Source organism: Salvia splendens, chromosome 7 (genome assembly GCF_004379255.2).
Source record: "Salvia splendens isolate huo1 chromosome 7, SspV2, whole genome shotgun sequence".
Lineage (NCBI taxonomy): Eukaryota > Viridiplantae > Streptophyta > Magnoliopsida > Lamiales > Lamiaceae > Salvia > Salvia splendens.
The window spans coordinates 18,068,494-18,140,582 of record NC_056038.1 but is presented as its reverse complement, the minus strand read 5'-3'; the positions used below and the strand labels follow the sequence as shown (position 1 = coordinate 18,140,582).

General features: G+C 39.7%; 2 protein-coding genes across 5 annotated transcripts in view; both read left to right on the top strand.

Moving 5' to 3' along the window:
• Window positions 1–38,773: 38,773 nt before the first annotated feature.
• LOC121810518 (fibrous sheath CABYR-binding protein-like) lies at window positions 38,774–44,720 on the top strand. The gene is made up of 4 exons (XM_042211277.1): window positions 38,774–39,278; window positions 39,378–39,799; window positions 40,096–40,368; window positions 44,490–44,720. Exons 1-4 carry the CDS (start codon window positions 38,774–38,776, stop codon window positions 44,718–44,720), a joined length of 1,431 nt encoding a protein of 476 aa, XP_042067211.1.
• Window positions 44,721–69,346: 24,626 nt separating this feature from the next.
• The window catches only part of LOC121741951 (telomere repeat-binding protein 4-like), a 4,814-nt gene continuing 2,071 nt past the window's right edge, over window positions 69,347–72,089 (top strand). Inside the window, exons 1-6 of one of the 4 annotated variants that reach the window (XM_042134938.1) lie at window positions 69,347–69,472; window positions 70,505–70,653; window positions 70,728–71,508; window positions 71,644–71,850; window positions 71,930–71,968; window position 72,089. The exon at window position 72,089 is cut by the window's right edge and continues 79 nt beyond it. In XM_042134938.1, the coding sequence (XP_041990872.1) occupies window positions 70,573–70,653; window positions 70,728–71,508; window positions 71,644–71,850; window positions 71,930–71,968; window position 72,089 (1,109 nt within the window). In that variant the 5' untranslated portion in view covers window positions 69,347–69,472; window positions 70,505–70,572. The other 3 variants (XM_042134937.1, XR_006037950.1, XM_042134939.1) reach the window with 3 other exon arrangements.

Sequence of the window (72,089 nt, the reverse complement as noted above, 5' to 3'; positions counted from 1 at the left end):
CACAAAGTGAAAAATGTCCTTATTTTTATGGGACTAAAGGAGTATAATTCAAATTTAATATTCTGTAAATTAAAAAAACATCCAAATATGTTAAACAAAAATAAAATAATTAATATAAGGATTTAATTCTAATAATATTAGAATTAGAATATCCAAAAAGCTCCAAAAAAAGAGCCCAGTAAAAATTTACATACCTGCCAGCACACAGCAACCCAAATAAATAATACTCATGGCCCAAATGTTATGCATACAAAATAGCCCACAACATTAGCCCAATTACTGATCAATTAAAATAATTTATAATTACACTTTGCAGCTGCTTTAATTAGGGGAATATACAACTAATTAAATTAATCGTACTTAGGGATTTCTAAGCTTGATTATTACAGCATATAAATTTATTTTTTCACCATTCTTCTCTCCTCAGTGGCGCCGACACATACAAACCCTAGAAATTCGATGACTTTGCGATCTTCCTCCGACGATTGAATCGCCGTCGTCAACAGGAGCAAACCGCGCCATCTAACCATGAAGGACTGAATCGCGCCGTCTCCTTCCCAAAACGCGCCGACATCTCCCTATTAAAACCGTAGTAGACGACGCTTAGAATGGCGGTCAGAAGCTACAACAAAAGATCGACGGAGGAATCAAACTGAAAACCCTAGACTGAGAAATACCGCCGAACCAAACGGAGTACGATCGATTTTAGGTAAATCGAAGCAAAGTTCAAAATTTTTAACAAAATAACGACAAATCGTACAAAAATAGAACGATTCTAGCCAATTTCAACTACTATTTCACAGATTCATAGACCCAATGGTCGGCTTTCGACCATTAGAGATGTAGAACGCGAACTGTCGCCGACTCAAACATCGGCTCTCAGGTTACAACAAAATTGACAACAATGACTGGCAGAAAAGACAAATCCTAAAAGATTGGGGCTAAATCATACAGTCCAGTTTCAAAAAGGTAAAATTTTTGTGTAATATACCATACTATGCAACACAAAAATTGCAAGTCTAAGATTTTTGTTCATAAGCAGATTAAAAAATGGATGAATTAGGACATAATTTTACAATGGTTTCGTATAGAATCTAGCACTATTTGACTCTTTGAATCCTTCTCATACTTCTTCCATTAAATTCAAATTAAATTGGCTGTTTATTTAGAATTAATGGATGCTGGCTATGTAATGTGTGTTATATCGATGACAAGTTATGTGAATGCTTGTCACAGATTTGAGATTTTCCCTGGCATGATATTCCACTGCACTTGGGTAAGTAAAGGAGTAAGTATAATATAATTGAAGGGGTTGGCAGCAGAAACATGCATACAACTGATCACATACTATCTTGATCTATTTAGCAGATTATTTAGACAAAATCTATTTGCGTAATTCTCACATGTATCATGCTCATAACTTGAATTTAATCATGCTTTAGCGTAATTGAAATCTAAAACATGCTTACTACAGAATTAGCCAATTTACCTCGTTGATTCTCCAAAGAATCGAAGTTGGCTAGCGCCTTCTCCACGTGAAGATCTTGAGTACTAAACCACAGATCTTCTGACTAGTTCCCGGACTGTAAAATGATATCAGTGTGGGCTGATCTCACCAGAATACTAGGACTTGAATAAAGAAGACATAAATTCTATCTCACGGGGGAGAGCCGAGGAGAAAAATTTCGTCCTCTACAGTATATGGGGGGCGAAAATTTCAGATAAAATTAAGTCTATTTTCTATCTCCTTTATTCTCCTATTTATATTAAGTCACATATTGGGCCCGGTCAGGGATCTATGGAAGAATTTGGATATGGCCTCCCCCAATTAGCTTATTACTAATTAAATTGAACCCATAATTTAATATAAGCTTATATTGGAATATTACGAGCAACCACTACAGAAGTAATATTGCAATGCATATCCAAATCCGAAATTACAAGTATTCCGGATTTCCATTTGTTTGTCGTTCATTTCCCGTGCTTAAGATAGAGACATCCATTAATTAATTAATGTCTGCTATGAACTTAATTAATTAACATATTATTAACTCCATGAGTGGATTTAGCAAGAAATGATTATTTATTATTCACAGAGTAATCAAACTCCAACTAGCTAGGTTCCGAATAATTAAACCTTGTTTCGAGCTCCTCTTGTGGACGTTATCAAACGAGACTCACCTCGTGCACGATTCAATATAATAACAATCCTAGCACCGCTAGATATTAATCACCACTACCCAATATACCAGGATTCTTGGGTTGTGAAAAACCTGCACCATTTGGTAAGCCAAAGTAGTGCATAATCAATACCGTATGCTCAATGCTAACATACATTGATTAAAAAATTAATTATCAAGACCTCATCTTTCAGTAGATAGCATAAAGACTCGTCTTGCTGTTAGATTCAATTCAGTGCTATACCACACCAATGTCATCTTATTTCAGTAAGGCTTAGAAATATGCTGACTGAAATTGCAACCTTTCACGATAGGTAGTCTAGGACTATCTTGGTTGTGAAATTCTTATTTTTCTTTGTTCAGAACTGACCGTGTTACCTTAAAGTGGATGACGCCCACAACCGGTCTACTAAAACAAAGACTTAGACTTAGACTTTTTTACATTGCTTATACATTTAAATATGCAATAAACATTCATTAAATGTAAAACATAACAACATTATGACAAAAATAATCTGTTGCATCCATTGGAAAATAAAATATAGAGTTTTACAGTATTCAAACACTCGAAAGGTGATTTCTAGTATACAAACTCTAACAATCTCCCACTTATACTCAAAACAGCTTTCGAGTATACAAAATAAATGTGCATTACGTCTAATTCTCCCACTTATACTGAAAGCGAGTTGAGGTCTTGAATGAGTCGAACTCCCATCCCTTTAAGACATGCTGGACAATGGAAACCGACCCCCTTAGTATCTCCTAGTCAGTATAGATATTGCGAGTATGAGAGAAAAGCCCATCTTTAGAGACCAAACACAAAAGCCCTCTTTAAGTGTGAGATAAAAGCCTAAAGTGGAACCACTTCCCACTAATTCAGGAAAGAAAAGAGTGGCTGCCACAAGTTGCCTAGGGTGAAGTGACCGCGTGTAGCAAACACTGAAGGCAGTAGGAACCCCCCCCCCCAAAAAAACCACCCTGTAGAACCCCACTTTCCAGCCGTATATACCCAGATATAACCCCTAACCATTGGGACTATTGTGTGCAAGGCATGAGGCAAGGAGGCCACTGGCCAGAAGGACATACAAGAAAGAAACCAACTGGAGCAAGAAATTGAGAGGCAAGGAGAAAATCGACTAGGAAATCATTCCAGGTCTTTAAAAAAAATCAAGAAGGAATAAGGGTGGCGAAGCCACGAAAAGAAGAAAAAAATGTGAAGAAAATGGTCGAAAATACTTGACCACAAAAAAATAAAAAAATAAGAAGGAACAAAGGTGGCAAAGCCCCAAGACGCTACTGACCAGTTGGGAAGCAACTTCAGAAAAGGTCCAGCCAAGCAGAAGTGACAGCCAAGAGCCTGAGCGCACACAGTTCCCCCGCATCAGAATAAAGTAATGGTTTTTGAACCTTAGAGCCTTAGGAACAACCACCCAAACACTACAAGCCAACAGCCCCGTTACAAGCTTTAAAAACCTTCGGTAGCCGCACTTGAGATCTAAGTCCAAAGCATCTGTGGTTCAACATTATGAGAGAATACAGTCCTAACATCCCAGTGAGGAATGAGTGACTGAGCGAATCTGGTGTTTGGCCGAGAGTTTGGGTGATCTTGACAAGCGGATATACTAACTGGGAAGGAAAAAGGGGGGAGGCGGAAGTTCAAGGCTGTCTAAGGCCGGATTGCACCTAATCCCAAGGGGAGGGATGGTTGAAAATATAGCCTGATTGATGCGTTAATGTGTTTAAGTGTTTTTCTTTTGTTTTTATGTGTGTTTGTCTTTGTTTTAGTGTTTTTCTTTGCGTCATAGTTTAGGGTCTAGGTTAGGATAGAGTCGGTCAGGGGTGTAACCAGGCTAGAATTCGATTTACTTCTTTTGTTTGTTCTTCACGCTTAAGGACAAGCATGGGGTAAGTGTGAGCAGTTTGATAAGTCGTATTCTAGGTCTTGGTTACTGGTTAGTATAATGTGCATAATTGGAATATATCTGCAAAACAATTGCTAAAGTGTGCAGGGAGAGTGGTCATTTCATGAAGAGAGTCTACCCTAAAAATCAAGGGAGGCCTCCCTATAAAAGGAAGCCACTTGGAGAGAGAAATGGAATGAACCTTCACACTTAGTTAGAATTCTCTCTCGGTAGATCAGTTCCTACAACCTCGTCCTTCATATTCTCGTTCCTCGCCACAGCCATGGTCACCTGAAGACCATCAGTTCGCCGGAGTTCCACATCTTTTCGTTCCAGTCAGCGTGATCGTAGTGTTAACAGTTTCATCGCCGGAGTGGCAAAACAATCTTTATTTGCTTTCTTAGTTAATCGCACTTGTTTTCTTACTTTGGAATTGTTGCACTTTCAATATTTGCTTACTTTGAAGTCTTAGTTGCGATCCAAACGATTTTATGATACGAAGCTGTTTTTCTGCATCGGTTCTTGTTTTATTTCGTTCCTTTCTGCCTAGATAGCTTAGATCCAGTTGTTACGGTAATTTCCAGTTGTTGCGAGCATATTTTCATTTTCAAATTGATAGATCTGAGTTTATGAGTTCAGTTTGCTGTTAGATTTTAGATCTGAAATGGTTAAGTGTGAAGGCCTAGTTTACGTAGTTTCTGCCACCTTGCATGTCACCCAGTAAGTTTAGTTGCAGTTTCGGTGTTCGATCTTTTGATTTGAAGTTTTAATTGTAGATCTGTGTTCATGAAGTTGTTAATTTGTGTTTCTATGGTGATAAGTCTGGATTTGCTGATCTGAATTGATTCATGTTGAAGAAGAATACATCTCCATCCACTTTGGGACCACTTTTGCTTTTTAACCACTTTTACTTTTGTCCTTTACTTTTCAGCTGTTACTTTTCAGATCTGTAGGCCTAGTCACCTAACCACCTCTTTTCCTCTAATATTTCGTTTAGCCTTTTATAGTCAACTCGTACTTTCCATATGTTTCTGAAACATCATGTTCCCCACTCTCACGTACACAGCCACCTGTCAAACATCTCTCCCACCTCTTAGTCAGTAGAGTACCATCTTAAATTCCAGCCTAGATTAAGTCTCAACCCAAAGCGTGGTAGCTAACCAAACCTTCCAGAATATCACCACGATACCAAAACGCATCATCTTTGTGGGATTCGACCCTTACGTCCACTATACTAGTCAGTAGAAGTGAGTTGATGAATTTTTGATACCAGGTTCAGGCTTAGCTGGGATTTCCATCCTGATCAGTAGGATACATCCTTTGCCCAAAATGACACCTGACACAAACCTGCACTTTCAAATGGAGCCGTTGCCGGAGATGAATGGCGTTATTAGCTGTTATTGTGTGTGATACTTTGGCGTATATATTGTTCATAATTTTTTCTCTTTCTTTTTCTTTCAGTTTATGAGAAGCAGTTCGGCTCCTGACCATCGGAGACTGAATATACTTCAGCGAGGATCTATACTCGTAACCACTCGATCTGGCTTGTCAACAACTCTGTCTGACATAGGCACGAGTAGTGACGAGGAGCAAGACACCATAGAAGGAGGAATACCAGAACAGGTACTACAGTTGGAGGGTAACCCAAGGAGAATGGCAGACCACAATGATGACGATCCAGAGATCGGGACGCTGAATGCGCATACCGAAGGAGAACCACCGCAAGCTATAGTAGTCACCCCGGGGCAGACAGCTTGTGATGTGAAGCCTCATGTTATTGCAATCATGCCCACGTACTGTGGAAAGAGCTATGAAGGCCCTTACGAATTCCTTCATGAGTTATGTAAGATTTGTAGGGCACAGAGAAGACCAGCAGGGGCGACCGAGGATGACTACAGATTGAAGGCTTTGCCGTTCGTTCTAAAAGGGGAGGCTAACACCTGGTTCATGCGACTGCCCCCCAATTCCATTGAGAGTTGGGCAGATTTCAAGTCGACATTCTTAGGGGAATTTTTCCCGTCATCGAAGACGAGCACATTGAAGTGAGAGATAACCAGTGTGAAGCAAGGGTATTATGAACCCTTGCGTGATTATTGGGTGAAGTATATGAGTCTTTTGGATGCATGTCCGAATCATCGTATGACCGATATAGAAATACATCATACCTTTTATGAGGGGATGAACAAGGCAACGAAAGACTTGGCAAACTCTTCGTCAGGAGGAAGTTTCACGCAGTTAAGGGTCAGCGAAGCTAAATCCAAACTTTCGATGGGGAGACGGGAACTAAAATCAGAACCAAAGTCAAGGTCAGAACCAATACAACCCCCACCCGAACCAGAATCCCAACCGTGGCCCAGCAAATCCCGACCACCAGGCCAACTGGTCAGGAAGGAACCAACAAACCCATAACCAGAACCCACAGAACCAAAACTCAAACCCTGTTTATGTACCACCCCACTAGAGAAACTTCCAAAATTACCAGAGTCAGCATAATCAAGGTTCCCAACATCAGCAGAACCAAAACCAGTTCTAAAGCCAGAACCATTTCCAAGGCCAGAACCAGAATAAACATCATCAAGACCAGTACAACCCTCCTGGCAGTATAACCACTACCCATCTAACCAGAACCAGCAAAACTTCCAAAATTACCAACCCAACCAAAACCCCCAGTATAACTATCACCAAGGACCAAATCAGTCCCAATATCCTAACAGGTCGAGGAGATATATGGAGGACATGATGGGAGAATTGCTCGCTTCGCAGCAAAGTATCAAGGGTGAGTTGCAGTCCAATAATGAAGTAGTGTAGGGGATGCAGAATGCCCAGAAGGAGCATAAGGCGAACATAGACATGATGAATAGGCAATTGGCTCAGCTGGCGAGTTCAATGGGTGAAATGAAGGGAAATTCAGGAAAACTCCCATCTACAGTCCATGTTCCTGAAAAGGCGAACGTGAGCAAGGTCACATTGCGGTCCGGTACTGCCTATGAGGGACCCCAACCGAAGAGGTCCAACGGAGAGCCTAGTGGAACGAATATACTGAAGGATGTCGTCTCGGAGGGAGAGCTCAACAGACCTCTACCTCAGATGCAGGATCCATTCTTTTTGGATAAAGCACCATTGGAAAAGAATGAAACAAGAGGCGTACTGCCCAGGAGAGACCCTCCTAAGGAAACGGAACCCACGAAGGAGGCTCCAGCCCAGAATGTACCCAAGGAAAACTCTGGGAAGGCTGTTGAAGGACTGACTGAAGAGGTGAAAGAAAAAAACCATTCCCTTACCGATTCGTGACTAAGAGGAAGAAGGAAAACCTAGTGGATTACATGTCAATTTTTGGGAAGCTGGATATCACCATACCATTCCTCCAAGCCGTGAAGCTACCCCCGCTTGGAAAATTTATAAAAGAATTCATAGCCGGGAAAGCCCAGAAGGATAAGAAGATCATGGTGGAAGGAATAGCGTCAGCAATTGTGCAAGAAAAGCTACCGCCCAAGAGAGCAGACCCAGGTATGTTCACTTTGCCCATTACTATAGGAGATATAAAAATCGAGCATGCAATATGTGATCTGGGAGCTTCTATAAATTTTATGCCATTGTCAGTTTATAATCGGCTGAAGGGAGTAACATTATCTAACATTAGGGTATTAATCCAACTGGCTGATAGGTCATGTATAAGTCCTGAGGGTGTGTTAGAGAATGTGTTGGTGAGAGTACATGATTTTACTTATCCTGCTGACTTTTACGTGATCAAGATGGGTGAGTCTGAAGCTAGGGAGTCTAGCGGTATATTCTTAAGAAGGCCATTTCTTAGGACAGCCAAGACGATTGTAGATATGGCTGAGGGAACAATTTGCATTGATTTTCATGGAGAAAAGTTTACCTTCGATATCAATGAGACCATGAAAAAACCTATCGATTCTGAAAATCTATGCTATGTGGATGTAATTGACCTCCTAGTCCAAGATTTTCTTGAGACTGAATTATTGGAGGAAAAGCTACAAACATTAGATGTATATAGGCTAGCTGATGTAGAGGCTGCTGCATGGTGTGACCTGATCAGTAGCCAAGGGTTAACTGATGAAGAGATAGAAGGAACTATTAAGGACTTCTGCCAGAAATCAGAATTTATTGGAGCCGCAGGGGCTAAGCTACCAGTCAGTACAGATGAATTTTCAGAGGGAGTATTAGAAAAGGAATGGGATGCTGCAAGGAACCCTCTACCAGTAGACACACTTCTCCCACTTGTTGAATTGAAGAAGTTACCGGCAACTCTGAAGTATGCCTTTCTCGGGGAGGAAAATTCATATCCGGTGATCATAAGCAGCAGCCTGACAAAGGAGCAAGAAGCAAGGCTACTGACCGTCCTAGGCAGGAACAAGAAAGCAATTGGATGGAGCCTTACAGATTTGGTGGGAATAAGCCCTGACGTCTGCATGCATCATATTAGGCTAGAAGAAGGGGCGAAGGCACATCGAGATTCGCAGAGAAAGATGAATCCCAACATGCGGGAGGAAATATTGAAGGAAATCTTGAAGTTGTTGTCATTAGGGATAACCTATTCGGTGCCCGATAGAGAGTGGGTCAGCCCTGTGCACATGGCTCCCAAGAAGTCCGGGATTCAGGTGGATCAAAATGAGAGGAATGAGCTGATACCGACAAGGCTAGTCACTGGTTGGCAGATGTGCATAGATTACCGCAAGCTGAACGCCGCGACCAGGAAAGACCACTTCCCTCTACCGTTCATCGACCAGATGTTGGAGCGACTGGCTGGGAAGAAGTACTTTTGTTTTTGGATGGGTACAATGGGTATTTTCAAATCTACTTGAACCCTGAAGACCATGATAAGACCACCTTCACCTGCCCGTTTGGAACCTATGCGTACAGACGCATGCCGTTCGGACTTTGCAACGCTCCGGGAACATTTCAGCGATGCATGATGAGCATATTTTCTGATCTAATTGAGGAGTGTACAGAAATATTCATGGATGACTTCACAGTCTACGGAGACTCTTTCGACTCATGCTTTCGTCATTTGGATGTAGTCTTGGAGAGGTGTCGAGCGAAGAGCCTAGTCTTGAATTTTGAGAAGTGTCATTTCATGGTCACAGAGGACATCGTCCTAGGGCACGTGGTGTCAGAGAGAGGTATCCAGGTGGATCAGGCCAAAGTGGACGTCATTTCCAAACTACCGTTCCCTACTGACCAGAAGGAAATAAGGGGTTTTGATAAGGCTAATTTCATGCATAGGTCTAGGGGATTAATTCGTGAATTTGCTGGGCCTAACACATGTCTTAAGCCAGGTGTATAAAAGAAATTCGCCAGGTCCAGGAAAAGAAGGAGGCAATCACACGCCCGAGGAAACTGGCGAATAAGTGAACATTGTGAAAGAAATTGCAAGACGGAGTAAATCTCATAACTGAAGGTCAGAATGGGGATTTCTACGAAAGTTCTAGAAGATTATGTCCGTGTCTATAAAAGGAAGGATGCATGCATTCTGGAGGGATCTTCTGAGGTGGAGATCTCACTAACAGTCTGCAGCTAGTTCACTTTTCTATACACTTGGGTTCTTCGAGGGAAATTCAGGGGGTTTCGCACTTGGGTTCACTTTCTGCTTTCTTGTATTTTCAAGCTGTGGTGTAACACCGTCCTGTTGAGGGCGAAGAAACAAGTTCCCGTTTAATTTCTCGCACACTGTTCAAAGCTCGGCATTCTGTTTTATCGACTATTCCCGTGTTTTATGCAAGTTTAATTTTCTGTTATGTCGATAATGTTGATTTCTATTTTTGCCGTTGTGATTTTCTGGAGTTTGAGCTAGCTTACTTGTTTTGGATGCGTTTCGCAATTGTTTACGGAAACTGAGCAGAGTAATGGATGGATCGGAGTGATCGGAGTTTGTTGGTGAATGAATCGGAGGTTTGAATTTGGTTTTGTAGCTTGATTGTGGAAACGTTTAAATTCGGAGTTTATCGGAGTAGATCTGTTAGATCGGAAGTTATGGAGTGGAATCTAGTTGTTGTTGGTTTTGGATTGCTTGGATCCGAAATGGATTAAGCGTTCGACGTGAGATCTGAGCAGAGTTGGTTTATTTTGATGCCTAGTCTTCGAGTTTTCATTTCGCTTCGTCTAGTATATGTAGATCTGCGTTATTTCTGGCTTGTCGTAAGTTTCCGATGACCAAACTTTTACATTCTGTTCGAATCTGGGTATGTGCTCTGTTTACTCCATCTTCGTGTTTAAATCCGTTGAAGAAAAGCAAGCCGTTGTTAGTTATTTTCTCAGTCAGTTATTTGCAGCTTTTCTGCCGTACTCGCTATTTCTAGGTCATGGTCCCCACTGTTAGTTGTTTCCTTTCTAGCTAAATTAGGTAGTCGTTTACACGGTCTAGGAAGTGAATTTAATATATCGAAGTCATGATGATGTTTGGTCTCAGCATGTTTACAGCTTTCTAGGTCTAGTGTTTACATTTCCTGCCTAGGTCTAGTAGTAATTATATCTCAACCATGTTTACGTCGCAGCAGCCGCCTTTGTCAAGAGTCTCTAAATGCTTTCTTACGTATCCATCTTCGTGGGATCGACCCCTGTTTCTCTATACTAATCCATAGTATTCGAGTTGAGGGATCTTTGAAGGGGAGGTTAGTGTGTACAACGACAGAATATTCCGTGTTCCCTTGAGTTCCTAGACCAAGTGATCTAGTGGATTCATAGGTCTTGGTATCTCGACCCGGCGTAGCACATCGCATTTTTATTGAAAACACACTCGCTCCTATACATTACTTCCTGCACTTCAAATGGCGCCGTTGCCGGGGATGGATGGCTTATTTTGTGATTATTTTTAGAGGTTTTTGGCGTACATAGTTTTTTCGGTTTATGAGCAGAGGCTCGCGGACTGGATTCTGGAGTAACTCATCTAGGTGGAGGGACGATAGATTTATTTGGCAGATCAAAGATACAACATCCACGGTCACCACCAGATCAGGGTTATCTACAGGAGATCCATGTCACCACCAGAGTCGGAAACAGAGTTAGAAACAGAGGAAGTAGTCATGGCGCAAGTAGATGGAGAACCAGCTCAAGCTATAGTGATGAATCCACGCCAGAGGACTATTGAGATCAAGACAAACGTACTCGGCATCTTGCCAACGTTCTCTGGGCGTAGAAATGAGTGTCCGTACGAGTTCTTAAATGAATTCAGTAAGTTGTGTGGTATTCAGAAGAGGCCGAATGATGCAACAGAGGAGGATTATCGCCTACGTGCAATTCCGTTTGCCTTGAAGGAGGAAGCCAACACGTGGTTATTGAGGTTGCCCCCGGATTCTATCCGCACATGGAGGGATTTCAAGTTAGAATTCTTAGATTATTTCTTCCCATCCAACAAGGCGAATGCACTGAAAAAAGAAATATTAAAGTGTAAGCAGGATTACGACGAATCTTTGAGTCAGTATTGGTCAAGATTCAAGGGGTTGTTGGATGCATGCCCGAATCACCGAATGATAGAGGCAGAGACCTACTCTCTGTTTTACGAAGGGGCGACTCCTGAGTTGAAGGACTTAATGAATTCCTCGAGTGGGGGGAATTTCACAAGAAAGAGGGGAAGTGAAGCAAGAGAAATCCTGGGGAAGTTGATCGACGCTAAGAAGGCGTACGATAACCCTAGGAATCCAGTGAGGAGAGGATCGGTGAATGCCATAAGAGAGCAAGAAGATGATAAAGTAGAAGCAAGGATTGACAGGCTCGAGAAGGCTCTTTTGATCGCGATTGAAAAGACAATTCCACTAGCTTCACAAGGGAAGGAGAAATCTCCTGGTCCAGGAGATAATCAAATTCAGCAATATTACGGGATCCAGGAAGGAGATTATCAGGCCCAAGTCAATGCAATGGGAAGTTGGAATCCCGACGGGAGCTGGAATTCAGGGAGACAGAGAGATGCACCCTGGAGGAACCATCCAAATTTCAGATGGACCGACAACGAACAGAACCAACCAGCACCACAACAGAATCAGCAGTTTGTACCTCAACCCGAGAGACAATGTAACTGGTCAGGAAGGAACCAAGAGGGGCAGGGCAACTGGATCAATCGGAAGCAAGGAGACCACTCGAGCTGGGGAAACAGAAATCAGAACAATCAAGGGAACTCTTATGTACCACCGCACCAAAGGAATTTTCAAAATAATTACCAGGGTCCAGGAAATCAGTACAACAACTCTTCAGGAGGTCAAGGAAATGCTCGTCAGAATCAAGTGAGTGGAACGACTCTGAGTATAGGGCCAAGGCCCAGTCAGCCACCAAAGAGTATCGATGATATGGTGCACGACCTCATCAGTTCTCAGCAACATATGCAAAACAACCTGCAATCGAACAATGAAATAGTGCACAAGCTTCAACACGCTCAGCAGGAGCAAAAAACAGCAATGGATATGCTAGCAAAGCAATTATCCCAGATAGCCACCTCTTTGAGTGATATGAGGGGGAATGAAGGAAAGATTCCCGCCTCAGTAAGGCCACCTGATACAGCGAATATAAGTCAGATTACCTTGAGATCCGGGAAAGGATATGAGGGGCCAGTGGTAAGAATGAAGGAAGCGACATATCCCAAGGAAGGCAACAGGAACTTGGAGGGCGATAATTCCTTGCTCAAGGATGACCTTAAGGCACGAGACTTGGAGAGATCCTTGCCTAGTTCAACTGAACCATTCTTCCTCGATCCAGAGCCGGAGTTGGAGAACAAGGCAGTAGGGGAGGAAACTGGAGAGTTCTCGGCTGAAAGTTCTACAGGAGCAGGGAAGCGACTGAAGCCTTTCCCAAGCCGGGGGGAAGCCAAGAAGAAGAAGGAAGAGCCAGTAGATTTCATGGATATTTTTGGGAAGCTGGAGATTAATCTACCATTCTTACAGGCTTTGAAATTGCCGGTGTTTAGCAAGTTCATCAAGGAATTTATAGCTGGGAAGGCTAGACCCAGTGGAAAATTTTTGATAGGCGAGAATGTCTCCGCAGTGATTCAAAAGCGGAGGATGCCTTCGAAGTGCAATGATCCAGGTATGTTTACTTTGCCCATCTCTATTGGTGATGTAAAAATCGAGCATGCTATGTGTGACTTGGGTGCATCCATAAATGTGTTACCACTGTCTATATACAAGAAGTTAGTAGGGGTAGGCATGGTGGACTCAAAAGTTGTGATCCAATTGTCAGACAGGTCATGCATTTGTCCTGATGGAGTGCTTGAAAACGTGATAGTGAAGGTACATGACTTCTTGTACCCAGCTGATTTTCATGTGATTAAAATGAGTGATAGTGAGTCTGCAGAGTCTGGCGGAGTAGTTTTAGGGAGACCTTTCCTACGTACCGCTAAGACTATCATTGATGTCTTTGATGGCACCATCTGCCTTGATTACAATGGGGAGAAATATACATTCAACATCGATGAGGCGATGAAGAAACCTCTTGACGTTGAAAATTTTCATGCTATTGATGTTATTAACCCCTTGGTCCAGGAGTATCTTGAGATCGAATTAATGCAGGTACAGATCGAGAATTCCGAGATGAGTCAGGCCATTGATAGAGAAGTAGCCAGTTGGTGTGAAGCCATGAAGACGAGTGAGTTATCAGATGAAGAACTAGCTGAAGCGATTCTGGAATTCTGCACGAACCCGGAGCTAGCTAGATCAAGGAGGACACCTTATGTGGCGAACATGGAAAATTCTACTGAGTCTACGAAGGGAATAACAACTGAGTCGACAGAGAAAAATCCCTTACCCCAGGAAAAGGATGTCCCCAAGAAAGAGTTGAAAACACTTCCACCTGGGCTCAAGTATGCGTATCTAGAGGAGAATGAAAATTTCCCGGTGATTATTAACAGCAGCTTGACCGAGGGACAAGAAGAGGAATTGTTGAAGGTAATTCGGAGGAACAAGAAGGCTATTGGGTGGACACTATCTGACTTGGTAGGAATCAGTCCAGATCTATGCATGCGTCATATTAGGCTAGAAGAAGGAGCAAAAGCCTGTAGGGACCCTCAACGCAAGTTGAATCCGAACATGAGGGAAGAGGTGCTGAAGGAAGTATTAAAGCTACTATCCCTAGGAATCATTTATTCTATACCAGACAGTGAATGGTTAGTCCAGTACATATGGTACCAAGGAAGTCGGGAATACAGGTGGTCAAGAATGATAAGAATGAGTTGGTCCCCACTCGACTTGTTACTGGGTGGAGGATGTGTATTGACTACCGGAAGCTGAACGAGGCTACTAAGAAGGATCACTTCCTGTTACCTTTCATTGACCAGATGTTGGAGAGGTTGGCGGGCAAGCAATATTTCTGTTTCCTGGACGGATATAGTGGGTATTTTCAAATCTACGTGGATCCCGAGGACTAGGAGAAGACAACTTTCACGTGTCCCTTTGGAACGTATGCTTACAGAAGAATGCTGTTTGGTCTGTGCAATGCGCCAGGCACTTTTCAGCGGTGTATGATGAGTATCTTCTCGGACCTCCTGGAGGATTGCATCGAGATTTTTATGGACGACTTCACTGTGTACGGGAATTCATTTGACTCATGTTTGGCAAGTTTGGATATAGTGCTGAGGAGGTGCCAAGAAAAGCATTTGGTTTTGAATTTAGAGAAATGCCACTTTATGGTCCCTGAGGGAATTGTCCTAGGGCATGTGGAATTTCGAGAAAGAGGCATACAGGTAGATCAAGCAAAAATCGATGTTATCTCCAAACTGCCTTACCCGACGAATCAGAAAAAAGTGAGAGGATTCCTAGGGCACGCAGGGTTCTACAGGAGGTTTATAAAAGATTTCGCAAGGATTGCTCAACCACTCACTCACTTGTTGCATAACGATGTTGATTTTGTATTCGATGAGGAGTGCAAGAAAGCTTTTCAGTTGTTGAAGGATAGATTAGTTTCTACTCCCATTATCAGAGCACCAGATTGGAGTTTGCCGTTTGAAATAATGTGAGACGCAAGTGACTACGCAGTGGGAGCAGTGCTAGGTCAAAGAGTGGATGGGAAAAGCTACGTGATTTTCTATGCTTCGAAAACACTCAATCAAGCCCAGAAGAACTACGACACCACTGAAAAGGAGATGCTGGCGGTAGTGTACTCATTTGAGAAGTTTCGCCCGTACTTGCTGGGGTCGAAGGTTATCGTTTTCACAGACCACGCAGCTATTAAGTACCTGCTAGCAAAGAAGGTGTCTAAACCGAGGTTAATCCGTTGGGTGTTACTTTTACAAGAATTTGATTGGGAGGTTAAAGACAAGAAAGGGACTGAGAACAAGGTGGCTGACCACCTGAGTCGTATTTTTCAAGGTGAGACCGCCGAAGCTATACCTGATGCGTTTCCAGAAGAGCATCTGTACTATGTAAGGAAATTTCCTAGACCTATCAGTTGGGAAAAGATCATGGTGTTAACAGGTCCAGGAGATTCTGAAAAGGGAAAATGTCATCTAAACTATGAGCCAAGGTTCGCAGACCTGGCAAATTACTTGGTCACTGGAGAGGTGCCCAGTTTGCAGGAAATTTCCCGGGCTCAGAAGATGAAGCTCAAGAGCGAAGCCAAGTCTTATTTCTGGGACGAACCATATTTGTGGAGAATGGGAGCTGACAAGGTAATCCTGAGGTGTATCCCAGAGTGGGAACAGAGGGATGTGCTGAATCATTGCCATGCCCTAGCTTGTGGAGGTCATTTTGGACCTAGGAAAACTGCAAGGAAAGTGTTAGATAGTGGTTTTTATTGGCCTACATTGCATAAGGATGCTTTCGAGTTTTTACAAAACTGTGAGAGGTGCCAACAGACAGGGGGAATCTCCAGGAGAGATGAAATGCCGCAAGTCCCAGTGATTGTCTGTGAGATCTTCGATGTCTGGGGGATGGACTTCATGGGTCTATTTCCGTCTTCATACGGGAATACATACATACTTGTGGCAGTTGATTATGTTTCGAAATGGATAGAGGCCAAGGCGACCACATCTTGTGAAGCTAAAGAGGTAACGAAATTTCTTAGAGCTAACATCTTTAACAGGTACGGAGTGCCCAGAGCTATAATATCTGACAATGGGACGCATTTCCGTAACCGGACTATTGAATCTCTAATGAGAAAGTACGGAGTTCACCACCGCCTTTCCACACCGTACCATCCTCAATCAAATGGGCAAGGGGAGGTCTCCAACAGGGAGATAAAGGCGATACTGGAGAAGACGGTTAATCCGTCTAGGAAGGACTGGAGCAAGAGGCTTGGAGATGCACTATGGGCTTACAGGACAGCATACAAGACGCGTATTGGGATGTCACCCTATAGGCTTGTGTTTGGCAAAATGCGCCACTTGCCCGTGGGAGTAGAACACCTAGCATATTGGGCGGTCAAGGAGATCAACATGAGACCCAATCCTGCGAAGAAGAGAGAAAATTGCAGCTACAGGAATTGGAGGAGCTAAGGCTGGAGTCATATGAATCGGCAATGTGGTACAAAGAAAAGACGAGACTCTGGCATGACAAGAATCTCCGGACCAAGGAACTGCAAGTTGGGCAGAAAGTTCTCCTGTTCCAATCCCGGCTCAAGTTAATGCCTGGTAAGCTGAAGTCCAAATGGATTGGACCGTACACTGTTGTGAGTCTTCGTGCAAATGGAGCAGTAGAGATCCAGGAAAGTGCTTCAAACTCTACCCCTTTTCTTGTTAATGGTCATAGGGTGAAGGTATTTAGGGATAACTCGGAGATGTGTGTAGTGGACGAAGTGCCGCTACGCGCACTCTCTGATATCGCCTAACCAGTTTGGGAAGGAAGTGTTCTCAGAGAATTCATGGGTCAGGAGACTAAGAAGGTTTTATATATACCTTGACCTAGGGAATCTGGAGGGCACTTGGAAACAAAATTTGTAAATATTTAATTGCTTTCTTTAAATCAAGGAAACCCTAACAAATCAGAAAAAAAATAATCTTCCAAAAATATTTTTCGGAATACCAGACTCCTTAGGGGAATTTTTATACTGTCATATCCTTGACCTGGTAGTCTGGCGTTTCATTTTTAGTTTGACGTTTTTCTAAGTGTGATATTGCAGAGATATTCACCAGGGCAAGGAAGTTTATCTCTCCAGAAGTCTCCCCAGGCGACGAAGCCTCTAATTGCCCCGTTCGCGACTAAGCCTTTGACCGTAAGAAAGGCAGTGCCGGGACAGCGTGACGAGATGACAGAGACGCCGGATTCGCCGGTAAAGAAGAAAGCTAAAGTGACCCAACCGTCTACCCCGCTCAAGGCTGGCTCCCGTGGGGGCCAGACCCCGAATTGATTCCCCCCAAACCAAGTAACTTTTACTCTTCCATTTCTTTTAGTTTTTCACTTTCTGTTTGTGTTTATCTGTGCCAGCATGCTCTGTTCTGTATATATGTGTTGCACCTTCCCACACTTAGCCCAATCCTTGGTCTAAGTGTGAGAAGGGGGTTGTTCTGTTTTTGCATGTTTGGTTTTGTTTGTGTGCTTTCTCCCACTTAGCCCGGTGTCCGATCTAAGTGTGACAAGTTTGTTTTGTTCGTCCTTCCATATTTCCCCACTTCACTAGGATAGCTTGGGGACAAGCTTGAGTGAAGCGGGAGGGGGATGGAGTAAGTGCAGTAAGTTTGTCTTAGTATCTCTAGGTTTTTATGTTTGCGTGTTGCATGAGCTAGTGGATATAATAAGGCAAGTTTCCCTTAGTAAGAGCGATTGAAGAAAGGATACACGTCAACTTTGATGCCTTTTTCCTTAATAAACTAAAAGCAGTCTGAATGAAGTAAGGACGATAGAAAATGCCCTAGATAACCTAGCTGTGCAGCCCTACTATAAGAGCGAGTTATAAGCCTAAACACTTTGAGCTAACATATAAAAATTGGGTTGCCACTTGATGCTTAGGGAGTAGAGTATAAAAGAGGAAAAAATGGGTTATGGAGGAATAAGCTGGACAAAGTCCAGAACTGGAGGTATAAGCTGGACGAAGTCCAGAAAAATGAGGTATAAGCTGGACGAAGTCCAGGGGAGGCTTAAAATAACAAATCGGAGGTATAAGCTGGACGAAGTCCAGGGAGAAAATAGAAAAAAGAGGGAAAAAGAAGATTAATTACCTAAGGGCAGGAAGTAAAAATTACCTGACCTAGGAATGAAAAAAATATATAGAAAAAAAGGGAGACGATAGAAAGGAGAAACTCTCATAACCCGACGCATCAGTGGTGTAACTTTAACTTTAGAGCGTTTCGATCCTAACATCCCTGGTGAGGCATGAGTGATCGAGCGAACCTAACCGCTGGGAAATCAATAGGCTATCTTGACCTACTGACAGACCGTTTAGGTAGAAGAAGGAAGGGGAAGGAATTGAAGACTGTAGACGATCGGAGAGAACTTAAGCTTGTGGGGACAGTCGCCTAAAAGTTGAAGCTAGTGCATGCTTATCTGTTGTGTTTTGTTTCTCTTTGTGTGATGTTTTCTTTTATGAGTTTGTAGTTGTCTAGGTCTAGGAGTCTGTGTTTGTGTTAGTGTCTTGTTTGTAGAGTCGTTCTTGGGGACCGTGCGTTGAAATTTGCCTTATTCCTTTTTCTTGTCTTTCATGCTTGAGGACAAGCATGGTTTAAGTGTGAGCAGTTTGATAAGGCTAATTTCATGCATAGGTCTAGGGGATAAATTCGTGAATTTGTTGGGTCTAACACATGTCTTAAGCCAGGTGTATAGAAGAAATTCACCAGGTCCAGGAAAAGAAGGAGGCAATCACACGCCCGAGGAAACTGGTGAATAAGTGAACATTGTGAAAGAAATTGCAAGACGGAGTAAATCTCAGAACTGAAGGGTAGAATGGAGATTTCTACGAAGGTTCTAGAAGATTATGTCCGTGTCTATAAAAGGAAGGATGCATGCATTCTGGAGGGATCTTCTGAGGTGGAGACCTCACTAACAGTCTGCAGCTAGTTCACTTTTCTATACACTTAGGTTCTTCGAGGGAAATTCAGGGGGTTTCGCACTTGGGTTCACTTTCTGCCTTCTCGTATTTTCAAGCTGTTGTGTAACACCGTCCTGTTGAGGGCGAAGAAACAAGTTCCCATTTTATTTCTCGCATTTTGTGGTTTCCAACGAGCTTCGCTGTTCGAAGCTCGGCATTCTATTTTTTCGACTATTCCCGTGTTTTATGCAAGTTTAATTTTCTGTTATGTTGATAATGTTCATTTCTATTTTTCCCGTTGTGATTTTCTGGAGTTTGAGCTAGCTTCCTTGGTTTGGATGCATTTCGCAATTGTTTACGGAAACTGAGCAGAGTAATGGATGGATCGGTGTGATTGGAGTTTGTTGGTGAATGAATCGGAGGTTTGAATTTGGTTTTGAAGCTTGATTGTGGAAACGTTTAAATTCGGAGTTGATCGGAGTAGATCTGTTAGATCAGAAGTTATGGAGTGGAATCTAGTTGTTGTTGGTTTCCGATTGCTTGGATCCGAAGTGGATTAAGCGTTCGACGTAAGATCTGAGCAGAGTTGGTTTATTTTGATGCCTAGTCTTCGAGTTTTCATTTCGCTTCGTCTAGTATATGTAGATCTGCGTTATTTCCGGCTTGTCGTAAGTTTCCGATGACCAAACTTTTACATTTTGTTCGAATCTGGGTATGTGCTCTGTTTACTCCTTCTTCGTGTTTAAATCCGTTGAAGAAAAGCATGCCGTTGTTAGTTATTTTCTCAGTCAGTTATTTGCAGCTTTTCTGCCGTACTCGCTATTTCTGGGTCATGGTCCCCACTGTTAGTTGTTTCCTGTCTAGCTAAATTAGGTAGTCGTTTACACGGTCTAGGAAGTGAATTTAATATATCGAAGTCTTGATGATGTTTGATCTCAGCATGTTTACAGCTTTCTAGGTCTAGTGTTTACATTTCCTGCCTAGGTCTAGTAGTAATTATATCTCAACCCTGTTTGCGTGGCAGTAGCCGCCTTTGTCAAGAGTCTCTAAATGCTTTCTTACGAATCCATCTTCGTGGGATCGGCCCCTGCTTCTGTATACTAATTCATAGTATTTGGGTTGAGAGATCTTTAAAGGGGAGGTTAGTGTGTACAACGACAGAGTATTCCGTGTTCCTTGAGTTCCTAGACCAAATGATCTAGTGGATTCATAGGTCTTGGTATCTCGACCCAGCGTAGCACATTGCATTTTTACTGAAAACACACTCGCTCCTATACATTACTTCATGCACTTCAAATGGCGCCGTTGCCGGGGATGGATGGCGTATTTTGTGATTGTTTTTAGAGGGTTTTGGCGTACATAGTTTTTTCGGTTTATGAGCAGAGGCTCGCGGACTGGATTCTGGAGTAACTCATCTAGGAGGTGTTAGGATTGGTATACTGAAAAGCATATTTCGAGCATGTTGCACGGATAGAATTGCTTGTATACAATAAACTCTACAATCCACTTTTAACCCAAGGCGAGACGAAGTAATTTTATCGCATTGGTGTTTGCTTGTGCATTTATAAGATGTTTCTCAAATATTTAAATGTATAAGAAGCAAACAAGTCTAATTCTTCTACATAGTAGACTGGTCGTGAACGACGTTCACAAAAGGTGACGCAGTCAGTCCTTTGTAGATAAGAAATAGAATTTCACAACCTAGATAGGTTTTAGCTACCTATCGTGAAAGGTTGCAGTGTCAGTCCGCATGTTTCCTTACCTTAGGAAATAAACGACGCTGGTGTGGTATAGCACTGAAGGATCTAACAGTTGAGATAAGTCTTTCTTGCTATTTACTGAAAGACGAGGTCTCGGTTATTGTTAATTCTTAATCATTGTTGACATAACATTGAGCATACGATATTGATTATGCACTACTTTGATTTATCAAATGGTTCGAATTTTTCGCAATCCAATAATCCTGGTATCTTGGGTAGTGGTGATCAATGTCTAGAGGTGCTAGTATTGTTATTGCAATGAATCGTGTGCTGGGTGAGTCCAGTTTGATAATATCCTCAAGAGGTGATCGAAAAAGGTTTTATTATTCAGAAACCCGGCCGGTTTGAATTTATTCCAGAATAATAAATAAAGATTTTGAACTAGACAACTCTTGGAAATTTATATCTTAAACACGGGAAATAATAAGTTAAAGAGGTAAAGCTCGGATTACTCGTAATTTGGGATTGGACGGGCAATCAATATTATTATACTATAGTGGATGATAATAATATTCTATTGGACTTGTATTAAATTGGGGCTCAATTTAATTAGTAAAAGTCCAACAGGTTTGGCCCAAGTCCAACCTCCATGGATCCCTAATCTGGCCCATCATAACTCTATATAAAAGGAGATTAGAAAGGAGATTCAATGACAATTTAAGAGTTAATTTTCGTGCTCCCCTCTGGGAGTGGACGAAAAAATCGGTTTTTGACAAAACTGATATTCTGTCTCCGTTCTAATCAAGTCCTTTTCGATTCTGAAAAGCTTTGCCCACCCAAAGGTCATTATCTGAGTTCGGGATACAGATTAGAAGATTCGTGGTTGAGTACAAAGATCATCACGTGGAGAAGGCGCAAGCAATCGTCGATTCTTTGGAGAATCTGATCGGTAATCCTAAACCGTAGAATATCATGTATTAGGATTTGAATTCCTTAAACATGATTTTTGTGCGTTCTTGTGTGCAATTCAATGTTTAACATGTGAATCAATTAATCCCATAACCGGTTAAATAGATCCATATGTATGATTTATTTGTAAATGCATGACTTCCGCTGTGCAAGGGGCACCAAACCCCAACAATTGGTATCAGAGCCAATTTTTGGCTTTGATTATGTGGATTAATTTCATGTTATATGAATTGATTGAATGCGTGTTTATATTCGCCGTGTGTTGGTTGTTTTACTTATATTGAATGAACGACGAACTATGAAAAAGGCGAATATGTGCGTTGCGTAGTCAGAGAAAAATCAGTCGCGTGATGCAGTGTTGATTCTCTTAGCATATGTTTTTTTTCCAATATGCAATCACTATGTGTATGCAATGATTACGTGTTTAATTGCAATATATTTACATGGAATCAATTTGTGATTACCTGGAGTGTAAATTACATGCGGCACGGTGAAGGAAAATCGTGACAGCAACGTTTCGGTGGCTCGCTGTGAAAAATGGAGAATGAAATTGATAAATCTCCATTGAAGGAGAATGAAAGAAATGAAGGCAAAATGAAGATGGAAACCGTCGACGGATGGAAAGGAGAGAAAAGGAGAGTTTTTCATTAATGGACTACATTTTGGAAAAGTTAACTACACTTTACACTAAAAAGCCTTATATAGGGGCTGAAACTAACTAATAAAAAGCCTAATAAAATGCTAAACTAACTAATTAAAAGCTAACTAATTACATTTTATTTTTATATTTCAACACACCCCCTCAAGAAGGAAGCACAAACAAATGCTACCATCTTGAAAAAAAAACATCAAACTAAGAAGAAAACTACGAACAACTACTATTTATTCTAACTCCAAGTCAAGAGAAAAACATCTTGAGCATTTGCAAACCACGAGATTGATCTCCTTGTTCAGGTTGGCAACAGCCTCGGGAAAGGTTGATGGGATAAAAGCTCCTGGTAAACTTGCTACTCCTTTTGAGAAAACAAAAATAGCAGCTTAGTTGCGGACACTTGTTGATCCCAATGAAGGTGTTCATCCTTACCAAAAGTGGATAGACAATTATTCCTCTGATCTCTTGGAAACATTGAGTGTATCTTTATCTGGGGAAGCTTGAAATAGAATTCTTTCTAGCCCAGCCACTTGCGCAGTAAATTGTTGTTCCACTCTCTAAAGAGCACAACCCAACTACAATAGGAACTTCCTTTAATATGGGCAACCAAAATGGAAGCGAGTCCCCTCTGCTAAAAGAAGCCAACAACTCCCAAACTGCAACAACATCAACCTCCTAGACAAGCACTTGATACTTATGGACGAGGAAATAGGCCTCAGTAGCAGCCAAAGCATCTTGGAAAACAACTTCATCACTTCATCAACAATCATCATCTCAACAACAAATTTGATTACCAACCAAATATTCACCAATTGTCACCAAATATTCAACAATAACAACAACCAAATATTCACCAATTGTTGCAATCACCAATTGCAACTTCCAATCCCCCACCCAACGCAAAACCATCAACAGCCACAAAGGTCTTGCAGTTGCAACCATATTTGTGAACAAAGCATCACTAATCATCCACCAAATCCACTCCACAAGGATCTCCAATTCAACAACACACACACCAACACCAAATATCCTTTCCTCCTCACCCAAACATCCACGAACCGAACCGAACAATCCAACATACAAATCCAACCGAACAATCGGTGAACAACAAAACAAACATCCGACATACAATCGGAAAACTAGGGACAAATCTGAAAACATATTCAGATTCAACAACAAATTTGAGAAAACATATTCTCAAAACGAAAACACTCAACCGAATACAATCGGAGAGATACAAACCTGGATCATACAAATCCAATGAACAAATGATAGAGAAAATCGGAGCATACAACTCCATACTTCAATATACAACACCAAACATGAACAATCGGAATTAAAAAAAATCAATTGAGATCAGAGGATATAGAAATCACCGATCTGGAGTACATCGGCGGTGCGAAATCTCCATAGACTTGCGGATTGTGTAATTCTGAAACAACGAGGAGTAAATGGAGGCCTCGGAGTTGATATGATAGTAACGGATTACTCCGAGAGAAACACACCGGCGAAGCATCGGTGGTGGCGAGGGCGGACGATGCTTAGATCAGTACACAAAATTCGTCATCGCAACTCGCGTATAAAGTTCGCGCTCGATCGTTGCTGGATTCTACATTTTCAGAATATAGAAAAAACTAAAAAAAACCTTAGCTCCAAGGAAAACGAAGTGGAGATTCAAAAAAAATGGAAGAGATAGAGGTAATCAGAGGCGCGCAGTGGATTTGCGCTCTGATACCATGTGAAAAATGGAGAATGAAATTGATAAATCTCCATTGAAGGAGAATGAAAGAAATGAAGGCAAAATGAAGATGGAAACCGTCGACGGATGGAAAGGAGAGAAAAGGAGAGTTTTTCATTAATGGACTACATTTTGGAAAAGTTAACTACACTTTACACTAAAAAGCCTTATATAGGGGCTGAAACTAACTAATAAAAAGCCTAATAAAATGCTAAACTAACTAATTAAAAGCTAACTAATTACATTTTATTTTTATATTTCAACACTCGCAATTGAAATTCCGCGATGCAGTCGCGCCGGCGGAGCGACGTCGATGCAGCAGCGTCGGAGACGTCGAGTTGGGCGAGCTCGCGAGTCGAGTGGGAGTCCTTCGTGGGCAGTTCCCAGACTCGACAGTCGACGGAAGCGAGAGAGTTGGCGACGGACAACAGCTCCGGCAGCAACTGCTTCATCTTCGGACAGCAGCGCCGGACAGCAGCTGTGTCGCCGACGGACTGCAGCAGAGACGCGGCAGTGAAAGATCGGGCAGCGGCGGGTGCGACGACGTAGCGACAGCAGCGTTGGTATCCCGCAGTGCAGCGCCAGCGATCCGACGATGACGCGCTCCAGCAGCCGAGGAGATCGGTCTGCCATGTGTGGCGCCGGCGGCTACGGAGAGTAGCAGCTGTGATTCGAGTGGGAGCCCTTCGCGGGCAGTTTTCTGGACTCGAGTTCGACGACGCAAGATTAGGGTTTACCCTATGCGCGACGATCGCACGGATGGAACCCGCGTGACGTCGTATCGCCTCGTTCCGTGACTTCGCTTTCCAAATTTGATTAGGGTTTCCGAATCCTTGGATTCAATTTTGGAAATAATTTAAGATAAATAATTCAAGATATGATTTTAGAATAATATTTGAATATATCTTAAGTGGATTATCTAAAATTTAATTTTTAATTAAATTATGGATTAATTAGATATGTATCCTTATTTTATGGATTAGATAGATTAAATTCTATCTAGATAAATCCTAAATAAATTTGGATGATAATAATTAATTTTATTTTGTCTTATGTATTTTTGTAGGATTTAATTCTATGTAAATAAATCCAAGATAGACTAGATAAATAATTAATTATGTTTGGATTTTATCCTTATTTTATGGATTTGGATAGATTTGATTCTCTCTAGATAAATCCTAGATAAATTTGGATAATAATTAATTTTATTTTGTCTTATGGATTTATATAGATTTAATTCTATGTGAATAAATCCTAGATAGACTAAGATAAATTTTAATTAAGTTTATCCGTGTCTTGTAGATATTGATAGATTTATATCTATCTAGAATATATCTTATTAGATTTGGATAATTAAAATCCATGTTTATCTTTATCTTGTGGATATTTATAGAATTAATTCTATTTAGAAAATATCCTAGTAGATTTAGATAATTAAATGTATCTCTATCTTATAGATATTGATAGATTTGTATCTATCTATAATATATCTTAGAAGATTTAGATAATTGTTAATCTTGTATTGTAATTATCTTTTTGGATTTAAGATAGATTTAGTTTTATCTAGTTAAATCCTAGTTGAATTAATTAATATTAATTCTAGTTTATCCTAATTTTATGGATATAAATAGATTTATTTCTATTTAGAAAATATCCTAGATAAATTTGGATAAAGATAATACAAGATAGTCCTTATCTAATTGGATTTTGATAAAATTAACTTTATCTAAAATAAATCCCAATCGATATGATATATTCTAGTTTCTTATTCTAAATAATCTAAGATTGTTTAAATCTTAGAATGATTGGATTTTATCTTCGTCTTATGGATTTGGAGATATTTGTTTTTATCCTGAAATATCCTGGTAAGATTTAGATAATGATAATCCAAGGTCAGTTTTATCTTGAATTTTAGGATTTGATTTTATCCATTTAAAATCTAGAATAATCCTAAGAGGATTTAGATAGATTCCATTCTATCTAGATAAATCCTAAATTAATTTGGTTAGTCATTATCCAAATAAATCATATCAAATCCGAAATTCCTATTTTGGATAAGATAAGGAATTAATTATTTAATTAAATCTCCCTAGATTAATTAAATAATTTCAATAATTATCCAGTAAGATTAATTATTATATTATTAAATGGATTTATTTGTTTATTTGGTGATTATATGTTTTAAGTGGATTGTCTGCCTCATCTACTTATGTGATAATTATGCAAAAACCATGTTTAAAATGACTAAGCAATAATTACAACAGTGCGTTGTACATGGTCTCCATAAATTGGTCTATATATGAAGCAGTTTCTAATATTATCGCGACCCACCTTAGTGGGAGCAATAATCCTACGAAATAGCAAGTTCATAAGATTAGACTTCTTAATGGTAAATTGTTTAAACTGGAAGCTTGTTTCTAATACTATCGCGACCCACCCTAGTGGGAGCCATAATCCTACGAAATTGCAAGTTCATGTGTTTAAACATATTTATAAGATAGCTATGGAATTTTGTTAGTGGCGTACGACCTTCCCTAGAAGGAGTATCAAAACAGAAATGAAATTCCTAGATGCAAATATTTATGGTAAATGCTTAGGCAATATTTGGCGGCCATGCCACCTTAGTGGTCTCTGGACTATCCGTCAGTATTGTGACCAGGAAATTATTGGAATCCGAATTTGTATGACCTCCCTAGAGGCGTACTTATTTTGGTTTTCACGGTTGCGAGATACATAAATTGTTTTGTGGTTGTTTGCGATTATGTATTAAGCATAGTATGTGATAAATAGTTTTATTTCTTCTCAGCCAAATTCTGAATAATGTCTGCGCACCTTAAAGAAATAACACTCGAAGGCCAAAATTATGTAGACTGGAAATATTAAATGGATAAGATTCTCATTGCTGAAAACTTAAAGTTTGTACTCACTAATTCATGTCCTCCATTTCCTCGACAAAATTCTACAAAGAAAGTTTGAGAATGCATTTTATGCATGTACTCGATAAGTCCTTTGAGGAAGAAGGTCAAACTACTTTCTTTTAAGTAGTGAGACAAGTCTTGGTTTATATCGATGATAAAGGAATATCCAATGAGGACTTTGTCCAGATTCTGTTGAAACATCCAAGAGAGTTAGAATATTTTGAAGAATCTTCTGATTCAGTTACTCAAATAGTTTCTACACTCAGTTCATCGCCAAATGTAATAGGAAGTGATTATTTGAAGGTTGTTACTGAAAAGTTGGAAACCTTCGGCATTGTATTCACTTTATTACTTTTGGAGGAAGATAACATGATAGTTGACGAATTCATTAAGGCTGCATCTTTCCTATGTCTTAGTTCAATCGAACAGAAGACTAGCAATGGAAAGAGGGAAGAGCTGAATTGTCATCAATGAAAGCTATAGAGGCAAGAAATATTTGGTGAAAAGGCAAAGATAAGATACATTTTAAGTCGGATTGACCTCTTATATAAAGGACAATGACTTAGATAACAATGCAACTTCTAAAGAGAGATATAAATCCAGTTGGGCAGTTGTTGCAGTGGAAGCTATTTATTTATGCTCACTTTATTGTTTTGTTTTGATGTTAGAGATTTTGTTTTATTGGTACAGTCTTGTTTAGAATGAATTTATATTCAGTTTATAAACTCATTTATGATTAAATGATGTTCGATGTCATTTGATAATGCGTGCATTATTGAGAAATGTGGATCGAATATCCATCATAGTACCATAGAAAAATAAATTATACATCATAGTATCTAAACAATATAATTGCAAAAAGATTGAGTTTAACACGACAGTTCAACTTCTTAAACAATGAATGATAAAGTATTTATGATACTTAAACATAAGGCCAAGAAAATACTTAGTAATTATTCAAACTAATTTTGTCTAACTCAAGTGACTATCAAGATTTTAACAACTTGTTTGTTAAATAGCTTGAAAGTCAGGTAAGTTTGGTTGATGCACAATAAGTTAGAATCTTTTGGTGGTTCAAGGGATTCAGAATACTTATAGAGATGCAACATAGAAAGACTAGTAAGTCTCAATGGTTTACACCATGGGAGACGAGCAATGAGTTAAGATCAGTAGTGGGAGCTAAATCCTAGTTGACTACTCCAAGCATTCTTCTAAAGAATGGGATAGTCATATAAGAAGATATCGAAGTCTCTTGAAGACAAGTTCGATAAGTGAACAGTTTTACTCAATAACACCTTATCATTGATGGGATATACGTTGGAAACAACGAGTTATACCTTAAAGAAACTACCATAACATCAGTACCTTCTACAACACACGAGTTGTGGACTAGAGGTAAGTTAGTCCAGCACATCTCAAGGTGTGGAGTTATTCCAAGACATGTTTTGGAAAAGGTATCCAAGTAATTGGAGTTGTGTACTGAGGTATGTTTTAAGGTTGTCCCAAATGATAGAAAAGGTACATGTTCTATAATCTTCACGGCAAGATGTGTGTTTGTTCACACGAATGCTAGATTCTTTGATGAAGATTATGAGGAGAACTACAAGCCTAACAAACATGATAATTCTCAAGATAATGATAATATCTATTTTCCATCTTAACCAAGAAGTCATACCATTAGAAACTTATGCACTAAGAAAATCAACGTTTGTACCTAAGATTGTAAGAGTCGTGTAGTAGTAGGAGCGTTCTTTGCGAACATAATAAGTTCATGGGTCTAAAAAAGTCTTGAGACTCAGTCTTAGATCAACTTGAACATTATCCCTATAACTACAAGGACGCAATGACTTATTCAGATAATCATTCTTGATAAGATGATAGATTCTGAATAACAATGTTAAATAGACAAGAATGTTTGCAAAATTTGCGATACTACCCATAGACTATTTCAGTCAGTGGGAGCTAGTGGACCTGCAAGTGTAAGCATGGATCTCAAAAGGCTAGAATAATGGCAAAGGGTTATACCCAGAGAGAATTATATTCTCGCCTGCCATTTTTGCCTAAGTCGATCTGTATATTGTCTATTATAGCCTACATAAATTAGGATGTATGTACTATGATTGTCAAGACAGTTTTCTTTAAGTAGAAGTCTTGAGCAGATCATCTGCATGGAATATCTTAATGGTTATGTAATACAGGGCAAGAAAGTTGAAAGTGCACTATATTTGATATTCTTGGTACTCTACGATGATGACATCTATAAAAGTTGATAAACAACTAAGAGGGTTATCTAGCGTAGGAAACTGGTCGTCTACCCAGTTTAAGGATGATGGATTTAAGATAATCTAGTTACATTCTAAGCATCTGTGTCATTAGATTGCTAGAAAAAGAATGTATGTTTTCTTAAAGAATCCTACATCTACACAATACTTAGACACTTTAGCATTGAAAATTACAAGAAAAGGTTTTTCTTTTTCTAGACGGAATTATGTTGTCTCTAGTCTAGTGTTTTTCGACATTGAATGAGATCAAGAAGAATTAGACAAGTTCCATAATTGGAAGTCTCATATATGCTATGATGTGTATTAAGTTAGATATTAGCTTTGTCATTGGCATAGAAGCATGATATCATTTTAACCATGGCCAAGGACATTGGATTGGATAAAGAATATACTATAGTACTTGAAGAAGACTAAACGATATGCTCTAGTTTACCAGACATCCATGTTATGTCCTTTAGGTTTCATCGACTCGATTTTATAATTGATTGATGATCGAGTTATCCTCTGACTATGTGTTAACGTTAGGAGTTGAAAACTGAGTCATGAAGGAGTGTGATTACATCACAGACTATATCATGAAAATTACAAGTGTAGTTTCTTCAGAAACTACTAAGGTAGTTGTTCATCTCAGTAATTTCCTGATAGCTTTGACCGTCAATCCGAGTATGCCTATGAGTATTATATTTTATTATGATTACTCTAGCCAGATGTCTAACTCGAGGGAAACACGATCTGATAAAGCTAAGCAATCACTTAGAGATGAAGTATGAAATTAATTAAGGATTAAGTGCGCAGCAAGACGTTATGGTTTCCAAGATATCATCAGAGAACAACCTGGCAGATTTTTTCACAAAATGCCTATATGGAAACATGTTTTACACATGAGGTGAAAAGTATGATAGTTCGATGTATCGTGGCCTGAGACCTGCTTAGAGTATAAGTGGGAGAGTTTTGGCAGTGGGTATACTCGAAAGCATGATTTTGAGTATAAGTGGGAGATTGTTAGGATTGGTATACTGAAAAGTATATTTCGAGCATGTTGCACGGATAGAATTGCTTGTATACAATAAACTCTACAATCCACTTTTAACCCAAGGCGAGAAGAAGTAATTTTATCGCATTGGTGTTTGCTTGTGCATTTATAAGATGTTTCTCAAATATTTAAATGTATAAGAAGCAAACAAGTCTAATTCTTCTACATAGTAGACTGGTCGTGAACGACGTTCACAAAAGGTGACGCAATCAGTTCTTTGTAGATAAGAAATAGAATTTCACAACCTAGATAGGCTTTGGCTACCTATTGTGAAAGGTTGTAGTGTCAGTCTGCATGTTTCCTTACCGTAGGAAATAAACGACACTGGTGTGGTATAGCACTGAAGGATCTAACAGTTGAGATAAGTCTTTCTTGCTATTTACTGAAAGACGAGGTCTCGGTTATTGTTAATTCTTAATCATTGTTGACATAACATTGAGCATACGATATTGATTATGCACTACTTTGATTTATCAAATGGTGCGGATTTTTTGCAATCCAAGAATCCTGGTATCTTGGGTAGTGGTGATAAATGTCTAGAGGTGCTAGTATTGTTATTGCAATGAATCGTGTGCTGGGTGAGTCCAGTTTGATAAAATCCTCAAGAGGTGATCAAAAAAGGTTTTATTATTCAGAAACCCGGCCGGTTGGAATTTATTCCAGAATAATAAATAAAGATTTTGAACTGGACAACTCTTGGAAAAAGATATTAATTAATTAAAGTCAAATAGGATACTTAAATTAATTAATGGATATTTATATCTTAAACACGGGAAATAATAAGTTAAAGAGGTAAAGCCCGGATTACTCGTAATTTGGGATTGGACGGGCAGTCAATATTATTATACTATAGTGGACGATAATAATATTCTATTGGACTTGTATTAAATTGGGGCTCAATTTAATTAGTAAAAGTCCAACCTCCATGGATCCCTAATCAGGCCCATCATAACTCTATATAAAAGGAGATTAGAAAGGAGATTCAATGACAATTTAAGAGTTAATTTTCGTGCTCCCCTCTGGGAGTGGACGAAAAAATCGGTTTTTGACAAAACTGATATTCTGTCTCCGTTCTAATCAAGTCCTTTTCGATTCTGACAAGCTTTGCCCACCCAAAGGTCATTATCTGAGTTCGGGATACATATTAGAAGATTCGTGGTTGAGTACAAAGATCATCACGTGGAGAAGGCGCAAGCAATCGTCGATTCTTTGGAGAATCAGATCGGTAATCCTAAACCGTAGAATATCATGTATTAGGATTTTAATTCCTTAAACATGATTTTTGTGCGTTCTTGTGTGCAATTCAATGTTTAACATGTGAATCAATTAATCCCATAATCGGTCAAATAGATCCATATGTATGATTTATTTGTGAATGCATGACTTCCGCTATGCAAAGGGCACCAAACCCCAACAGGTGGAAGGACGATAGATTTATTTGGCATATCAAAGATACAACATCCACGATCAGCACCAGATCAGGGTTGTCTACAGGAGATCCATTTCCGTTCGATTCGGAAAGTGAAGAGGATTGGAGTTCATCCGGAAGGGAGGATCCCAAGTCACCACCAGAGTCGGAAACAGAGTCAGAAACAGAGGAAGTAGTCATGGCGCAAGTAGGAGAACCAGCTCAAGCTATAGTGATGAATCCACGCCAGAGTCGGTTCGTTAACCGCCCATTTAGATGGAGAACCAGCTCAAGCTATAGTGATGAATCCACGCCAGAGGACTATTGAGATCAAGACAAACGTACTCGGCATCTTGCCAACGTTCTCTGGGCGTAGAAATGAGTGTCCGTACGAGTTCTTAAATGAATTCAGTAAGTTGTGTGGTATCCAGAAGAGGCCGAATGATGCAACAGAGGAGGATTATCGCCTACGTGCAATTCCGTTTGCCTTGAAGGGGGAAACCAACAAGTGGTTATTGAGGTTGCCCCCGGATTCTATCTGCATATGGAGGGATTTCAAGTTAGAATTCTTAGATTATTTCTTCCCATCCAACAAGACGAATGCACTGAAAAAAGAAATATTAGAGTGTAAGCAGGATTCAGTCAGTATTGGTCGAGATTCAAGGGGTTGTTGGATGCATGCTCGAATTACTGAATGATAGAGGCAGAGACCTACTCTCTGTTTTACGAAGGGGCGACTCCTGAGTCGAAGGACTTAATGAATTCCTCGAGTGGGGGAATTTCACAAGAAAGAGGGGAAGTGAAGCAAGAGAAATCCTGGGGAAGTTGATCGACGCTAAGAAGACATACGATAACCCTAGGAATCCAGTGAGGAGAGGATCGGTGAATGCCATAAGAGAGCAAGAAGATGATAAAGTAGAAGCAAGGATTGACAGGCTCGAGAAGGCTCTTTTGAACGCGATTGAAAAGACAATTCCACTAGCTGCACAAGGGAAGGAGAAGTCTCCTGGTCCAGGAGATAATCAAATTCAGCAATATTACGAGACCCAAGAAGGAGATTATCAGGCCCAAGTCAATGCAATGGGAAGTTGGAATCCCGACGGGAGCTGGAATTCAGGGAGACAGAGAGATGCACCCTGGAGGAACCATCCAAATTTCAGATGGACCGACAACGAACAGAACCAGCCAGCACCACAACAGAATCTGCAGTTTGCACCTCAGCCCGAGAGACAAGGTAACTGGTCAGGAAGAAACCAAGAGGGGCAGGGCAACTGGATCAATCGGAACCAAGGAGACCACTCGAGCTGGGGAAACAGAAATCAGAACAATCAAGGGAACTCTTATGTACCACCGCACCAAAGGAATTTTCAAAACAATTACCAGGGTCCAGAAAATCAGTACAACAACTCTTCAGGAGGTCAAGGAAACACTGGTTAGAATCAAGTGAGTGGACCGACTCTGAGTATATGGCCAGGGCCCAGTTAGCCACCAAAGCCACCAAAGAGTATCGATGATATGGTGCACGACCTCGTCAGTTCTCAGCAACATATGCAAAACAACCTGCAATCGAACAATGACATAGTGCACAAGCTTCAAGACGCTCAGCAGGAGCAAAAGGCAACAATGGATATGCTAGCAAAGCAATTATCCCAGATAGCCACCTCTTTGAGTGATATGATGTGGAATGAAGGAAAGATTCCCGCCTCAATAAGGCCACCTGATAGAGCGAATATAAGTCAGATTACCTTGAGATCCGGGAAAGGATATGAGGGGCCAGTGGTAAGAATGAAGGAAGCGACAGATCCCAAGGAAGGCAACAGGAACTTGGAGGGCAATAATTCCTTGCTCAAGGATGACCTTAAGGCACGAGACTTGGAGAGATCCTTGCCTAGGTCAACTGAACCATTCTACCTCGATCCAGAGCCAGAGTTGGAGAACGAGGCAGTAGGGGAGGAAACTGGAGAGTTCTCGGCTGAAAGTTCTACAGGAGCAGGGAAGCGACTGAAGCCTTTCCCAAGCCAGGGGAAGCCAAGAAGAAGAAGGAAGAGCCGGTAGATTTCATGGATATTTTTGGGAAGCTGGAGATTAATCTACCATTCTTACAGGCTTTGAAATTGTCGGTGTTTAGCAAGTTCATCAAAGAATTATAGCTGGGAAGGCTAGACCCAGTGGAAAAATTTTGATAGGCGAGAACGTCTCCGCAATGATTCAAAAGCGGAGGATGCCTTCGAAGTGCAATGATCCAGGTATGTTTACTTTGCCCATCTCTATTGGTGATGTAAAAATCGAGCATTCTATGTGTGACTTGGGTGCATCCATAAATGTGTTACGACTGTCTATATACAAGAAGTTAGTAGGTGTAGGCATGGTGGACACAAAAGTTGTGATCCAATTGGCAGACATGTCATGCATTTGTCCTGAAGGAGTGCTTGAAAACGTGATAGTGAAGGTACATGACTTCTTGTACACAGCTGATTTTCATGTGATTAAAATGAGTGATAGTGAGTCTGCAGAGTCTGGCGGAGTACTTTTAGGGAGACATTTCCTACGTACCGCTAAGACTATCATTGATGTCTTTGATGGCACCATCTGCCTTGATTACAATGGGGAGAAATATACATTCAACATCGATGAGGCGATGAAGAAACCTCTTGACGTTGAAAATTTACATGCTATTGATGTTATTAACCCCTTGGTCCAGGAGTATCTTGAGACCGAATTAATGCAGGTACAGATCGAGAATTCCGAGATGAGTCAGGCCATTGATAGAGAAGTAGCCAGTTGGTGTGAAGCAATGAAGACGAGTGAGTTATCAGATGAAGAACTAGCTGAAGCTGGAATTCTGCACGAACCCGGAGCTAGCTAGATCAAGGAGGACACCTTATGTGGCGAGCATGGAAAATTCTACTGAGTCTACGAAGGGAATAACAACTGAGTTGACAGAGAAAAATCCCTTACCCCAGGAAAATGATGTCCCCAAGAAAGAGTTGAAAACACTTCCACCTGGGCTCAAGTATGCGTATCTAGAGGAGAATGAAAATTTTTCGGTGATTATTAACAGCAGCTTGACCGAGGGACAAGAAGAGGAATTGTTGAAGGTAATTCGGAGGAACAAGAAGGCTATTGGGTGGACACTATCTGACTTGGTAGGAATCAGTCCAGATCTGTGTATGCATCATATTAGGCTAGAAGAATGAGCAAAAGCCTGTAGGGACCCGCAATGCAAGTTGAATCCGAACATGAGGGAAGAGGTGCTGAAGGAAGTATTAAAACTACTATCCCTAGGAATCATTTATTCCATACCAGACAGTGAATGGGTTAGTCCAGTACATATGGTACCAAAGAAGTCGGGAATACAGGTGGTCAAGAACGATAAGAATGAGTTGGTCCCCACTTGACTTGTTACTGGGTGGAGGATGTGTATTGACTACCGGAAGCTGAACGAGGCTACTAAGAAGGATCACTTCCCATTACCTTTCATTGACCCGATGTTGGAGAGGTTGGCGGGCAAGCAATATTTCTGTTTCCTGGATGGATATAGTGGGTATTTTCAAATCTACATGGACCCCGAGGACCAGGAGAAGACAACTTTCACGTGTCCCTTTGGAACGTATGCTTACAGAAGAATGTCGTTTGGTCTGTGCAATGCGCCAGGCACTTTTCAGCGGTGTATGATGAGTATCTTCTCGGACCTCCTGGAGGATTGCATCGAGATTTTTATGGACGACTTCACTGTGTACGGGAATTTATTTTACTCATGTTTGGCAAGTTTGGATATAGTGCTGAGGAGGTGCCAGGAAAAGCATTTGGTTTTGAATTTCGAGAAATGCCACTTTATGGTCCCTGAGGGAATTGTCCTAGGGCATGTGGAATTTCGAGAAAGAGGCATACAGGTAGATCAAGCAAAAATCAATGTTATCTCAAAACTGCCTTACCCGATGAATCAGAAAGAAGTGAGAGGGTTCCTAGGGCACGCAGGATTCTATAGGAGGTTTATAAAGGATTTCGCAAGGATTGCTCAACCACTCACTCACTTGTTGCATAGGGATGTTGATTTTGTATTCGATGAGGAGTGCAAGAAAGCTTTTCAGTTGTTGAAGGATAGATTAGTTTCTGCTCCCATTATCAGAGCACCAGATTGGAGTTTGTCGTTTGAAATAATGTGTGACGCAAGTGACTACGCAGTGGGAGCAGTGCTAGGTCAAAGAGTGGATGGGAAAAGTTACGTGATTTTCTATGCTTCGAAAACGCTCAATCAAGCCCAGAAGAACTACGACACCACTGAAAAGGAGATGCTGGCGGTAGTGTACTCATTTGAGAAGTTTCGCCCGTACTTGCTGGGGTCGAAGGTGATCGTTTTCACAGACCACGCAGTTATTAAGTACCTGCTAGCAAAGAAGGAGTCTAAACCGAGGTTAATCCGTTGGGTGTTACTTTTACAAGAATTTGATTAGGAGGTTAAAGACAAGAAATGGACTGAGAACAAGGTGGCTGACCACCTGAGTCGTATTTTTCAAGGTGAGACCGCCGAAGCTATACCTGATGCGTTTCCAGAAGAGCATCTGTATTATGTAGGGAAATTTCCTAGACCTATCAGTTGGGAAATTTCCTAGACCTATCAGTTGGAATTCAATTTTGATGATCAATGCAAGGCTACTTTCAACTTGCTCAGGGAGAGGTTGATATCTGCACCCATTATCCGGGCTCCTGACTGGGAGCATCCTTTCGAAGTCATGTGTGATGCCAACGACTATGCAGTGGGAGCTGTGCTGGGTCAGAAGATCGAGGGAAGAAGGTATGTAATTTTCTATGCGTCTAAAACTTTAAATCAAGCCCAAAGGAATTATGATACCACTGAGAAGGAGATGCTGGCCGTGGTTTATTCATTCGAGAAGTTTCGGCAGTACTTTTCGGGGTCAAAGGTCATCGTTTATACTGACCATGCAACCATTAAATACCTGGTTACCAAGAAAGAATCCAAACCCCGCTTAATCCGATGGGTACTCTTGTTACAAGAGTTCGATTGGGAGGTGGAAGACAAGAAGGGGGTTGAGAATAAGGTTGCGGATCATTTGAGCAGGATAGTGCAGGATGGGAATAGCGAGGAGGTGCGAGATCGATTTCCTGAGGAACACTTGTGTGAAGTGATTTTTGCCGCTAGAAAAATTGACTGGGAAGGAGTGATGAAGCTTACTGGCCAGGATGTGACAGAAAAAGGAAAGGAAAATTAGGGCAGGAGCCATGGTATGCGGACCTAGCCAACTACTTAGTTTCAGGGGAGCTTCCAGAAGTCCCGAACGTCACCAAAGCTCAAAGAATGAAGATCAAGAGTGAAGCGAAATACTACTTTTGGGACGACCCGTACCTTTGGAAAGTAGGAGCCGATCAAGTGATTAGAAGATGCGTTCCTGACTGGGAGCAGAGAGATTCTGGATAGCGGATTTTATTGGCCAACCCTCAACAAAGATGCCTACAAATTTTGTAGAGGTTGTGAGCGTTGTCAACTGACCGGTGGAATATCAGCACGAGATGAAATGCCACAAGTCTCGATCATTGTTTGTGAGTTGTTCGACATATGGGGGATGGATTTCATGGGGCCTTTTCCCATGTCGTATGGGAACTTGTATATCTTAGTAGCAGTTGACTACGTCTCCAAATGGGTAGAAGTCAAGGCCACAAGTACGTGTGAAGCAAGAGAGGTAGCCAAGTTCCTCAAAAGTAACATTTTCAGTCGGTTCGGAGTACCAAGGGCCATAATATCCGATCAAGGCACCCACTTCTGTAACCGCACCATCGAAGCCTTGATGAAGAAGTATGGTGTGCACCACAGATTATCCAGCCCCTACCATCCGCAAGCAAACGGTCAAGCCGAGATCTCTAACAGGGAAATAAAGAAGATTCTGGAAAAAACCGTCAATCCTTCTAGGAAAGACTGGAGCGTGAGGTTAGAGGATGCTCTATGGGCATATCGGACAGCCTATAAAACTCCCATAGGAATGTCCCCATACAGAATTGTTTTCGGAAAGATGTGCCACTTACCCGTCCGGATTGAGCACCGAGCATACTGGGCAGTACAGCAAGTAAATGTGGATACTACAGCCTGTGAAGAGGAAAGGAAGCTGCAGTTGCAGGAGCTAGAGGAACTTAGATTGGAGTCGTTCGACTCAGCAATGTGGTACAAAGAGAGAACCAAGTTGTGGCACGACAGGAATCTGAGGACCAAGGATCTCCATGTTGGGCAGAAAGTACTACTTTTCCAGTCGAGACTGAAGCTCATGCCTGGGAAGCTCAAGTCGAAGTGGACAGGGCCTTATGTCATCACTGCACTCCGGTCTAATGGAGCAGTGGAGATTTCAGGGAGTCTTCCTAACTCTGAACCTTTTATTGTGAATGGGCATAGGCTAAAGGTATTTAGGGACAATAGTGATATGGCTGTGGTGGATGAGATTCCACTGCAATCACATACTCAGGTTTCATATTGACCGGTAGGATAGGGATTGGAATTCCACTGGGCTAGCTCCTTTTAGCGTAATTTACATATGCTGGCAAAGTAGAATTCCAATTTTCCTAAGGGAGATGTAAATAGTGTAAATACGTAGTAGTTAATCTTTGCCTGTTAGTTAATTTTAAAACCCAAAAATATTTTCGGACCTCAACTATTAATTTGGAGTATATATTGACCATCAGGATCCCATTTTGGTGAAACTCCTATTTTATTTAAGTGTCCTTTTTTACTTTGATTCTAATCTAGGAAAATATAGGGGGAAATCATTAAAGGGCCGAATTTGAATTGGGACTTTGTTGCAGCTTTTGCAGGGTGACAGTGGCTGGCAGGGCGCGTGAGCAGAGAAACGAGAGGCAACGTCCAATCAGAGACCAGCATTACCAACCGTCTCTCACTCGAATCGGCGCAACCTGAAAACCGCCTGCAGCCAGTTACAACCCACAACTGCCTATTCCAACTCCATAACCCCACCGTCTCTCCCATTTCATTTCAAAACCCTCACCTGCAATTTCTCTGTGCAAAATTTCTCACCATCTCTCCACGAACACCAAACCCCCACATTACACACAGAAAATCACAGATCTAAGCCATGGGAAAGAAAGCATGGGCAAAGAAAATCAAACCCACTTCAACTCGCAGGGAAGAAACTCCAGAATCACCACCGCCGCGGGAAGGACGGCCGCCGAGCCCACAACCAGAACCGCAACTACCGGAGCCGACTCCTCATGCGCCAACAATGGTCTGCTTGGATGCAATGGCAGAATTCATTCGACAGCAGGACCCTAATAGAGATTGGGCGGCGGCGCTGGCCGGTTTTAGTCAAATCAAGGGAAAAGGGAGCATGACCGGAGAAACCCCATCTGAACCGATTGTGCAATCCACGGTACAACCACCCAGCTCCATTCCGACTTCCTCCGAAATTCCACCAGGAAGAGAATCTCCCTCAATTATCGCACCGCCTGAGTCTGCACAACCCTCCCAAACTCCACAACAGAGTGATTCGATGGAGGTTGACCCCATCTCCGCCCATTACCATTCCGGCTCAGAAGAACGTGAAGCGAGAAGAAGAGAGGAGGAAAAGGGCCAGAAGGGAGGCAACAGCGGAACCCATTCCTCAAGAAGCAGCGAGGCAAGAGATAGATTTGAATGAGACGGCCAAGAAACAAGGCTTAATGACTGATGACGAATTTCAGGCAATTTGGATGGAGTGAATCAGAGGGAAGATGATACTGCCACGATGGTTGAGGATTTGGACCTCACATCTAGGGCAGTAGGAGAGAAAGAGCCAGAGTTAGAAACTCCCCAGACAGAGGTGGGGGAGAGTGATGAGCATATTGAGGAAGAGTCAGTACCAAGAGCGGAAGTACCAGAACCAGTAGCACCTCCGGTGACGAAACCAAAGGCAGTCAAGAGGAAGTTGGTATTGAAGCGCTATCCGAGGGTAGAGAGGCTGAAGCCAGAGAGGGTATCACAAAGATGTCTCGGAAAGTGGGCATCTAGCAAGGCGAACCCAAACACAGAGGCAGATCCGGTGGAGATCTTGAGTGATGAGGAAAGGGCTACTCCCATGAAACCTGGGGAGGAGTTTTTACCTACTACTGACTTAGAGGATACTGCAAGGGAAAACGAAGCGGTCTCTCCAACGCTGAGTGGCCAAGGTGAAGAGGCTGACGGGATGGCTGAGGGTCTGGACCTCGCATCGGCCACAAGGAGACCAGTCCTACTGCCCAGGATCAATTTTCAACACAAGCTGAGAAGGAACCCGAAGAAGAGAAAGACGAGGATGATGGAGAGGAAGCTAGATATCAGGAAGAAAGGAAGTGAAAAGGGAAAGCTCTTATGAAGAAGAAACCCAGTGTCAAGAGGCAGCGCACAACAAATACAGGCATAGTCATAACTGAAGCCGTTCAGAGAACCCCACCAAGCCGCAGGGAACAGAGTGATAGCGAATACGCTATCAGTGAAGAGTCGGACTCAGATAGCGACATATCCTTGGAGAATGAGGACTGCAGTGAGCAACAACTCCCGCGCGATCATCGGGAGCTAGTGCACCCCCCGGTAGAGAGACTGCGTTACCGGCGCTGGTCAGTAGACCTTACTGACAATCTGGTGGAGGAAATGAAGTTATTCGACTCTAAGAAGCTACAAAATGTCTTTGATGGCAAGGATGAAGGGAGTAAGCAGGTTAAAAGCGGAAAGGTACTTCATATTCCCTCTTTGGATGAATTGGGAGCCCGCGAGCAGTTTCTCTCTTATTTGCATGCGTTAGGATTCGAATGGTTGTTGGAGAATGGGAATCCGAACATCAGTGTTAGGTTAGCAAAGGAGTTCTTTACCACATTCCGATTTAGGGTCACAACAGATTTGGATGAGGCTTCTATAAGTTTCCGGTTGTTTGGAGGGGAAATAATGTCACGACCGCCCATACTAGGGGTACCACAATCGCGGCGATCGTGACCAAGGGACAACAAAAACGACAACATTTAAGGATAGCACTTTAATGGAAACTTAATTAGCTTTAAAGAAAGAAGAACATTTTAGTTTATTAAAAGTTTAGACAACAAATGTTTAGTTTAAAGAAACTTAATGTTATAAATTCACTATTAATTAGAAATGACTTAAGATACATACGTTTAAAAGAAGCAGCGGAGAAAATAAACTTTAAAACAAACCCAATTAACTTCTAAAGAAAAACATTTAGTTTAATTTACGGAAACACCATTTTCGGATAACAATGTAAATACTCGTTTAAAACCTAACACAACCAAGCATGCTCAAACACAGTACGAAAAATATTAGAGTCTTGAGACATAGTTCAAAATATAGCAGCGGAAATAAGGTTTAAAGAGAGTCAAGGATAACGCCTATGTATGAAGACATAACGCATCCTAGGTTCTTAGGCCAACTCAACATCCTCCACAACATCCCGCTCAACCTGCACATAAAGAAAAAGAATATGCAGGGCTGAGTACTTGTTGTACTCAATGGGCTCATGCCGAAAACAGTTTATATTAGTTATGTCATCCATACCAGTGATCTCGAGTTTTATACGTAGTAAAGAAATATCACGAGAACACAAAAACGTTTCATAGACTGGCCAGTCAAATAATCTCCCCATTTTATTAACAATCCATCAATCACAATCATCATTCCATGTGCGACGAAAGTGTGGCCACACTATTCGCCCACGAGACCGGCCGACTAGCAAGGACGGCTCCCGATCCCACCAGTGTACACAGCCTGATAGGGTTTGCGGCCATACTCAGACCCGAATTCGTTTCACAACACAGCCATATAGCCTAACGAAGTAAACTCAGACGAACTAGGCATCAGGAAACAATCTCATAAACCAAAAACAACATGGTATGACATAACAAGTTAAACCACCCTTATAACGCCACATGGTATTTTCGGAAAAATAAGAGGTTTGAAAAGAAAGCCCACCTCGTTCGCTTAACAATTCACAATCCAACTTATGGCAACTCTCGTTCCTCGAGTTCATGAATACACAATCACCCTTGTCAACGACAACACAAGTCAGCCTTCCACAAAATCATATTACTATGCATGTCCTATCGTTTCTCTCTCATCGTTTTTCTCAAATACCCAACCCAACGTTCATCACAAAGAAGGAAAAACACACCGTAGTATATTTCAACTTATCGCACGTGATCACATCATTAACCACGTTCCTTGGACATACATGCATCATATAATACTTTTAAACTTGAAAATAAGTGTCATTTTATCAAGGCAGAAAACTGGCAGAACTGCGCGACGTGTTGTAAAAATCACTAAAAATTCACCCGACCTCATATGAAGCTAAATTTTGGTTACAACACAGAAGACACATTCAAGTTCATCCATACAAATCTTCACACTGAAATCACGTCGTTTAGTCAATCAAAACAAATATTAAACCCTCTGGTCGGAACATAAAATTTCTGACAGCACTGCGCAGTTCATTTGAAAATTTCACCATAAATTCATCCAATGCCCAAAAAGGCTGAAAATTTTACACAACTCAGAAGACACTTCAAATTATTATATAGTTCAAGAATCATATCAAACGGAGGTCATTTTGTTGGTCAAGCAGAATACGAAACATTCTTGGCGAGAACACAAGTTTCAGGCAGAATTGCGCAGTCAACTTCAAAAATTTATTAAAATTTCATTCTTCGACAAAATGGGCTGAAATTTACACGAAACACAGAAAATACCTTGAAGTTTACTCAGTAAAAATTTCATATCAAAATTCGATTGTTTGATGGGTCAATTACACATCAGAATCCACTGATCGAACGTCACAGATTTCAGGCTCATGATTTCGAATTTAGGGTTTCTTCTTCAATCAAACAAATACAAATTTTTCATTCTTATAACACACAATCATGCCTAAAAGTTTCTCATAAACATGTTTGCACATAAATTCACGTCATTCACTAAAGATTTAAATCAAATTTCACATGAACTCAATCAACAACACATAATTATCAAAGTTCTTATGAAATCACACCTTCCCATCGATAATTTTTGCGATCTATCAATCCTACACCCTCTATATGCATGTAGGATTCAAGAATAAAGTTTCAATGAAGGAGATGAGAAGAAAATCTTAGTTATACCTTCTTGAATCAAGAAAACGAACGGTAGAAACAAGCGTTGGCACGATTCGTCGGAAACTCTTGAAAAATCCACTCCAATTGATGCAAGAAACAATGGTGGAAGAAGTTTTTGGAGAGAATGTGGAGAGGGAGGAGGGAGGCACAAAAATTGAGGGAGAATGGGGGCTAGGGTTTAGTTTAGGTGTTTTTATAGGATTAGGGTTAGGTTTAAAATTAATTAATTAATTAATTGTGGGGAAAAATACAATTAAATAAATCCCACAATTAAAAGAATAAAATAAGCATGTGGGAAGGGGAGGAAATTTTCAAAAATTCCATGTAGGAATAGCAAGGAATTTATTTGGTATTTACTTGGAGAGAATATATTCACAACTTAGGAAATAAAAGTGAATATTTCATAAACAAGGGAACAAAATAAATTAAATCTCCAAGTATGAAAATAATGGTGGGGGCCAAAAAATTCCATAAGGAATTGCACAAGGAAATTATTTAAATCCTCAATTAAATAGAATAGGATTTAAATTTGGTAATTTTTTTATGGGAAAAGACTCTCATATAATAGGTAACAAATAAATAAATTTCCTCAAGGAAAAAAAATATAAGAGCATGGGCGTGTGATATAGGTGAGAATTAAAAGGAAATATTCACATTCCCAATTAATTAGACATAGACATTAATTTGAATAAAAAGGGTCTCACCAAAAAGGAAACAAAATAATTCTCCTCTACAAAAATAATGAGGGCCGAAAATTTCAAAGAATTGGCTAGAAAAATACATACATGATCCTATTTAATTCATTCCCAACATTGCAAAATATCAAACACTTTACTCCACATCACCCACGATAATTTTATTCACAAAATTCACTTAATCGCATAGAAACAAAAGTTTCATAATCCAAATTTCAAAAAACCATATAAAAAGAGTCACAAATTTTTGGGATGTTACAAATAAGTATGAATCTGATTGAGTGGACAGTAAGGTTGGGGATGTGCAGTCTGGAGGAGGTGATAGGATTGGAGTGGCGTAGCAGGGAACGGGGAATTCCCCGTAGGCAAGTAGATTTCGAACCCCAGGAGGTGTGGGAAGAGTTAACTCACCCAGCCTGCGGGGAATTCGCATCCACTCTCTCTCGCTCAATCCATTTCAATAACCCAATCCTACGCCTAGTCCAACTTCACTTGGACTTCAATTTGTTGGGGCAGTCGAACTCCACGGTAAGAACATCAATGACAGAGTTATACCTTCTATGGTGCATGAAGCGCGGAAGGAAATTACATCTAGGATTCTGGACAGCGTACCAATGCCATCTAATTACCACCCACCCAGCGAGAAACCCCACTCTCTGCCATATCTTAGGAGTGTTCGTCAGAAACAACATCATCATCACAGAGGCTGAAGGCTTATCTCCCCAGATCATGGTAGACCCCCCATGGGTTGTTTGACACCCCATTTTTCGTCCGGACAAATGCTGTGTACATGAGACAAGGAGTACCACGGTTTTACGCGATGGGTGAGGAGGCAATACCGACTGGGAGATCTGCAGCACATCCGGTGACACAAGATCAAGAGCAGGGATAGGAGAGGATAGATAAGGCAGTGGAAGAGTTGGCTGAAGAAAATCGACAAGCTAGGGCAGAGTTGGCTCGCCTGACTAACATGATTAAGGGAATCTTGAAGGAGTTGGGAAAGGGGAAGCTAGTGAGAGAAGCCGGACCGAGTGGCCACGGAGGCCGAACTAATGAACCACGAGTATCAGAGGAGGTAGTACCCGAGACAGAAGAAGCAGAGCAGAAAGAAGAAGCGGAACAAGAGGAATCCGAGGAAGAACCATCCAGAAACGAGGAAGAGGATTTGGAAGAACCACCTGCACCAGTCCCTGCACCGAGGAGGAGCTGGAGAAACGCGTGACCACCACCCCACCTGACAAGTTAGTTTTTTTTTTAAGTTTTAGTTTTTCATTTTTCGTTTTTCTGTGTTTTTTTTAGGTAATATAATCTGTGTAGTATGTGAGCAAACCCCTTTCATAACACTTAGTCTATATAATAGTATAAGTGTGAGAAGTAAAGGGTTTGCTATTTTGACGCATGTGTTCGTGTTTTCTTTATTTTGTTTTCGTGTGCATGTAGCTCACACTTAGCCTACTGCGTAGTCTAAGTGTGAGGAGTTTGGTATATATGTGTTGTATTTGTTGGGTTATGTTTAGTTTTTAAATTCACCCACTTAGTCTATTATATAGTCTAAGAGTGAGAAGTTTTTGGTAGACGCATGTGTTTTGTTTGTTTGGTGTGTCTGTGTGTCAGTCATATTGACCATTACCTTTTCCACTTCACAACTCTATCTGAGGGAAGACACTTGTGAAGTAGGAGGGGGGATGCAATGGCCAATATGACATGTGTACATATGTGTTTTCTGTGTTTAGTGTTTGTTTAGTGTCTAGGTCTAGTTTTTTCCGTATGCGTGTTGATTGGGCTTAAAACTCAACTATCTCGAGCTAACGGTGAGGGGAATTGAGGGAGATAAGACATGCTGGACAATGGAAACCGACCCCCTTAGTATCTCCTAGTTAGTATAGATGATGCGAGTATGAGAGAAAAGCTCATCCTTAGAGACCAAACACAAAAGCCCTCTTTAAATGTGAGATAAAAGCCTAAAGTGGAACCACTTTCCACTAATTCAGGAAAGAAAAGAGTGGCTGCCACAAGTTGCCTAGGGTGAAGTGACCGCGTGTAGCAAACACTGAAGGCAGTAGGAAACCCCCCCTAAAAAAACACCCTGTAGACACTTTCTAGCCGTATATACCCAGATATAACCCCTAGCCACAGGGACTGTTGTGTGCAAGGCATGAGGCAAGGAGGCCACTGGCCAGAAGGACATACAAGAAAGAAACCAACTGGAGCAAGAAATTGAGAGGCTAGGAGAAAATCGACTAGGAAATCATTCCAGGTCTTTAAAAAAATAAGAAGGAATAAGGGTGGCGAAGATACGAAAAGAAGAAGAAAAATGTGAAGAAAATGGTCGAAAATACTTGACCACAAAAAAATAAAAAAATGAGAAGGAACAAGGGTGGCAAAGCCCCAAGACGCTACTGACCAGTTGGGAAGCAACTTCAGAAAAGGTCCAGCCAAGCAGAAGCGACAGCCAAGAGCCTGAGCGCACACAGTTCCCCCGCATCAGAATAAAGTAATGGTTTTTGAACCTTAGAGCCTTAGGAACAACCACCCAAACACTACAAGCCAACAGCCCCGTTACAAGCTTTAAAAACCTTCGGTAGCCGCACTTGAGATCTAAGTCCAAAGCATCTGTGGTTCAGCATTATGAGAGAATACAGTCCTAACATCCCGGTGAGGAATGAGTGACTGAGTGAATCTGGTGTTTGGCCGAGAGTTTGGGTGATCTTGACGAGGGAATATACTGACTGGGAAGGAAAAGGGGGGAGGCGGAAGTTCAAGGCTGTCTAAGGCCGGATTGCTCCTAATCCCAAGGGGAGGGATGGTTGAAAATATAGCCCGATTGATGCGTTAATGTGTTTAAGTGTTTTTCTTTTGTTTTTATGTGTGTTTGTCTTTGTTTTAGTGTTTTTCTTTGCGTCATAGTTTAGGGTCTAGGTTAGGATAGAGTCGGTCAGGGGTGTAACCAGGCTAGAATTCGACTTACTTCTTTTGTTTGTTCTTCACGCTTAAGGACAAGCATCCGGTAAGTGTGAGCAGTTTGATAAGTCGTATTCTAGGCCTTGGTTACTGGTCAGTATATGTGCATAATTAGAATATATCTGCAAAACAATTGCTAAAGTGTGCAGGAAGAGTGTTCTAGCCAGTATGGGAATGTTCGGATAATTCAGGTGAAAAGGCGTCAGAAGGGTGCAATACTGACCAGCATGCATGCCAATAAGGCTCGAGATGGAGAGGAATGATAGCAGGGAAGATCAGCCACAAGCAAGGGGCAAAAGGGTAATTTCATGAAGAGAGTCTACCCTAAAAATCAAGGGAGGCTTCCCTATAAAAGGAAGCCACTTGGAGAGAGAAATGGAATGAACCTTCACACTTAGTTAGAATTCTCTCTCGGTAGATCAGTTCCTACAGCCTCGTCCTTCATATTCTCGTTCCTCGCCACAACCATGGTCACCTGAAGACCATCAATTCGCCGGAGTTCCATATCTTTTCGTTCCAGTCAGCGTGATCGTAGTGTTAACAGTTTCATCGCCGGAGTGGCAAAACAATCTTTATTTGCTTTCTTAGTTAATCGCACTTGTTTTCTTACTTTGGAATTGTTGCACTTTCAATATTTGCTTACTTTGAAGTCTTAGTTGGGATCCAAACGATTTTATGATACGAAGCTGTTTTTCTGCATCGGTTCTTGTTTTATTTCGTTCCTTTCTGCCTAGATAGCTTAGATCCAGTTGTTACAGTAATTTCCAGTTGTTGCGAGCATGTTTTCATTTCCGAAATGATAGATCTGAGTTTATGAGTTCAGTTTGCTGTTAGATTTTAGATCTGAAATGGTTAAGTGTGAAGGCCTAGTTTACGTAGTTTCTGCCACCTTGCATGTCACCTAGTAAGTTTAGTTACAGTTTCGGTGTTCGATCTTTTGATTTGAAGTTTTAATTGTAGATCTGTGTTCATGAAGTTGTTAATCTGTGTTTCTATGGTGATAAGCCTGGATTTGCTGATCTGAATTGATTCATGTTGAAGAAGAATACATATCCATCCACTTTGGGACCACTTTTGCTTTTTAACCACTTTTACTTTTGTCCTTTACTTTTCAGCTATTACTTTTCAGATTTGTAGGCCTAGTCACCTAACTACCTAATTTCCTCTGATATTCCGTTTAGCCTTTTATAGTAAACTCGTACTTTCCATATGTTTCTGAAATATCATGTTCCCCACTCTCACGTACACAGCCACCTATCAAACATCTCTCCCACCTCTTAGTCAGTAGAGTACCATCTTAAATTCCAGCCTAGATTAAGTCTCAACCCAAAGCGTGGTAGCTAACCAAATCTTCCAGAATATCACCACGATACCAAAACGCATCATCTCTGTGGGATTCGACCCTTACGTCCACTATACTAGTTAGTAGAAGTGGGTTGAGGAATTTTTGATAACAGGTTCAGGCTTAGCTGAGATTTCCATCCTTATCAGTAGGATACATCCTTTGCTCGAAACGACACCTGACACAAACCTGCACTTTCACATGTCTAAAAGGTAAGAAACCTTTCTTGGCATCTTGCATGCTAAAGCGACTAAGTATATTGTCGATGTAAGGTTCTTGAGATAAGCACAACGTCCTCTTCTCATGATTCCGAAGAACCTTGATTCCAAAGATGTGTCCCGCGTCTCCCATATCCTTCATCTCGAACTAGTTCGACAACCAAGTTCGTACTGATGACAGCATCTTTTTATTATTTCCAATTAGAAGAATGTCATCTACATATAAAACTAAGAACAAAACATTCCCCTTTTCAACCTTCTTGTAGACGGAGCTTTCATTTGGGCACTTTTCGAATCCAAACTTATGAACAGTCTGATCGAAACACTAGTTCCATGATCTAGATGCTTGCTTGAGGCCATTAATGACCTTCTTAAGCTTCCAAGCCATGTGTTCCTTGTCCTTCACGGCATATCCTTCGGGTTGTTCCATGAAGATGGTCTCCTCAAGACTCCCGTTCAAGAACTCAGTCTTAACGTCCATCTGGCATACATCCCAATCCATGTAAGCTGCTATAGACAAAAGTATCCAGATCGATTTGAGCATGGCCACAGGGGAGAAGGTCTCATCGTAATTGACTCCTTCCCTTTGGGTATACCCCTTGTCCACTAGTCTTGCCTTAAAGACTTTAACTCGTCCATCGGGTCCACGTTTATGCTTGTATATCCACTTACTCCCAATAGCAGTACAGCCTTCGGGTAGGACGGACAAATCGTAGATGTCTTTTCCTATCATAGGTTGTAGTTCCGAATCCATTGCTTTCACCCATTCGCAATGATCGACATCCGCATGCGCCTCTGTAAAGTTCTAGGGATCTAATATATTGTTGTTCGATGAGTGATCCATAGATTCCCCCAAACCAATGTATCTAATGGGCTCATGAGAGACTCTCCCACTGCGGCGCGGCACTACAATACTTGGAGTAGAGGTTGAAATTTTGGGAATTGTTTGTACACTAGGTACGGGTTCTTGGTTAATGGAACTTGTGACAGAAGTTAGCTCGTCAAGAGCCACTTCACTGCTGGGTTTATGATTCATTACACAGTCTTCCTCTAAGAATGTCTCGTGAGTACTCACAATGACTTTCTTGTCCCGGAGACTATAAAATTCATAAGCTTTCGATCCTCTAGGGTATCCTATAAACACACATACCTCCGTCCTTGATCCGAGCTTAGTTGGATCCTTTTCCAATACATGAGCCGGGCAACCCCAAATCTTGAGATGTGCTAGATTGGGCTTGTGCCCAGTCCACAACTCATAAGGAGTAGTAGGCACGGATTTTGACGGTGAATTGTCTAAAATATGACTTGCAGAAAGCAAGGCATGTCCCCAAAATGAAATAGGTAGTCGTGCATAACTCATCATCGATCGGACCATGTTTAACAAGGTCTTATTCCTTCTTTCGGCCACGCTGTTCTGCTAGGGCCTGCCCGACGCGGTCAGTTGGGATTCAATTACCGCACCGATAAGTAGTCCAAAAATTCAGCACTGAGGTACTCGCCTCCGCGATCAGATCGTGGGCTTTTGATACTCTTTCCATGATACATCTCCACATATGCCTTAAATTCTTTGAACTTGTCAAAAGATTCAGACTTGTGGCGCATCAAATAGACATAGCTAATTTCGAGAAGTCATCAATAAAGGTGATGAAGCATCGAAAACCGCCTCTTGCCTTGGTTGACATTGTCCACTCAAATCGGTATGAAAGAGCTCAATTGCCCTTAGCCTTAAAATGCCTCTTGGTCATCTTGCCTTCCAAGCAAGATTCGCACGTTTGAAACGGCTCATTCTCTAGACCTTTGATAAGGTATTACTCAACAAGAGAATGGATCATTCTTTCATTGGCATGACTAAGTCTAAGGTGCCATAAGTACGTTTCGTTCATTAAACTTGAATGTTCTTTTCTTTTCCTTGAAATTTTCGATGTTGTATTGAGTTATGATTTACGATTATTAAACTGTGTAGATGTGATTGTATACAAATTGTTTTCCATGATACCACGACAAATATAAGAACCATCTTTCTTAACAACGCAGTTGTCATTAAAAGAAATCGAACTTCCATCAAAAACCAATTTAGAAACTGAAATTAAATTTCTTCTAAAAGAAGGTATCAACAAAACATTCTTCAAAATAAAAAATATATCACTACTAAAACGCAAATAAACGTCTCCCACTGCAACGGCCGCAAATAAACGCAAAACATTCTTCAAAATCAAAAATCTATCACTACTTTAGTGGCGTCGCCCAGCCGGACCTTGATCTCACCATCATATAGTCGTCTTGTCACCTGCATTAAGTCAGGATAAAAACAAATATGATCAGTAGCTCCAGTGTCAATAACCCAAGTATGAGTAGATGTCGAAGCCAAACATGACTCGACCACTAGAGCTTGGTGCATACCTATAGCCTTACCCTTTTTAGGACAGTCTGGCTTCCAATGCCCCTTCTCTCCAAACTTGAAATACTTCCCCGAAGGCTTCATATTAGCTTTCTTCTTCTTTCCCTTAGCATTCTTAGCCGCAACCGGGTTCGGTGCCCTCTTCTTTCCTACGCCAGGCTTAGAGCCAGAGTAATGATGAGCCAAACTCAGCATAGCTACATTAGCTTGAACCATAAGGTCCTCCGCCGACTGAAGTTCAGTCAACAACTCTGCCAAAGTGTAATCCCTTTTGTTCATCTTGAAGTTGAGCTTGAACTACTGGAAGCTATGGGGAAGTCTCTGAAGGATAATAGTCACTTGGGACTCGGGATCGATCGTCCCTCCCAAACCCTCAATTTGGTTGAGGTGGTTAATCATCTTGAGCACATGGTCCCGCACAGACGTGCCTTCCTTCATTGTCTTCGTCATGATACTCCGAAAGGCTTGAGACTTAGCCGTTCGATTCTGAATACCAAATAGATTTGTGAGATTTTGCATAATCTCGGTGGAAGTCGCCATGGCAGAATACTGATGCTTGAGCACTGAAGACATAGAAGCCAACATATAGCACTTAGCCATCTCATTCGCCTTATGCCACCGTTTATGCGCATCTCTAACTCCTGCCGCGGCATTTGCCGCTGGCACTGGAGGCTGTGGAGTAGTGAGAACAAACTTGTACTCTTCAGTTGTGAGAACGATGTCCAAATTTTGTTTCCATTCTATGTCGTTTTGGCCATTGAGTTTGTTTTCTTTAAGAATTGCAGAAAGAGGATTGAATGACATTTTGACGATTTAGTTTGCACTGCAAAACAGAAGATTTACTATTTGTCATAAACTTATGTAAGAAATTTGAGTAGATTAACCCTAAAACTTTTCAAAATCTTACAACTGTAAAATTAAAATTTTGTACCCTCCATAAGAGGTCAATACGCATTAAAATTTTAGCTTTATACTGGTCACAACACCGACGAATAGTCCAGAGACCACATAATGGCATGGCTGCCTAATGTTGCCTAAGCAAGACCACCAGATTTAGCATTACAGAATCTCATTTCTACAACACACTCCCATAACAATGTTCATGTGCTGCTAATATAATCAAGCTATCTCATAAATTCTGTGTGAACTCCTGAATCTCGTAGTGTCTTAGGATTATTGTCCCCACATAATGGGTGGCGATAATGTTAGAAACCGCATTCTTATTCATACTATTTACATTTGAGAAGTCTTCCCTCATGAACTTACTATTTCCTAGGATTATTGTCCCCACATAATGGGTGGTGATAATATTGGAAATTAGCTTTAAAAATTGGAGACCAAACGATGGAGACCATATACAAACATTAAGTTCGTAATTATAGCTTAGATATTTTGGTTATGGTTTTCTTTAATTATCCTTAGCCTTAAGGCAGAAAAAGGCTTAATTAAATTATGTTGGCATTTAATTGACTGGATAATTAAATCTTTTATTATCTTTTAATATCTTACTTTAGGAAATAAATTATTCTAGAATTTAATTCTTATTCATGTCTACTATAAGATATTTCAAAAATAAATTAATTATTTAAATCTTAATTAGACATGAAAAATTAAATTCAAATTATTTCCATTTTCAAGATTTGGAAGAAAAATTATATTATTTAATGTATTCATGCATATCTGTCCTTATTAGGATTCTAGATATATAATAATTAGGAAACTATGAAATTATTCTTGTCCATATCATCTAAGAATCAAAATAATATTATTTATTTTCATATATATAGTCAATAATTTAAATGTTCCTAAATTCTAGGGAAATCTTCCCAGAATATTTTATTTCCATTAAATAAAAATATTTTAATGATATCTTTTAATTAATGAATTAAATAATCATTAAAATAATCCATCATCGATATCTCATCGCACGAGGTTTGCACGAACGATGAACGATGAAAATCTGACGAGTTCTTCACCGGATCACGGCGCGCCACGCCTCTTGGCCAGCAGCACGCGTATCGCGTGCCAGCGTCTCGGCCAAATGATGCACAGTCGTGCGCGTCGGGCGGCGCTGGCTCTCGGCCAGGAGCACGCACGGTGGCGCGACTCCTCTCGGCCAGCGTGGCGCCTGAGGTCTCACCTCTCAGTCGCTCCCATTGCGCCAGCCAGCACCCGCACCTGGGCACGGTGCTCATGGCCGCCGCTGGAAGCTGATCTCGGGACTTTCGCATAGGGTTCGGGCCTTGGTGGCGTCACGGCCCCTGGATTGTTCTCGGTCGAACCATCCGCCGCGCCTCCTCCCTCTGTCAGCCCCGTGTAGGCGCCGCCTAGGGTTTGGTCTCCGTTAGCGGCGCGCACAAGACCTCGTTCGCCTGCGCGTCGCACCGTGATCGTGACCCTTGGCTCGCACTACGTTGACGACCCTATCTCGATCGCACGTGGTGCGATCCGTCTCGGGGCGAGCACCAACGAATTGCACGTCTCGTACGATCGAAAAATTCAAGTTCTTTGATTCGATAGTTCTTGAGTTCATCATGCATAAAATATAAACAAAAACAGCAAGAACATGCTTCTCAATCAAATAGCACATGCATACATGAATTTCGCGAAATTTAAATCCAAATAATAAGAGCAAAAAACTGGCTCTGATACCAATTGAAGGGGTTGGCAGCGGAAGCGTGCATACAATTGATCACATACTATCTTGAACTATTTAGCAGATTATTTAGACAAATTATATTCACGTAATTCTCACATGTATCATGCTCATAACTTGAAATTAATCATGCTTTAGCGTAACTGAAACCTAAAACATGCTTACTACAGAATTAGCCAATTTACCTCGTTGATTCTCCAAAGAATCGAAGTTGGCTAGCTCCTTCTCCACATGAAGATCTTGAGTACTAAACCACAGATCTTCTGACTGGTTCTCGGACTGTAAACTAATATCAGTGTGGGCTGATCTCACCAGAATATTAGGAGTTGAATAAAGAAGACAGAAATTCTATCTCACGGAGGAGAGCTGAGGAGAAATATTTCGTCCTCTACAGTATATGGGGGGGGACGGAAATTTCAGATAAAATTAAGTCTATTTTTTGTCTCCTTTATTCTCCTATTTATATTAAGTCACATATTGGGCCCAGTCCGGGATCTATGGAAGAATTTTGATATGGCCTCCCCCAATTAGCTTCTTACTAATTAAATTGAACCAACAATTTAATATAAGCTTATATTGGAATATTACGAGCAGTCACTACAAAATTAATATTGCACTACCCATCCAAATCCGAAATTACAAGTATTCCGGGTTTTCATTTGTTTGTCGTTCATTTCTCGTGCTTAAGATAGAGACATTAATTAATTGCTATGAACTTAATTAATTAATATATTATTAACTCCAAGAGTGGACTTAGCAAGAAACGCTTATTAATTATTCATAGAGTAATCAAACTCCAACTAGCTAGGTTCCGAATAATAAAACCTTGTTTCGAGCTCCTCTTGTGGACGTTATCAAACGAGACTCACCTTGTGCATGATTCGGTATAATAGCAATCCTAGAACCGCTAGATATTAATCAGCACTACCCAATATACTAGGATTCTTGGGTTGCGAAAAACTTGCACCATTTGGTAAGTCAAAGTAGTGCATAATCAATATCGTATGCTCAATGCTAACGTACATTGATTAAGAAATTAATTATCAAGACCTCGTCTTTCAGTAGATAGCATAAAGACTCGTCTTGCTGTTAGATCCAATTCAGTGCTATTCCACACCAATGTCAACTTATTTCAGGAAGGTTTAAAATATGCGAACTGACATTGCAACCTTTCACGATAGGTAGTCTATGCCTATCTAGGTTGTGAAATTCTTATTTTTTCTTTGTTCATAACTGACCGTGTTACCTTAAAGTGGACGACGCCCACAACCGGTCTACTAAAACAAAGACTTAGACTTTGTTACGTTGCTTATACATTTAAATATGCAATAAACATTCATTAAATGTAAAACATAACAACATTATGACAAAAATAATCTATTGCATCATTGGAAAATAAAATATAGAGTTTTACAGTATTCAAACACTCAAAAGGTGATTTCTAGTATACAAAATCTAACAATAATTGTAATATCTCTTCCGTATAGTTGATGTTATCGAGAATGATGATAGCCAATGAAAAATAGAACAAGTCATTAAAAAGCGAACCCTTGGTTGATTTGGCAATGATAGATGAGGGAGAGCTTGACTGGAAAATAATTACTACTTCATTCGGATGATCCAAGGGCTTCCCAAGCTGAGAAACCTTATTCTAGATTAAGTTATTAGGAAAAGTAGCTTGACTTCTTGTTCCCTGGAATGCAAAAACAGAACATATGTTAATAGAAATATATATTTATTCAACTTGTATTTTACATTATTTAATTTATTTCCTAGTAAATTTGATAGAACAATATACAGTATAAACATGGAATACACACTCTAAACTATTGAATTTTTTTCTTCAGGTACACCTTCATAGACATGAGCGCACCAGACTCAGTTGATGGACCAAGCAATTGCCTGGCGAAGATTGTTAATCTAGGTGATAAAGGGAGCCATTACTTAACAAATGAACCTATGGTAAGAAAACAGATCTTGTCACATCTGAGATTTAGCTAAACAATGAAAACAAATAAATCAATGAACCGTTAAACTAACTGCTTATTATTTTGCAAGGAATAATCTGAACTCTGGAGACAAGGAGATTATATGGAAGAAAAGAAACGTCTATCAAAATAGAAAGAAAGAGTTTATTTCAGAAATGTCACTATGATAAGAAATATAAATCTGCCAGATTAGAGAATTATTTCAAGAAAAAAAAATTAACAATCAATCAACATTGAAATTTAACTCCATCTTTTTTGGCCAGGGAAGATGTTGTGCTTAAGAATACTTCATGGGAACAGAAGAAATGTCACCCAAAGTTTTCATAAAATAGAAGGAAGACAATTACTTCAGAAAAGCTAAATAGGTAAGAAAAATATTTCAATCATTCCTCAGTGTCCTATCTGAGAATATGAAGGGTTTGAACAATCAAAATTTAATCTACTATCCATTTTAGCAGGTTATAAATTGTTTACCAAAGAAATAAAACATAGACCTTGGATTTGAACATTGTATTGTGATGGGCCGTCATTGCTGTTGGGCTTGTTTAGTACGCACCGAACATATTGCATGATGAATAAAACTGAACAGGTTAACTAAGATATAAGTTGCAAAGAAGAATGATAAATAGCATTAAAAAAACATTTTCTATAGATCTTGCAATGTTACAAGAACATATTAATGGCTGAAAAACAGAATAGGAGTATGATAGACATTCATGGATAGAAGATTCATGGAAAGATTAGATCCACCAAAAACCGAGTTGGGATATTGCTGAGTGAATGTTGGTGAGTGAACGTAGGTTAGTAATTATAAATATGAGAGAACATGGTATTTATAGAGAGATGGAAGTTGGGCCTGTACTCCCTTGAAAAAGTGTAGTTCCCAAAAAAAACAAAATGATGAACGGACCTTTCAATTATTTCATTTGTCCCAGATATAATATATTAATCAGATAATACTTTCAGACACTATTTAGTGCTTATAAATCTATTCTACTAATAGTGAATAACATTAGGATTTGTAAATACACCTGAATCGAAATTTTCGAAACTAAATGACAACAAAAAAGTTACTACATACTATAAATAAACGACCCATTTAGATTAAAAAAAGGCTACGCCGAATAATATTACAGTCTGTCAAAGTAATTACATACGAATCTGAATACATGATGTATAAGTTAGACTTAATGATATTTGATTTCACATTTAAATCCTTTCAATACTACGTTTTTCTCCCATTTTCTTTACTGCCCCCTTCTCCCATTTTCTTTATAGACACGAATTTCATATAAAAAAATCAATTTATATACTTTTAAATCTTTCTGCATTGTACAATTATCAATTCAGGAAAGATTTTGATATTTTTTAGGCTCTCACACTTTCTCCTGTTTTCTTCAAAAAATGAATTTCAAAGTTATTTTTTAATTTGTATACATGAAAGATTTTAAATATGAATGTTAACATATGAAGAATTTTTTTTCAGGGATAAATTGCATTGGAAACTTAAGAATTAATCACGTTCATGTTCATTGGAAGAATCGAAAGTATATATATATATATATATATAGTGGTGCATTATAATGATAACCCCAATTTTCGTAATAACCCTATAACTAAATCTGGACCACACATTTTTAAAATCACGTGGTCTGGATTCAAACTTAGATTTACTTCATAAAAAAAGCGCGGGGGTAAATATGTCATTTCGCTCATGATAAAATTTACGTATCCAAATTTCGCTCATTTAATTTCTGAATTTCGCTCATTTTATCATTTTATCAGTCAGTCAAAAGTATCATTTTATCAACTCAGAGTATCATTCTATCTGGCAAAACTATCATTCTATGCAATAAACCTAACATATATCATTTTATCATTTTATCAGTCAGTCAAAAGTATCATTTTATCAACTCAGAGTATCATTCTATCAGGCAAAACTATCATTCTATGCAATAAACCTATCATTTTATCATTTTATCAGTCAGTCAAAAGTATCATTTTATCAACTCAGAGTATCATTCTATCCGGCAAAACTATCATTCTATGCAATAAACCTATCATTTTATCATTTTATCAGTCAGTGAAAAGTATCATTTTATCAACTCAAAGTATCATTCTATTCGGCAAAACTATCATTCTATGCAATAAACCTAACATATATCATTTTATCATTTTATCAGTCAGTCAAAAGTATCATTTTATCAACTCAGAGTATCATTCTATCCGGCAAAACTATCATTCTATGCAATAAACCTATCATTTTATCATTTTATCAGTCAGTCAAAAGTATCATTTTATCAACTCAGAGTATCATTCTATCCGGCAAAACTATCATTCTATGCAATAAACCTAAAATAATCGGCGCAATACATAATATACAAACCTACAAAGCAGTAAACGTATCATTTTATCAACTCAGAGTATCATTTTTATAAGGTTACTGTCATTTTATCCGCTTAGATTATCATTTTATCAGGTAAAAGTATCATTTTATTAAACAAAAATGTCATTTTATACACCAAAAATACCTATCATTCTATCGGCTGAAAGTATCATTCTACCCGGTAAAACTATCATTCTATCGGCTAAAAGTATCATTTTATCCGTCAAAGCTATCATTTTATGCAGTAAACCTAATATTTATAAGCTAAAAGTATCATTTTATCAACTCAGAGTATCATTCTATCCCGAAAAACTATCATCCTATGCAATAAACCTAACATATATCATTTTATCAGTCAGTCAAAAGTAACATTTTATCAACTCAGAGTATCATTCTATCCGGCAAAACTATCATTCTATGCAATAAACCTATCATTTTATCATTTTATCAAGCAGTCAAAAGTATCCTTTTATCAACTCAGAGTATCATTCTATCCGGCAAAACTATCATTCTATGCAATAAACCTAACATATATCATTTTATCATTTTATCAGTCAAAAGTATCATTTTATCAACTCAGAGTATCATTCTATCCGGCAAAACTATCATTCTATGCAATAAACCTAACATATATCATTTTATCAGTCAGTCAAAAAGTATCATTTTATCAACTCAGAGTATCTTTCTATCCGGCAAAACTATTAGTCTATGCAATAAACCTAACATATATCATTTTATCATTTTATCATTTTATCAGTCAGTCAAAAGTATCATTTTATCAACTTAGAGTATCATTCTATCCGGCAAAACTATCATTCTACGCAATAAACCAAACATATATCATTTTATCATTTTATCAGTCAAAAGTATCATTTTATCATCTCAGAGTATCATTCTATTCGGCAAAACTATCATTTTATGCAATAAACCTAACATATATCATTTTATCATTTATCAGTCAATCAAAAAGTATCATTTTATAAACTCAGAGTATCATTCTATCCGGCAAAACTATCTATGCAATAAACCTAACATATATCATTTTATCATTTTACGTGATATTTGGCGATATTCAGAAATTAAATGAGGGAAATGACATATTATCATTTTATCAAGTCAGAGTATCATTCTATCCGGCAAAACTATCATTCTATGCAATAAACCTAACATATATCATTTTATCATTTTATCAGTTAGTCAAAAGTATCATTTTATCAACTCAGAGTATCATTCTATCCGGCAAAACTATCATTCTATGAAATAGACCTATCATTTTATCACAAAGCAGTAAACGTATCATTTTATCAACTCAGGGTATCATTTTTATAAGGTTACTGTCATTTTATCCGCTTAGATTATCATTTTATCAGGTAAAAGTATCATTTTATTAAACAAAAATGTCATTTTATACACCAAAAATACATATAATTCTATCGGCTGAAAGTATCATTCTACCCAGCAAAACTATCATTCTATCAGCTGAAAGTATCATTCTATCCGGCAAAACTATCATTTTATGCATTAAACCTAATATTTATAAGCTAAAAGTATCATTTTATCAACTCAGAGCATCATTCTATCCGGAAAAACTATCATTCTATGCAATAAACCTACTATATATCATTTTATTATTTTATCATTTTATCAGTCAGTCAAATCAGAGTATCATTCTATCCAGCAAAACTATCATTCTATGCAATAAACCTATCATTTTATCTTAAAGCAGTAAACGTATCATTTTATCAACTCAGAGTATCATTTTTATAAGGTTACTGTCATTTTATCCGCTTAGATTATCATTTTATCAGGTAAAAGTATCATTTTATTAAACAAAAATGTCATTTTATACACCAAAAATACCTATCATTCTATCGGCTGAAAGTATCATTCTACCCGGCAAAACTATCATTCTATCGGCTGAAAGTATCATTCTATCCGGCAAAACTATCATTTTAAGCACTAAACCTAACATTTATAAGCTAAAAGTATCATTTTATCAACTCAGAGTATCATTCTATTCGAAAAAAACTATCATTCTATGCAATAAACCTAACATATATCATTTTATCATTTTATCATTTTATTAGTCAGTCAAAAGTATCATTTTATCAACTCAGAGTATCATTCTATCTGGCAAAACTATCATTCTATGCAATAAACCTATCATTTTATCAGGCAGTCAAAAGTATCATTTTATCAACTCAGAGTATCATTCTATCCGGCAAAACTATCATTCTATGCAATAAACCTAACATATATCATTTTATCATTTTATCAGTCAAAAGTATCATTTTATCAACTCAGAGTATCATTCTATCCGGCAAAACTATCATTCTATGCAATAAACCTAACATATATCATTTTATCATTTTATCTGTCAGTCAAAAAGTATCATTCTATCCGGCAAAACTATCATTCTATGCAATAAATCTAACATATATTATTTTATCACTTTACGTGATATTTGGCGAAATTCAGAAATTAAATGAGGGAAATGACATATTATCATTTTATCATCTCAGAGTATCATTCTATCCGGCAAAACAATCATTCTATGCAATAAACCTAACATATATCATTTTATCATTTTACGTGATATTTGGTGAAATTCAGAAATTAAATGAGGAAATGACATATTTACGCCTGCACTTTTTTTTATGAAGTAAATCTAAGTTTGAATCTCAACCACAAGAATAGAAAATATGTGTGGTTCAGATTTGGTTATAGGGTTATTACGTGATTTAGGAGTTATAATATGATCACAACTCTCTCTCTATATATATATATACTCCCTCCGTCCCATTAAATATGCAACATTTGCTTTTCGGTACGGGATTTTATGTAGTGTTGTTTTGTGAGTGAATAAAGAGAGAGTAAAGTAAGAGAGAAGAAAAGGTAGAGAGAGTATTGTTTCTATTTTTAGAAACGTTTCATTTTTAATAGGACATACCAAAAAGGAAAACGTTTCATTTCTAATGGGACAGAGGGAGTATATATATATATATATATATTGTAATAGAATAGGTATTTTTTCAGAAAAGTCTATGACACTAACAGTAGGCTGCATCCTAAAAAACAGCAAAATATCGGTTCATACAAACTGGTCAGACATAAGCTCCACAATGACAGAAAATGGTGCAACAAAAAAATCGAATAATCAGCTGTAATATTGCTCAGTTTCCCGCCAAAAAGGGCAAAACCGGCATTTTAAAAATTTCCACAAAACTCTCACTTTATATATTGATAGATTCTTATACATTTAATTATGCAATAAAACAATCATTAAATGTAAAATATAACAACACTATGACAAAAATAATCTGTTTTATTCCTTGGAAAATAAAATAAGAGTTTTTACAGCATTCAATCACTCAAAAGGTGATTTCTAGTATACGAACTCTAACAACATTTACTCTTTTGGAAACTTTCTCTCTCCAATTAATACACCCAACAATTTTTTCTCACTTCTATTAAAATATTCATCTTTCTTTCTCTCTTTATTTTAATACTTACATCCACCTTTTCTCTCTCAAATTAAACACTTTAACCAATAACTCCTAAAATCCTGTGCCGGCCAAGAAATGTGTCATCTTAGCCGAGACGGAGGGAATAGTAATTTATAATATAAGAGTAAGTTGTTTTTTAGTTATCTATATTTATAAAATTAATCAATAAAATGTCTAAATAGGAGTAAAAAAATAGGATAATAGAAATTTTATCGGGTTTTTGGGTCAGGCCCTAACGAGTTGCAGGCTAATCGGGTGCGGGCTAATCAGGTTCTAATTTTATCGGTCTATAAATTTTCAGCCCTAACCCTCTTCTGGCCAACTCACGGGTTGCGGGCTATACTGACATCCCTACCTCCGTTATAAACAAAAGAAAATATCATTCAGATCCTTGATCTATTGACACGACGTAGCAGAGAAGAGGGTAGACCTTGAACAAACCCATGGTAAACTTTTCAATTTTGTTTGATTTAAGAGTACTATTATTATACTGATACACTTTGAGAAGTGAGGTACAAATACATATATCTTGAGATAAACATGAATCAAGTAGATATACGAGTTAGTAGTAAAAGTGCATTCGACAAATTGACTTGATAGAATATGTATTTTGATATGATTTTTCATCCCATTCCTTTTGAAACAATGATGATGTCTAAACCCTTTTGATTCCAAAACTTTCTTTTAGTTATTTTCTTTCTGCCTTGAGGACAAACAAGTATTTAAGTTTGGGAGAGTTGTACTTGGATTTTGCATGGTTTTAAGGAGTAGTCTTGGATAATTTATTAGCTTCACATTTTGTCTATTGTTGGGCGTGATTATGAGTATTTCTCTATTGGTATTTGACCATTTTGTGAAAAATGTGTAGGAAAAAAAAATCCAAAATATGTTTAAAAGCGAAAAGGTGAATACTAAGTCAAAATGAAGAAAAAGTTGAATAGAATTGGCGAGTCACCGAGTTCGCACCATACATGAACCTATCGACCTGCCTGAAGTGCTGAAAAAACACGGCGAGCCGCGGACTTTGCACATTGATCAACTCGGAGACCTGCCAGGATTGACGACGATCGGCCCAAACAAGACCGATGTTTAACTAGATTCGCTCGTTTTACCAACCCGACGACCCACCCGCAATGCCGCCTACCTCATTTTTTGCCCTGGTTTCAACACAAGGTATAAAAAGCCATGCATCCCAACAGACATTTTGAGGCCCACACGCCCCAAACCACACTTATGCACCTTGGAAGAATAGATGAACGAGCAGGAGACAACGATTAATCGCAAGATTGAAGACATAACCTCCAATCCGACCATTGTACTTCCAGGAGTCCTTATTTTAGTTTTCTTATTTCATTAAACAATGTCTTTCAGTTATTCTATGAATTTTGTTATGAACATGAGTACTTAATTCTTTTTTTCTGAAATTCTTGGTAAAGATGTTATGACGTTGAGTTATTCATCCAATTGATTCTTCCTTATTTTGCTCTTGTAGTTTTTTGAATTATCTTTGTTCTTTTCTCATTTAATCTATTAGTTTCTTATTGAACGTTGTGAGAGTTAATTAGATTAATCTGGAGGTAAAATAGTTAACTTGGAATTAGGATAATTCACTCTTTAATCATTAGAACTTGGGAGAGTTGACGATTTGTGTGAGGTCTCTGGTCATTAAAAGTTTCTGAAAGTTAGATGTTAGGTATTTGAAGTGGACTTTTGTATCAACATCTAATGTGAATTTCTCACCTCGGGAGGGAATTAATCTAATAAAGTGGTCGACTTTACAACTCTAGAGACACTAAAAGCAAGGAGAACGTTTGGGTAATAACTTATTGTTGTTCATAGGATCATAGAATTCTGCGTTAATTCCATATCACCTTTCATATCATATATATTTGTTCTTGTTTTATTTATTTTAAATTACTTTTATTGAAGTGGTATAATTAGGAACTAAAAACTCATTTTGATTGTCATACTAGACAGTAGTATAATTAGGAACTACTTCTATTTAATGAAATAAATTTTCTAATGAGGTGGGTCTCATTCTGCACTAACAACACTCCTATCACTTTTACTTGTTGCCTCTCTCTTACTTTATCAATTGTGCATTAAAACCCGTGTCATTTCAAATGATCTCTATTTTATAAAAACGGAGGGAGTATTATACTGTCTCGAACAAGAGAGTTAATTTTGTAAACTTATAATCCCACAAAGGTGACAATCTCCACTTAACTAATCGATTTACCAATAAAAAATACTTCACAAATAAATTTATTTATCATGATCATATATTCCATCCGTTCGATAAAAATAAGTCATATTTCTTTTTTCGACCGTCCCAAAGAATTTCTTCTTCTCTTTTACTTTATTGTTTAGCCCCACCATTCACTATACAATTTCAACTATTTTTTTCTTTCTCTCTTACTTTATCAATTGCGCATTAAAACCCGTATCAATCCTAAATGACCTACTTCGATTAGAAGGTTGAGTATAATTTTGCATTTTCTAATCTCCAAAATATTAAACTATCTCCATGAAAATATCATAAATGAAAGTATACACTATCTACGAACTTTTCATATTACACTTCCAATAAATAAACTTATCTTTGTATTTTTCGTGAAATGACAATCAACCGACAAATTCAAAGCAGTGAAATCATTATAAGATTATATTATAATTCACTAAATACTGCTCCATCCATCTTCTAAGAATATACGCTCTTTCATTTTTATATCGTGACACAAGAATATTCTCTTTCGAAATTTGGAAACTCTTTTATGTCTAATGGGGTGTAATCTAGGGGTGTCGAAACGGCTAGCGGGTATTGGGTACCCGCACACCTGACCCGTTACCCGTCGGGTTTCGGGTACCCGCTACCCGACATAAGCGGGAACGGGTTCGGGTAGGGGTATTGAGTTTCAGGTTTTTGCGGGTATCGGGTATACCCGATACCCGCTTATATACCCGTTTAAATATAAATATTGTATTAAATTTTTTAATTAATATCCGTTTAAGTCTTTTGTCCATTACCATAATTTTAATTAATACACGTTTTAGGATTAACTCTGAAGTCTTTTCTCCATTACCCTAAATTGTCTACTCTTCACACCCGCGCCGCCACCCGCCACCGCCCACATCAGCCGCCGACCCCTGCCGCGAAGAAGGTAAGGGCTCAAGTCAATAACTTCCAGATTGCTGCCCCAATTCCTAAGAAACTGCGTTGGAAATTATTAAAACTGAAACAAGATTTTGTTCTGTGTTTACAAAATATTTCATACTCTTTCATGCAACCTCTTTATGCATTAAAATATAGATTTAGGTGGCAAGTATTTGGGGATGAGTTTTAGAATTATAACACGTAACCTATGTGCCAACGTGATGAATATATTTTAAACGGGTCGGGTACGGGTACCCGCCTGTCGGATACGGGTATCCCGTACCCGACAAGGCGGGTACCCGTCACTGTGCGGGTCGGGTAACGGGACAAAGATTTTGGCTACAAACGGAAACGGGTACGGGTACCCGGTTCTCCGGGTACGGGTACCCGCGAGTACCCGTTTCGACACCCCTAATTGTGAGTTTTGATGGTTTTATATTTTGCTAAATTTAGTAAATTATACTCCTAGTTAAGTATAGGAGTTAAGTTAATAATTTACAACTGTACAAACATGTATACCATAAAGTTCATTAATTGCAACTGATCGGTAGTGGTGGGGGATGGGTGGTTGTAAGTTGTAACCAAGAATTGGATGCTTGGACCACTTCCTAACCATTCTCAAAGACCAAACCCTATCTATCTCTAAGATAGAATGTGCCACCTGGCATTGGTCACTCTATTTTCTCGTATATGGGAGTAAACGTAATTCATAATCAGATTTTAATTATAATCATGTGCTTTTTTTTTTAAAGATAATAGAGTTTGTTGCGTAATATAAAAGCTGGTTGTAATACATTTGTTTACTTTGTAATTGTAGAGTAATGAGATTCTAACCTAAACAGTCACTTAAGTGCCTAAACTTACCGAACAATGTGAAGAGGTTATTAGACTTGATTAGGTATTGCACTTAGCTAGGTTGTTCTAATTTAGGTGTGTTATAACTATTAGTCTTCATTAATTAATGTAGTCAACTTTTTTAGTTTCGTTAGTCAAAAGTGGTCTAAATTAATGGGGGAACTTCTATTTAATTAGGTGATTGATTAATTTTAGTCCCTTAAAAATAAAAACATTTAAATAATATAGATTTAAATGCAAAATTAGTAACATAACAGAGATTGAAAGAAAAGTGTGTTAGTAAAAAATAAGTCCCAGCCTAATTCGAGAGAAAGAAATTTCCTAAAAAGGAAAATTTCTATTTTTAAGAGACGGACCAAAATGAAAGAATTTCATTTTTACAAGATAAAAGTAGTATTTCATTTTGTTTGAAGAGTTTGAAATGTTTTTGATTGAGCAAGAGATTTACTACTTATGTACTTTTAGTTGGGCACGAGTTTTAATGTACAATTAGTAAAAGTAAGAGAGAAGTAGAAAGAAAAAATAATTATAGTACTCCCTCCGTCCCGGGCTACTCGCTCATTTCCTTTTCGGCTCGGAGATTAAGGAATGAGTGTATAGGAAAGTAAAAAATGACGGCTGTAGGTGAAATTTTTTACTAAAAATGGAAAGAGTGCAAGTAACTTGGGACGCCCAAAAAGGAAATAAGTGCGAGTAGTGCGGGACGGAGGGAGTATTATTATAGAGGAGAATGGATTACACTAGGGGTGTCGAAACGGGTACCCACGGGTACCCGTACCCGGAGAATCGGGTACCCGTTTGTAGCCAAAATCTTTGTCCCGCTACCCGACCTGCACAGTGACGGGTACCCGCCTTGTCGGGTACGGGATACCCGTACCCGACCCGTTTAAAATATATTCATCACGTTGGCACATAGGTTACGTGTTATAATTCTAAAACCCATCCCCAAATACTTGCCACCTAAATCTATATTTTAATGCATAAAGAGGTTGCATGAAAGAGTATGAAATATTTTGTAAACACAGAACAAAATCTTATTTCAGTTTTAATAATTTCCAACGCAGTTTCTTAGGAATTGGGGCAGCAATCTGGAAGTTATTGACTTGAGCCCTTACCTTCTTCGCGGCAGGGGTCGGCGGCTGATGTGGGTGGTGGCGGGTGGCGGCGCGGGTGTGAAGAGTAGACAATTTAGGGTAATGGACAAAAGACTTCAGAGTTAATCCTAAAACGTGTATTAATTAAAATTACGGTAATGGACAAAAGACTTAAACGGATATTAATTAAAAAATTTAATACAATATTTATATTTAAACGGGTATACCCGTTCGGGTATCGGGTATACCCGATACCCGCAAAAACCTGAAACTCAATACCCGTACCCGAACCCGTTCCCACTTATGTCGGGTAGCGGGTACCCGAAACCCGACGGGTAACGGGTCAGGTGTGCGGGTACCCAATACCCGCTACCCGTTTCGACACCCCTACTCACAATCCATTCCTCACACAAACACTCATCCCTTTGATTGAGCATTTTTTCATGATTCGCTCTGATATTACCTCCAATCCACCGTCTATACATATATGTCATATTTCCTTTTTCGTCCATATTTATTTATCGGAACTTATTTTCTCTCTTTTACTTTATCAATTTTAAGTCCTACCATTCACAACACAATTCCAATTACTTTTTCACCTTCTCTCTTACTTTACTAATTACGGCAGTAAAATGCGTGATAACCCTAAATGGCTTATTTCTATGGGACGGAGGGCCTATATACTCCCAACGTCCCACAAGAGTATGCAGTTTTAATTGAACACTTGTTTTAATACATAATTAATAAATTAAGAGAGAAATAGAAAGAAAAAATAATTATATAATATTATTTTTAGTGAAGAATAGGTCCTATCTCATTAGAGATAAATGGTTTCCAACTATCTCATTAGAAATAAATGAGTTTTTAAAATTAGAAAATACATATTTTTATGCGATAAACGGAAAGAAAGGAAAAGTATATATTTTTATGGGACGGAGGGGGTACTATTTCCCTTTATAGAGTATTTTGGCTCAAACAATTTAGCATGCAAGTATTTAGTATCTACGACTTGATGCATATCGTTTCTGTATTAACAATTAATCTAGTTTTCTTTATATTATGGATTAGTTTAATCGAATACATTCTCCAAAAATAACCAATCAATCGAAACCATGAGATTCGGCACATTACGATTTTGCCCCTGGGCTTGGATTCAAGGTGTTTATAAGATCATCCACAATGGCGCCTAGCGCACCGCCTAGCCGAGCGCCGGCGCTAGGCGGTCGCTAGGCGAACCATTGGAGAATCCGAAAACCGCCGAGCGGTTTTTCGGAAATCAATTTTGCCTAGCGCTAGGCGGTCGAAAACCGCTGGGCTATGCGCTGGGCGATCCGCTCGGCTCCATTGCAGCGCCCGGATCGCCCAGCGCATAGCCCAGCGGATTTTTTTTTTAATTTTCGAATCACTATATATACGCGATTTCCACTCCATTTTCATTCGCAGCACTTGTATTAACGAGTACTCTCTCTATCTTAATTTCTGTACAAGATCAACACCGAGAAATGGATCTGAACAACGAGCCTAGTTCAGGGACGAGTGGTTCTCAAACTCCCCCAATCCCCGTTGGAGGCGGATGGAATCAGATGCCCGGGTACTACAACATGTACCCGTGGCAGCAGATGCTACCCGGGATGCCGACCGGAGGGAGTCCACCGGAGGGGTTCCCGGCGATGCGGGGTTGGGCACCCAATATGCAGATGATGCCGGGGTGGGCACCCAATATGCAGATGATACCCGTGGGAGGTTCGGCGACGCCGGGGATGCCGGGGGGCATACCGGTGACGCAGGGGATGCCGGGGGGCGTACCGGCGACGCAGGTGACGCGGGGGGACGTCTATCGCCCCAGTTTTGATTTTTTGACTGCTTCGTCGCACACATCGACCCCAACGGATGCGCAGTTCACGCCGAGCGGTTTTGATGATTTTGCGTTGTCGGATTTGGGGTTTGATAGTCTCGGAGTTCCGGAAACTCCCGTTCAAACGGGGGGAGCAGTGCAGGGTAGTGGCGCCCCAAAGAAGAAGGGCAAGGGAAAGAAGGTCGGGGAGTCGTCGCAGCCGGGTGGGGATGACCCCACGGTATGGAGAAGATGGACGGACGAGGAGAATGTTGCGCTGTCAAAGGCGTGGGTGAGTGTTTGCGACGATCCTCTTGTTTCTAATACCCAGAGGATCGTCAACGTGTGGGGCAAGGTAGCAGCAGCCTACCAGCTATTTTGCCCGGAGGGGAGGCCACACAACGGGGAGGATTCTCGGAAGGCGTGGAACCGAATCAGGGCTGCCGTCTCCCGATTTTCGGGTTTGTACGCCAACGCCCTCCGCATGCAGAGTAGTGGCCAAACGGAGGACGACTGCAGGAGGATAGCGGAGAAAGCCTTCCCCCAGCCCGGGTTGTATAAGGACTTCACCTACTGGAACTGCTATCTTGTGCTGAACGACTCCGAGAAATTCCGAGTAGGTGTCGACGCTGGCTGGCCGAAGAAGCAACGATTGAACTATACCGGGGACGGACCAGGTGCTCCCCAACCCTCGTTCGTTCGGCCGCTGACCTCGCCCCGCTGGGCAAAAGCGGGCGCAACGGGAGGCGAGGGGGGTCGCCGGGGGTTCCCAGGAGGTCCAGTCGGCATCCCCCTTTGACCGCCAGTCTACAAAGGATCTCAAGTACTTCGCGCGTCAACAAACGCGCCAGATGATGGTGAAGACGTTAGCCGAATGGCGAGCGGCGACGGACCCCCAGGAGAAGAGATTTCTCTTCACATTGCTCGAGAGCATGAATGACGATCTGCGTGGAGGCGGCAGCGGCAGCGGCGGTGGCAGCGGAGGCGGCGGTGACAGTGGCGACGGAGGCGGCGGTGGTGGTGGCGACGGCGATGACGGAGGCGAGGGAGCCGACGTGTGATTTTTTTTAAGCAATGTACTTTTTCGATTATGAATGTAATTTTTTTTATTAATGTACTTTTTTAAAATTTTTGTACTTGTACTTTTTTTAATTTATTGTACTTTTTTAAAAAAATTAAAATAGTATTATTAATGTTTCTCGTATATGTCTCGTAAATTAAATTCCGTATATTGTGTTATTAGTGATGTGGCTATTGATGTGGCTGGGCTATTTATGATATGACTAGGTTATGACTGGGCTATTTCTGATGTGGCAGGAGGATTTGTAGTATTGATGATGTGGCAGGAGGAGTTTGTGGCTAGGCTATGGCTGGGCTATTGCTGGACTATAACCATTGTGGATGCTCTAAAAACAAATCCTCGCAGGGCCAGGGGTTTAAGCACTATTTCTAGCTGATTTACCCAAACCCAATTATCTCTCACTTTTCTTTTTCCCCGTTTTCTACTTTTCTATTACCAAATTCGAATACTGTATATAAACAAACGTCCAGTACTTATCTCCTTAGTCAAATTATTCGTCAGGTAATTTTTTGGTTTGTATTTTATTTTCCATTATTCTCTTGCGTGTGTTGTTGGTGCGCCATTTTGTGCATTTTATTTTTATTTATATCCTCTTCGCTTCTGGATTTGTAATTCTATTGCGGAATCTGGTAAGCTTCTGGGTTTTGTTTGCTTATTTTGCACTTTTGATCGTCTGATTTCATGGAAATTCAAGTTGATCCCACTGAGATCTGATCAAATTTGTCGAATTGTGTGATTTTTTGGGTGATTGAAGCGAAAAATGGGTTTTCGTTAGAACCGAGAGTTGATTCTGGATAACAATTATATTGCTTTGATTTCTTCATTTCTGCTTTATTTCGTGATGTTTATATATATTGTGCGTATATTATATCTGTAATATCAAATTTGGTCTGGTCCGGGAGCTGATCGGGCTCTGGAAACATATAATTGGATCTGGTGAATGCTGAATTTAACATTGTTAGTTGCCTAAAAGCTGCGGATGGAGATAATTCTCTTTTTCGTTCGAATTGTGTCGTATCGTTTTGAGTAAACATATTTATTTGAATTGTACGAGACGTCATTTAATTAAGATAAACTGTTTAGAAACAGAAGATTTTGTCTGTATCGATCAGGATAACTTTCTTTATTTTCTAGTTGAACGATCTCGTTATGTATTTTTGTTAGTAATAGAAACGCAAGTCTCCTCTTTTTCATTTCATTGCACCACTATGTTTTCATTTTAGATCTGACTTCTGGGTGATCTTTGCTATTTTAGATCTGCTATGCGTATGTTTGATATGTAAAGGATTGTTGATGCTCTGTTTGTCTTGCGGTATGGATTTTTTCATAAGGTTTTCTGAAATGGGGCAGTAATTACCCTCGCTCTCTATTCCCATTGATTTTAATTCCACATGATCACCTATGTTGTAGACGGTTATGATTTTTGGTTTACTTTGGATGTCTTTTTACTTATGGATCTCTAGCTTCCTTGCTGCTCTTTGACATGCTTTTGTTTCTTTATATTCATAAAAATTCGTGTTGAATGTCCTGTAGGTTAAAGGTGATTTGGCAACATTATATTTCTTAAACTGGAGATCTTGTAGTGGCATGCTTCCTAGAACATGGTACCGAAAAAGAGGCTGGATTATCGGTTCAATGGTCGTCGATCCCCCATTATTCCCAAAGCTCCCAGATCAATCAGGGTAACCATGTTTCCCATTGCTTTCCATAATATTCAGTGTGTGACCAGGCATCTGATGTTTGTTTGCCATCCCAGAGGAGATGCTCGCACAAGAATTCAGTCGAGGACAATAAACTTTGTGCCTTTGAATTACTTGCAGCTGTAGCTGGTAAGTTGTTGCAGGAGAGTGAAAGTTCTGTTTCAAGTAATGTAGAAACTCATGCCAGTACTTTAAAAACTGAGAATGTGAAGGGGCAGCCTAAAAATGAACAAACTCCAAAATCAGAGAGCATTGACCTCGGAAGTTGTGCTGAGAGTTCTTTTATGCCTGAAACATCTGTTCAGGAGCCCGACCTCTCATCCAAATTTAAGGGACTACCACAAATAGATAATGATTCCGTCTTGGAAAATATTTCTGTGTTTGGAAGTCCTGATGTCCTGAAAAAACTAGACTGTGATGCAGATGGAAATACCAACTGTGAAGTTGGCGGCTCTGTCTTTGTTGGTAGTAATATCAATCTTAGAGCAGAGGGTCAGCAAGGCATGCATTCGGAGGATAACATTAACACTTTGAATGGAAAGGATCATGTTGGAGAACGTGTGAATAGTAATATGCTAATTAAGTCAGATAATAGTGTACAGTTGCCCTTGTACAGGGACCCCATTCCTCATACTCCACTGCAAAAGCAGTGGAATACTGTAAAATTAGGAATTAGAGATGATGACGATAATTATTTCGGGTGCAATAAACTTAGCACCAAGTTTAGGCCATTAAGGCCACAGCCGCACACTAGTCACCGAAGAATAAGGAAGATGCTGACATCCAAGTACAGGAAGATGGCTCCAAAGCTAAGGAGTTGTGAACTCTATAACTCTAGTAAGTGGTGGTTTCTTGCTTATCTGATTTTGATTTGCTCAACTTTTCTACATTCAGTAATCTAGTCTGCACAAGCATATAATTCTCCTTATCCAACTAACTGTATTCCTTTCTGTATGCTCTTCGGTTTTTCAGGGGATGGAGTGAAGTCATTTTACCAACATAGGAAGAGAATTTACACCCACGAGAGATGTCTACAAGCATCCATTAAGAAAAGGAAACTGTTTGATCACAGAGGCATAGTTTCACATGATCAGGAGGCCAGTAGTAATAGCATCTCTAACTCATCTGAGAAGGGGATGTGCAAGGATAAATGTAACTCGGGCATCATGTTGGAAAGAGGTCCTCTATCATGCTTATTATTTGAAAATATGTCTGTTGGTGTTATATATATCTAAATAAGTATTGCTATATCTTGCAGTGAGTAGTGCATCTCCTACAGTGAAAGGCCACAAAAAAGGCATCTCTTCTGTTATTAGAATTATCCTAATTCCTCTCCTTCTGTAACACTCAATTTCAGTCTTTTATCTCTCTTTGTTGAGATAAGAAGATCTTACACTTTTGGCATCTCTTCTTTCAGT

What these genes read in the sequence shown, in the direction of transcription:
- LOC121810518 (XM_042211277.1), top strand. Translation starts at nt 38,774, where the DNA reads ATGGGAAAGAAAGCATGGGCAAAGAAAATCAAACCCACTTCAACTCGC. An exon ending in GGAAAAGGGCCAGAAGGGAG is followed by an intron (nt 39,279 to 39,377) that starts GCAACAGCGGAA and finishes GACGAATTTCAG; the next exon opens with GCAATTTGGATGGAGTGAAT. An exon ending in CTACTGACTTAGAGGATACT is followed by an intron (nt 39,800 to 40,095) that starts GCAAGGGAAAAC and finishes GAAGCCGTTCAG; the next exon opens with AGAACCCCACCAAGCCGCAG.